Here is a 71,032-nt window from a genome sequence, read left to right as displayed (position 1 = left end):
GTGAGCCACAGGCCCACAGAGACTCTTCTACATCCAGGCTTCAACTAGAGAGAAACTGGGGTTTATGTCTAAAAGTTTTATGTTTCTTATGCCTTTAGAAATGTGTACTAAAGCTCTTAAGTGTCACATGCAGCCCCCCGCATGGCTGTGCAAGCCTTCTGGGATTTCACTGTGTAGATACTCCTGCCTTCAGATGGAAGGGGATGTTGAAACTAATGAAAAATAGGCTGACTTTATACTAGCCCTGTAACAAAATAAATGTAGGGGAATGTGTTAACTTTTGTTTTATTTAACTTTGCCAACTTTCAAGTCATCTCTCAAGCACCCAGAAGGTTTTAGAAAATGTTTAATCTAGCTCAGACAATTTCCTGAACTCCCTAACTGGACCACCCCATTTTCTGAAACACTGCCAAAAGGCCTGAGTTACTGGCGGGCTCCAGCGGGCTGCTCTTTCACAACTTCTTGCTGTCCTCTCACCCCCACCCTCAAGCCGTTGTGCGTGCCTTAATATAGTCCTGAAAGAGGAACCTCCTGGACCAGGCTGTCAGTGCCTGATGAAGCAAGCCCTGCCGGTAGCCACCGACGTGCCTGGCAGACAAGGCTGCTCACGGAGTGAGCATGAGCCTGCAGCCTGCCAGCGCCAGCCTGCCTGCTCCAGGTGAGCCTTGCCCACCTTCCCAGCTTCCCCTGTCTGTGGAGTCAGCCTCTGAGCTTGGCACCTGTCCCTAGAGAGCCTGGGGACACTCCCTGTCATGGTTTGCTGTCCTGATATCCCATCCAGCAGCTGCTGCCTTTGTTTGGCAAAAAGCAACAGGGGCTGTATCTCAGGGTCATGGGACAGATATGATGGTGAGCATCACCTCTGCCCTTGGCTATGCAGCTGTCCCAGATCAGGGAGCAAGGAGGGCCACACATGGCACAGAACGATACTATGCTGATACCAAACCCCTCAGAGATGCAGCTCTCAGACCTTAAATACTATTTCTTTTTCCAGCAGAGCTGGACCATACCACAGCTTTAACAGAGCTGCAGCTCACTGGGGTTTTAGTCACTCTTCCACTAGGTGATGCTTGCTGTTTAGGGGCTTATCACCATGTGATAAAAATTTCCTCCTGAAACTTAGTTTCCTGCTCTTCTCCTGTGCTTCCCTCTGTTGTCCACCCACACCAGTGGCTCCAAATAAGGCAGTAAGCTCCCTAGAGTTCTCCACCACCTACTCACCACTGTGCTGTCCTTCCTCTCCTGCCTGCTTGCCCTGTCCCCTCTCAGTCACAGAGGAGGCAGGGAAAGCTGGCTAGGCTTTCCCAAGGATTTCTGGATGGATATGTTCTCTTTCCCTCCTCAGACCTGACTGGACCATCTTTAGGATTTTTTACTGGAAGAGATGTCACTCGTCCGCAGTCACAAATTAAAAAAAAAAAAAAAAAAAAAAAAAAGGAGTCCAGGAGGAAAAGGATGAAGACAGCAATAAGAAAAGTGATTAAATAAACTGCCAGGATCACACGTCTGTCTGCAGCTTCTTGCTGGTGAAAACTGGCAGAGCCCACAGAGTTAGAGCTAGCCCTGCAGCACCACCCTGGCGTGGGATGCTCAGCCCCAACATGTGCAAGAAGGGGGTTGGCATTCCCAACTCCCCAGGCAGGGCTGAGGGCACCAATGAAACCTTTCCTCTCCTCAGCCTCAGGAAGCAGCTTTGCTGCAGGGGAGACACTGCCAGTAGGGAACAGCAGCATCATCAAGTTTCTAGAGGCAAACTTTTGCCAGTGGCAAGAGGATTCCTGGGGGCAGAACCCTCTGGGCCTGGCAGGGCTGGGTTTCACATACTTAAGATGGCTGAGTTTCCCTGGGTCTTGTAGATGTTGTGCAGCTCTTCAGAGGTTAAACCTTCTGTTTCCACTTGGAGAAAGTCCCTGCTCTCAGCATGATGGCACACAGGGTCTTCCACAGCTTCGAAGTCAAGGAGTTATTGCTCAGATATAATTTTCCCAGCCTTCACAGAATTCTTTGCAGGAGGGAGAGGATTAACAGGTATGCAAATCACAGTGGGTGGGAGAGTGAGAGCTCTGCTAAAAAATTAATAAATGCCACAGCACTATTGCTATTCAAGGTCTCTGGTGCCTTTTTAGGAAAACTAATGTGTTTGCAGGGTGCCTGCAGGCCTGATAGGAAGAGGGAGTCAGCCCTCCCCCTCATGGCCCCTGCTCTGGGCCAGGTACCCGGATCTCCTGCACAGCCTAGTCCCCTTGTCCCAGCCTCCTGCCCAGGTCTGAGGTAAACAGGAGGCAGCACGTCTCCACCCCCACATCACCAAACCCGAGGGAGTATGCACTGTCGAGGGGGTGGCTAATGGCAAGCTAGAGTGATGTGAATAAGCCCCTTAGTGCCCAATCTCAATTTCTGAGTAACTCTGCTTTAAATTACATTGATTTATGATTCACATACCTTCACTTAAGCAGTCAGAATCACAGAATCACAGAACCATCACAGTTGGAAAAGACCTCTAAAATGACCAACTCCAACCATTAACCCAGAAAAAACCGCCATACCCACAAGAGCATATCCCAAAGTGCCACATCTATATGTTTTTTGAATACCTCCAGGGATAGTGACTCAGATGCTTCCCTGGACACCTCGTTCCAGTGCCTGACCATTCTTTCAGTGAAGTAATTCTTCCTAATAGCTAGTCTAAACCTCTCCTGGTGCAACTTCAGGCCATTTTCTCTTCTCCTATCATTATTTACGTGGGAGAAGAGGCCAATGCTGGCCTCACTACATCCTCCTTTGAGGCAGTTGTAGAGAGCAATGAGGTTTTCCCTCAGACTCCTCTTGTCCAAACTAAACAATCCCAGTTCCCTCAGCCTCTCCTCACAGGACTTGTTCTCTAGACCTTTCACCAGTTTGGTTGCCCTTCTGTGGACACACTCCAGCACTTCAATATCCTTCTTGGAGTGCAGGGCCCTAAACTGAACACAGTACTTGAGATGCCACCTGACCAGTGCCAAGTAGAGGGGCATGATCACTTCCCTACTTCTGCTGGTCACACTACTCTTGATGCAGGCCAGGATGCTGTTGGCCTTCTTGGCCACCTGGGCACACTGCTGGTTCATATTTAGACCAGCACCCCCAGGTCCTTTTCCGCTGTGCAGCTTTCTAGCCACTCTTCCCCAAGCCTGTAGCTTTGCTTGGGGTTGTTGTGGCCCAAGTGCGGGACCTGGCACTTGGCCTTGTGAACCTTATACAATTGGCCTCGGCCCATCGATCCAGCCTTTCCAGGTCCCTCTGCAGAGCCTTCCTACCTGCAGGCAGATCAACACTCCCATCCAACTTGTCATCTGCGAATTTCCTGAGGAAGCACTCGATCCCCTCAGCTAGACCATTGATAAAGATCTTGAACAAGACTGGCCCCAACACTGAGCCCTAGGGGTGACCAGCCACAACTGGATTTAACGCTGTTCACTACAACGTTCACTCTGGGCTCAGCCATCCAGACTTTTTTTTTTTACCCAGCGAAGAGTGCTGCAAAACTTTCAGGCACCTAAGGTGTTTTTTGATCTCCCCATCCTGACTGATGGAGGCATCATTTCCAAAAGGCTTGGTTTTAATCACCGAATCCACTAGCCCCTCAGCCAGAAACAGCCAGAAGCCTGTCTCCTGTCCGCTTACTGGGGGCCACCTCTTTTCCTGGCTCTCGTACATCATGGTGGCCCAGTGTGATCACTGTGTAGATTGCCCAGCATCTCTGGGGTCCCCTGCCATCACTTCAGGACACTCAGGTGAAACGGAGGTGAGGACATTTTGGACATTGGCTGTGACAGTACACATCCCTGGGAGGTTACATTTTAACATTTGTACCAGGAAATCAGGTCTCTAGTCACAGGGTTAGACAAATACCTGATAAAGACAGAAACCTGTCAAATAAATTTACTTTACAAAAGACCAAGGCAGGCAGAAGTCTCTCTTGTGTATGCTAAAAAAATCCTGTACACCTTCACAAGCAGACTGCCTGGGATACCGCATTCCTCTGCACACAGCAGCCAGCAGCAGGAGGGGGATGCCTCTGCAGGAATGTCCTTGGGGCTGTTTTGCTGCCATTTGGCACCAGCTGCTGAGCAGACCCACTCTCCTCCTCCAGCACCAGCTGGGTGAAGGATGGAGCTAGCTCACCTTGCTCTGCCTCCACAGCAGCGCCGAGGGCCCTGCTGAGCAGCCGGAGTTACCACAGGTGAAGTTAAGCCAAACACCGAGCGGGAAAGGCTGTAACCTTGCTAGAAACTTAGCCGGATGTTTGAAGCTCTGGCAAGTCAAACATGGGCTGAGCACAAGGCTGTGTTTATGAGGTGTTATGTAGCTGTAGAAATGAGCATGGGAAGGGGCTTTCTGGATTTCTCCAGCCTGCTCTGCCCCTGCCACAGCTCCTGCTGTGCTCACAAAACAGCCCCAGCGCTTGGGCAGCAGTGGGTTGCTTTCCTCCTGACTGCACTTGTTTACTATTAAATAACCTTGAAGACAGAGATGCAGCTTTGTGCCCACAGAGCCCTGAGCTGGTCTGAGCCACTGGTTTCTCCAGAATAACACACCCTCCCTTCTCTTATGTTTCCCAACACTGAGAGCTGTTGCTTGCTGCTACCCAGGGCACTGACTCCCAAACTAACAAGGCACCTCTTTGCTGCAGTGTATTTGCATGTCTTTGTTGACTTTGCTAATCAAGCTCACTCCTGGGCCTTTGAGAGCAGTGGTATTCAAAGGTACTCTGGCTCTCAGGGCATGGCAGCCATTTCAGACAGGTAACCCCTTGGGGACCAGGCGCTTTTGGTCACTAGACTGTTAACAGCTGGCTGCATGGGGAGCTGGAGGATAGGCTGAGCATCCAGGCTCCAGAGGCACACAACCATCCCATCTTTCTGAGCCAAGGTAATGCCACACTGCCACCAAAAGGGCAACGCTTAGTTGCCCATCCCTGACCCCTTGCCCTGCTCCTACAGACAGGCAGAGCTCAGCCTTCAGCCTCCAAGGGGCTAGGGTGCTCTCCCACCCTGTGCCCCCCAACACCAAGGGTTTGCTGGGTCTGGCTTCTGCTGAGTTAGTGAGTGCAACCAGTTCGTGAGGGGCTCAGATGGGTGCACCCCATCTTGCAGCAGTGATCCCTGAGACAGGCCCACTCTGTCACCTACCTATCACAATTGCTGCACTGCTGAGCTTGCCCTGCAGCAAGGCACCCCACATCCATGGGTGCTTGCAGCAACCTGCTGGTATCATAGGTAGGGTCCCTGGACTGGGGAAGCAGAGGTGGAAAGAGCAGCCAGGCAGCTACAAGGCCACTCTTGTGACACATGCAGCTAAGGGGCAAAAGGATGAACTCCTCATTTGGCATCTGCTCCCATCCCATGCATTTCCCACCCACTGCAGAGCCCAGCTTAACTCTGCCCAAAGATTGGCCCAGTTCAGAAAGGGGATGATTTACTTTTTTTTTGTAGACTGATGTATCAGAAAGATACTCAAAACTGATATTTCCCCTAAGATATCACAGAGAGGGGAGATAAGATCTCCAGCTTCAAACTATTTGTTTCAGTTCCCTCGGTACTTTATGCCACTGTTTTCAGCATCTCAGCAAGGGAGCCCGAGCCTGGCTCCACCGAGTGGTCAGACACCAAACGCCCATTAGATTCCTGTGGTGGTGGTGGAGGAGCTTCTCCTAAGCAAGTACCCGCAGACCACTGCCCTAACACGTGGCAGTTGCAGCCCAGATCTCCCCGCTCGCATTGCTGGGCTCTGTGATTAACAGTGATGGTTTGAGAGCAACCAGGCAAGGCTGTCAGAGAAGGGTCCCTTCGGCACATCCTGGCTCCAGCGCTGAATCTGCATACTGTATTTGCCAAGGCTTATTAGTGTTGATCAGCTGTTAAATAATCTGCCCTTTTCATTTCAGGAGGCCTGTCTGAACTTGCCTTTGCATGGGCTTTGCTTAAACAGGAGTTTCATGGCATATTGGAAAAGGGGTTTCGTTAGGGAGCCTTTTCCTTGAAATTTTGACAGCTACAAATACTAAACAGTGTCTCTGACATCATGAGTATCTGCCACAGGTGTTGCCTAACCCTCTACATGCTCAGTGTGTGGAAATGGCTGCACCACAGAGCAGTGGAAATCAGGCTATGGGCCCACTGGCACCCCTCATTATGCCAGGGAAGGACCCAGGAGAGGAGATGAAGACAGATCCCACATCAGAAAGTTAAGTTACCTTCTGTTGGAGAAGGGCACTGGGAGGTTGCTGCATGTGAGTTTTAAAAACAGCCTCACACAGCTCTGTATCTACAAATACATGGTCTTTGGGGTGACTTAGAGCTGCATTTCACCATCCTTAGTTTTAGCTGTCTGTTCAGGGCCATGCGTCCTTTGCAACTGGCCAGCAACAGGAGCTCCTGAGCCTGGGGAGGCTGGGAGTGTGGCCCAGTGGCTTAAAAGAGGTGGCTTGTGACTCATAAGGAAACAGCAGGATGGGGTATGAGCTGCATTAGCCCTCATGGTTAGGCAGCTCTGTCAAAGGCCTCCGGAAAGTCAAGAAAAAAAACAACCTGAGGACTGAGGGGAACTTTGCAATAACCAGCTGGTTCCCACACATGTAATTATGCCCAGTACCCTACAGATTGTTAAAAGAGCCAGAAAGGAATTAAAAATATGGATGTAGCAGGGAACCGAGGAGCATTTTGGTATGCATACCAGCTAGTCTTGAATAGCCTGATAGAAAAAAAAAAAATAAAAAATTAAAAAAAATGCTACTTTGTGGGGAAAGGACCTTCACCATTATCAGCAAACAAAACAAAATACCTGCCTGCTGAATGGCCTCATGCCCTGCCCCCCCTGTTCCTCCTGCCTGCAGATTTTGAGTGGCTGCAGAACTCCAGCAGCCTTTCTCCACTGTTTCTTCCATACAGAGATGCACCTTCCCCACCATGCCCGAGGGAGTGTGCTGCCTACCCACCACCCTTCCCTGCACCAGTCCCAGCATCCTCCCCGGGGCTGAGCCATAGCTGGTGTCACAGTGGCACCCCCAGTGAGAGCCTGCCAGCAGAGGTCTAGGGGGGGAACTGCCAGCTGTCCCCCCAGCCATGCCACAGTGGTGTGCTTGAAAGAAGAGGGAAGCAGCAGACACAGTGCTGAGCAGTCTTCACTTTCTCTCCCACCACTCCTCTGGGGGGAAAGAAACGCAAGAACCTATGAAAACCAAATGATTTGACTGTAAAGAACTATAAATCACAGGCTCAGCTGTCTGCCCCTTGCTCACCTTGCCAGTACAGTGACTTAATTGTGCCTTACTGGTACTGCCTGCTTTATGGTCATCAGGTGACAAAGCCAGCAGTTAGAACTGATTAATTGATTTGTACATTAAATAGGTATTCCTGCTCAATTATTGACAGGTTTGTTAATGGATTACTATTTAAATGATTCCAATATTTAAAAGTACATATTGTAATACAGATGCACATTTACTTAAAAAAAGAGCACCCCTTGCATCTATTAACATATTAAAGAGAAAATAAAACATCCAGGCTGATATAATGCACAATGTGGGTGCTTCCTAAGCTAGGGGAATCTTATTTGTTTAATAATAAGTTGGTCATGAATATGCAAATCTGCATCAATGCAGTACCTCACTGCTGTCACTATTAATGAGTTGCAAATTAATGTGACAACAAAAGGAAAATCTATTTAGTGGCAGAATTGTGGTTCATACCTGGCTCAAGAGAGCAACTGTCAACAGTCACGTCTGTCTGCTGGAGCAAAATGTGCACATGGTGTCAACAAGGTTTTCTTTGGGGCTGGCAAACCAGGAATAAGCAGCACCGGGCCTTCACCCCCAAGGGCAGAAGGCAACATTGCTGCTAATGGTCCATCACACCTAACTTGCAGGAAAATGCTCTCTCTTCACCCTGCAATCGGGGTGAATCCAGGCAAAGCACCCTAATGGGTGATATGCAGAAATAGCAAGAATTATGTAGGTGGGAAGAGTGTGTGGCCATGAAGACACAGTTATTCTGGAGAACTTAACCTTCTTCAGATCTGTTTGGGGATTTTTTTTGGTGCTTTTTTTTTTTCTCTGACAGCACTACAAACTCACAAAGTGAAACTTGTTGGACTCCAATAACTTTCTTGTCCTGCCCCACCTCCTAGCAGAAAAGCAAAAGTGAAAAAGCTTATTGAGAAAAGACCTAATATATGTCTTTGTGACTGTGGCATTCAATTCTTCTGTCATGTATAGTGGCACCAAGCCCTCTCCTACCAACACTGGACACATACTGAAATGAAAACATGTTCTGCAGACAAATTTAAACAGATAAGATAGCATTTTTCTGGTCAGCTTGCATCTGTACAAGTTTAAAATAGCAATGTGTGCCTTTTTTCTGTATGAACTTAAGAAATTATGCTGAAAATTTACCAGCAGTCCCATGGAGCCTGGCAATTGCAGCTACCTGCATTTACCACTCCCTGACACCTTGTTCATACTAATGCACAAGCGATGGGTCTCATCTATATAGTTTTGTTTTTTAGCACAGAAATGAAGGGAGGGGTCAGTTTCAAACTCTTTGATTCATGAACTGAGCTTGGCCCATGGGAGCAGTTTTTAAAACCATTTCCACTCTGCTCCTGTGATCCTGCAAGCTAGAAGCTGGGTCAGTCTTCCAGCAGGCATTTGGGCTCTCCCTTTAGCAGCTTCCTCCCCAAAGAGCACGAACACCAAGTATAAACAAGGACCAAATGCCTCTGGCCCTTGCTTGCCACTCATTATATCAGTGTCTTTGGTGCGAGTCTCCAGCTAGGCCATCACAGCAAACAGGGGAGACACCAGCAAAGCGTAAGATCTGAGAAGTGTCCAGAAGGAGAAAATAACCCAAATGGGCAACTCCCAGGGCTGACCCCACTATGCAGAAACCAGTCCTCTTGGGTAAAGCAAGAAGACAAAGGAGTTGAATGGTTTGCGCTCCTCGGCAGCATTGCTTATCTCAGGGGAAACCTCCCAGCATTGCTCAGGCTGTGGCTCCCGCCTTGCACCAAGCAGCCAGCCTGGTGCTGGGGATTTCCTGGGATTTCCCAGCCAGCACCAAGTAAAAGTTAAGGGAAATTCCCTTCAGTGAGCCTCACCTGCCTGCTATAGCTGGAGATGGGTTTTTTCTCTGTTGCACGGGTTGTTCCCCAACACCTCCACACAGTAGTAGCACAACCTCTCAGCCAGACAAATGCAATTGATGAGCATGAAAAACTTAAGGAAACACCTTGGCTTGGGCCCAAACAGCATCAACACAGCACTTTCAGCTTGCAGAAGGCAGGACACAAGAGGAACAGGGTTTTACCATCCCCAAAGGCTGCATTTCTGTTTCCTTATTTTTTATTAACCTGGAGCAATGCCAGTGGTGTGAAGCGAGTCTCTTCAGCCCATGGAGGACGCACAAGAAAGTACTTTAAATGTTAGCGCAGCGAGTCCAGAAGCTGAAATGCTGGACATCAGCCCCCTCCCAGCCCTGCCCTGCCATGCTGGTTGGAGCTGGCTCAGTCCCCAGCTCTGCGCCGAGCAGGATTCAGCCAGTCCTGGTGCTGGCAAGGTGATCAGTGTTTCGACTCCCCTGCCCACACTTGAGTTTGCTCCCTGCCTGCATGTTGCCATCTCTCCTCTCCCCAGGGTAACTATCCCCTTGGCTTACCTACTGCAAAACTACTTGTGCAGGCAGCCTCTCACATGAGGCTCCCAAACTGTCCAGAATAAGGTCAGCTAAACCAGCCTTGCACACCTGGCAGCATGGGATGCTGCCCTGCTCCTTCACTGAACCCTCTGTGTTCTCTCAAGCATGCGCACACAGCAAAGTTTCTTTAAAAAAAGTACATCCTAGAAGTTAAAATGGTTGCATTATGTCAAGGGGCAGCACTGGGATCAGGTGTTCCCTGCCACAGCCCTAATTTTAGAGCACAGACGCGCCCCAGGGCAGGCACACGCTTGCATTACAACAGGATGAGGCTGTTACTGTATTTGAACATGGATGCAAGCGCCAGCATGGAGAAGGCCCAACTGTACTGGGTGGAGATACTGCAAAGCTGACTCAACAGAGACGTTTGGGTAGCACGTGCTCAAGATCATTTGAGGAGAAGCTGCCCAAAACAGGAAGCAGCGTCAATCTCCCGTTTGCCTGCGGGGCATGGCAAGAATCGAGGAATCTGCCACACACCCCTGAAGTGCTACCAAGCTGATTTATGCTCAGCTCAAACTATCCAAGCATTATGCAGCTGGACAGATAAAAGGTGTCTGTAACAACTGCTTTTAACATTTTTCCTTGCCTTAGTTTTTCTGGCCTACCTCTGCTTTCTGGGAAAATCAGGCAGTAAAAAAGCAGCGAGAGCTGGAGAGTAGGATGTCTGTGTTTCAGTTCCTCGCAAAGCTGGAAGCTGGCTTAAAATGAAACCCAGGGTGTGCATCTAAGTTGTACAGGAGAGAGCATCATTATCCTTATTCAGTCTGGAGAAAGATGTTGGTGGATCCATTAGGTCTAAAAATTCCCTGCCTTGTGGAGAGGTGGGACTTGAGCTTCCAGCAGCAGTAGTTGGACACCTCTCTCATCTCTTGGCTCAGCTACAAAACCACCTTAACCCCAGAAGCAGCCCCACTGTAAGCCACACAGTACAAATGTTTGGTGAAAGACTCAATGGTGACACACCCCAAGAGAGGCTCTGAATCTCTCCTCTGGAACGCTTTCAGGAATGAGGTGTCATTCTCCCTTACTTTCACACTGAGAGTAATTCACACCGTTTCTTAAGCTCCCCCAAGAGCAAAGACTTGAACTGCAATACGCTGTACATCAATCAAAACCTGAGCTTCACTGCTCCAGATGGAAAACTTTCACCCCAAGAGGTTTTTCTCAGATGGACCAGGTGCTCTGCTTGAGACCTTTTTGGTGGGTCCTCATCAGAAGAGCAGCACAATTTACACATCTCAGGTGAGGGGTTTCGCTATCACAAGACACACTACTGTTAAAAACAGTCCCAAAGCAAACTCACAGAATCAACAGCAGGAGCTTCTTTCCATGCGGGAAAGGCAGGCCCAGACCCCTAAAAGAGGGACTGCTCAAGTCCTGGGACTCCAGCCTCTTAAGATTTAAGTTCCCAATCTGTGTCAAAGTGACATTCTGTTCACTGTCCCTTCACATCCCCGCAAATGATGCTCACAGCCTTAATGCTCCACATTAAATCATTTGCCCTGGTACTATTTTACTCCCCTCTGCAGACACCACTGAAAGGAGAACTCAGTTGATTTCACTTACAACAGTGATGAAGGAGGAAAAAGGAATCGAACCTGTTCACAATTCTTTAACTAAAAGGCACTGCCGAAAGTCTGGTGAATACTGCTTTTACACCCCTGTCCCACAGAAGGTGCCCAACCTGATGTTTTCTTGTAACCTTGAATTTAGAAAGCCTAAGTGGATTCTACCTCAGATTCCATCAGCTGCTTGCCAGCACCTGTAGCCAGCTCTGCTTCGCTTCAGGAACCACACGCAGAGCCTCCTTTCATAAACATTAATGAGTCAGAGCTCATTTTGCAACCAGGCATGGAACTAATGGGAGTCACTTCAGCCTCTTCATTTCTCAACAGTTTTATTGCCTTTAAGAAAATTTTTGTAAAATATAAATACAAAGGCAGGAGATTTACTTACAAAGTTAAAACACAGATCTCAAACATAAACACACAATTCAGAAAATTTAGTTTATGTACAGTTTCAAGCAACTTCAACATATGTTAGTTTTTCAATATTTTACAAGGTACAGAAAAAATAGTTCAAAGTCTTCTTTAAATAAAGAGCATAAAATGTTTAAACATATATAAACAATCCGGTTTGATGTGTGAAAACTAAATTTCACAGCTTTTAAATTAGGATATAAAAGTTCTTACAATTAATTGATGCGTATGGATATGGTTTAATTTATATTACAAACTATTGAATTATATTCAATAGTGCTTACCTGGCCAAAGCAGGTAATTCTGTAAACAAAAAAACAAAAATAATATCACCAAGTGCCTTACCAAATTCTATCTCCCAAACAAGCCACATGACTTTGATCACATCACCTAGAAAAAGTATGTTCTGTGTAATCAGTGCTTTGTATGAAACAAAGTCAATGTGTGGGTGTGTTCTTTTAAAAAGAAAAAAAATACGTGTTCCGAGTAATAACAAACTTATCCCAAAGCCTGTGTGCAGTTAAAGAAACATTATATAACAATTTTGTAAAAACTGATTGAAGTTAAAAAAAAAATTCTTCCAAAATCCATCCAACTGGAATTCAGATCTCTTATATAAAGGAAAGATATTTTCATATTTAATAGTGTCCTTTCTTTACAGAAACAATTGCATTTGAACACATATACATAAAGAAGTAACTGTATAGAGCACTGTACATTAAACGGCCTGATGGTTCACCAGAGGATGTCGAAGGGGGGGTCCTCGTGCGGATGCAACCAGTGAAGCGAGGAGCCAAGCAAAGTCTTGAGTTCGCTTGTAAACTCTACCAAGTCCAACAGCTCTTTGCTCTCCGGGTTAAAAGCTTCCAGGTCTGTAGCACAACAGAACAACTGGCTGAGGGAAGTCTGTTTGTAAAACTCTGCCTCCGTGATGGTGACAACTTCCAGATTGGGGAAATTGCAGCGGAAGATGCGAGATGACATTTTTAGCCTCTTCACCACGTCTGAGAGCAAAAGCCAGTTTCGTGGTCTGTGGAAGCAAAGGAGAAACAGGCTCCAATAACTGACTTCACGTCACAGGCTTCTTGACCCTTCACCATATCGCTGTGTGACAAACCCTCCTGCACAAACAACCCCCATGAAATCAAGGCCGTTGCTCAGGGGGTCAAATAGAACAGATGTGCAGGCAAGTACGTATTTGCTCACAGTACTGCAGCTCTGGGGAAGGAGGGGGACAGGACATGCAGGGGCACTGGAGGCTGTATAAACCCAGGGCTTGAGAGCACAAGTGTGGTGGGCAGCCATCCCAACAGCTGCTCACACAGTTACAGGTTCGTCTGGCTGAGCCCCACTCACATTTACCTAGTTAGGAGATGGCCTAGAGTTATAATCAGAATTTTCAGCATCTCTGACTTCCAGAGATGCCCATATTAACTACAAGTCAACGGAGGGTTTTTTTCTCAGATGAAGAAAACAATTTTTTTATTTAAATCACTTTTGCTGCAGAGTCTAGAAAAGTAGTAACAGTGTGGTTTTGTCATACACAAAAGTGTGTCCGCTCAGCAAAACAGAAAAGCTGGTTAAATAAAACTAGTATCACCTTACAAATATGATATCCAAATTTAAGTGCTAGAAGCACTTGTATTTTGGGATGTTCTATCTAGGTGCCTGCCTGGTATGAAAGAAATCTTTTGTGTTCAAACATAATTCATTCAGCTCAAGAGTATGGCATTCAAATAAGCCAGCCTTTCCCCCCTCTCACCTCCTATTAGCTTATTTCTAAAAAGCCCAGCAGTTATGGTATTTCCCCACAGACACAAACTGCTGCTATCCCAAGCAGATCATCTGAGCTGTTTTTACCCCAAACCATGTATTTTTTCTTACCCCTGAGAGAGACACACTTGAATGTTGTAACACGGCAAGGGAGGCTCATCCGAAAATTCAAATTCAAACACATCACTAAAGCCATCTTCATCTTCATCACCCGGGCCAGGAGGATTTGCCAAGACGTCAAATCCAGATTCGTCTTTCGGATCTAAATAACATTGAATAAAAGGTGCCAAGTCAGCATTGAAGAGACTGCTGCAGGTCTTGTTTTTTCTTCAAATAACGTGATCTGTAAATAAAATCAGTTTGCTTCCTTCCTAGCTTCCTCTGCCATAAAAACAAAACAGCCCCCACCCCCACGTGCCCCATGTTTTGAAAGTCTCCACATACAAAGAAATAAAGGGTAACATTTGCTCACCGCACACAGAGCTGCCATAGAAATCCCAGTACAAACCAGGGTCATCAACACTTCGACCTTGCAGGTCAGTTAAATACTCTGGAGAGGAAAAAACAGCAACAAAAACATACTGATGAGAACAAAAAGCTGGCAAGTTTAGCAGAGCGGGTGTCGTACAGAGTCTGGCTATGCATGCTCCACGCCTTCCATCAAGTAAAACCCCACAGCATTCCTGATGCACATGCTACAAAGAACAGTATATACACACACCATTCTTGCATGTATTCCTGGAATTCTTTTTTCTCCTGCATCCCTTCTCCCATCACACCAAATAATGACCCACCACATCAAACGATCACCCACAGTCTAACAGGGACAGACCCAACCTAAAGCCTCAGTAACTGAGAGCAGCATTCTATTTTTGTGAAAGACAGGATGTACCAGATTTTTTAGCCTCCACAGTTATTCTGGACACCAACTTGGGGGTGAAACAGTGGCCCCAAAGAAACTGATGGAAAAGGTTTTTCCACACAGATATGTTCAGAAGACACAATTCTTTCCTGCAGATATAATTTGGGAGATTTTCTAGTTGAGTTAATGAGAAGATACTGGGATTCAAGATGCTAAGAAGTCCAAGAAACTGGACCTTAATGGAGTCCTGACACACCTATGCATTTTCTACACTGCACCATAAAACAGATTAGTGGATGTTCATTGACAATTAACGTTGCAAACATTTTCAGAGGTAAGTTATTAGGGAATGCAAGTGTCTTTATCCAAAAGTGCTGAAAACCTGTTAGAACACGGACACTTTTAAAGACAAGAGCATTTAATATAGGTTTATAGCATTTCAGATATAAAATGAGGCAGAACTTGCAAAAAGACAAGTACTAGAAGGATAAACAGCAAGACCGAGGGAAAATACAATTATGTTCAACAAACAGGTATTGGATTGGCAAGTTTCTTATTTTCATTCCAAGCAGAAAACTGAAGGCACACTGAAACAGCCGACTGGCCTCCTGCCTATCAAATCTGATAGTGGCATAACCCTTATGACTTATTAAGAGTTTCAATTAGAGCCCCCATGCATGTCCACGCATCCCACCTGCAGCCACTGGGGTTATGTAGGCAGAGAGGGAGCTACTGTAGCCTATTCTAATGCTCCTCAGCATGGAGCCATCTCAGCTGCGCGGCAGGGAATCTGGGGAGAAATGTCCCTGCAGCTGGCAGAGCCCTGAGCAACACAGCCATGCACCTGTGAGGAAGGTCTCCATAAGCTCACTGTGGGTCATTTTCACAATGGTCCTCCCAGAGTAGGTCGCAAGCGTTGGATCAGCACCATAAGACAGTAACAGGCGGACAATTTCCAAGTGATCATTTTCGACCGCATCATGGATTGGTCTAGGGAAATAAAAAAGAGCACAGTGTTACATTTTGATTTAATACTATTATGCAAATGTGTTTGACAAGAGACTTCTGACTTCACATCAAAGTTATTTTTAGAAAATAACACTATTAATACAGCTGCCAATCATCCCATTGTCGGTTTTACTTGCGCATCCTCCCCTCCCTTCTTGTCTTTTCACAGTTGGGCTGCTCAGGGCAGATGTTTCTGTTACATCTATTCACTGCTGTACATATTTTGAAGGCCAGTAAAATAATTACACCACTGTAAGAGAAAGCAGGAGTTTGCATGAAGCCTCAAAACATAATTTTGCTGCAAGTCACTCTACCGTTCCAAATCTCTGCCAATTTAACAGCATGCTGTGGAGTAAGGGCTCATTCAGCCTGCCTCTGGGCAAGCATGGAAATCAGTTACCCAAAGCTCCTAAATTATGTACACAGAAATAAGTTATGAAAATTTGCTAGGAACTAAACTTCCATGCTATATCCTCTTTAATAGTACTTGTGAATATATTTGCAGCATAATTCAACCCTTCTACTCAGAGAATAGAAAAACGTATTATTTTAAGTGTAGTCCACCCAGATGTTACAAGGATTTTATGCATCATGAGCACCTATACAAGCTCAGACAGAGATTTCGTGAGCCTACAGAAGGACTATTCATTAATACACATGCCTGTAATCCCAAGTTTAGAATTTCTTATCGCTAATTATAAATCACATTAACTTTTGCCTTTAAAATTGATTATACATAACTGGGAGTTGTCTGGAGGTAGAACATATTACCCTTCAAGCAAATGAAGATGTGTTAAAATCCCTTCTTTTCCTTAGAGCGTGATGAACAGGGAACTGAAAGGGGAGTCAGATGCAATGGCCAGTGATCACAGCAGTGCAACTCAACTGTATGCTCCTCCTCCTCTGGGCTGTCAACACCACTGCCCCCAACAAGACTTTCGAGCTCTCAAACAGATGTATTAAAAGGCAAAAGAAGTAAGGAAGGACTTCAACTAGGATCATGTACTGCCTTTCTGGAAAGGTTTCAGAATTACATTAGAAGGTGAAGTCACCTGGAAGCACAGGGAACAAACCCCTCCGCTTCATCTACCAGCCTGCCAAGGAACACTTGGCTAACAACCAGGTCTGAAACTCCCTCCTGCAAAGACCATATCCCACCACTCCTTCTGCCACATGCAGCAATGTCCCCACTGCTTTGGTACAGGCTGGCATCCATGTGAACTCAGGACAGAGGAGAGGCAGATCAAAACAGTCAGATGAGAAAGGCCATTTTCCCACCTATTATGTAGCACTGCTGGAGGGAGGGGAACTCTGATCCATCTCAAAAACAATTATATTCCAGGTGTGTTTACTCCAAGTACTTTCCAGTAGGCTGTGACTTAGGATGAACACCTGTCATATGTGATGCACTTGGACTTGCCCCTGTCTTGCTGGAAAGTTGCATGCAGTTTTGGTTTTGGTATATGCAAGCTATATTGACACAAGGAGCTGCACTTGGAAAGTCTGCAGCTTGTTCCCTGTGGAGAGAGGACTTATTCCATTCTGTCTGCCACCTGCACGTGCAAGGCCACCAATACAGCAAACAAGCAGGTGATCCTCAAGCTGCTGAGCACAGAACTCCATCTAGCTCAAGACACCCTTCGACCACTGGCACCAGACAACACAACACACTCACACCTTCAAAGCCCAACCTATTCTCTTCAGAAAGCCACTTTCACACTTAAAAGACCAGAGAGGTCCATGAGGATCACTTGCAAAAGGCCAGAATATCCCTTTTTCAGTTTCTCAGGGAAGTCTGTAACTTAACACTGAAACCATCTGACACCCTTGAGACAGATGGCACTGGAGCAGCCAGCATTTCCAGGGTCCCCTGCAAGCCTCACCCTCCCACCTCCACCTATTGACTCGGTGCTTCCACACAGGGACCATCACAGCATCATGTGCACCCAGAGCATCCACGACCCGACTGGTGCTAAGCACCCTAGGCAATACAAGAGGTAAAAAGTAACAGGGGTGCTGATATGGAGGTATAAGAAGTACTGGTGCTCCTGGCTGCCAGCAAGCATCTGAGGCCTGAGCTGTCAGGCCATGACACTCTGAGCATCGACAGCAGGAAAGGTCAGCCTTGCTGCAAACCCTCCCGTCCCCCACTGGGCTTGAAGCATCCCTGCCTCAAAGTCTGGCAACAGGCACCGGGAACAGATGAGCTATGTTTGCCACCAAATGCTGGGATGACTTTTCTCCCCCACTCCCTCACTTTACTGCAGTCTTTAACTTTAGACTATTTTCCATTGTATTTTACAATTAGGGTTTTCTGGTGTAGAGGAGGCGCGTGGAGAGTGTTGTGGGTTTATTGGTTTGTGGGTTTTCTTGTGTTTTTTTCCTTAAGCTGACTTACCTAAGTGGCTTTTGAAGCAGTAATGAATTCAAGATGATGCCTTAACTTATTAAAAACAGCATCTAAATCACTGCCCAGTGTTTCAATCGTAACAACACCCATATGAGTTTATTAAAGGGTGCCTGGGCATTCCTCAGGAAGGAAAAATAGCAGCGCAGGGGCTGTAACCCCGGGATGGGACCTCCTCTCCCTTTCTACAGGTCACCCAGCCCAGCACAGCAGGTCAGACAGAAGCAGGGGCAGCAGGGCAGGCAGCAGAGCAGGCAGACCCATCTTTGTTGCCTGCCAGAGCACAAGGAGGCCTCCCTGGGCAGTAGAGGTGACTGTATAGAGGCAATGGGAAGGAAAGGCGCAGTAAAGCCACGCGGAAGAAGGAAGAACAATAAATAGAAGGAAGTGAAGGGAGGAAAAAAAACACTGGCAGGAGGTGGGGGGGAAGGGGAAAGGAGATTCCCCATAGATAAGGCAGGGGGAAAAAGGCAATAACAGAGCGCTGACAGACTCTTTTACTGGCTCGCACAGCTTCTTGGCAAGCTCACAAGCAGGACCATGCAAACAGCTACTCATGTTTGCTTCTCCCACCAAAACCGACAGAGCAGGGAGTATTTTTCACTCTTGGCAGAGTTTAACCATCCTCTTTGCAGGATGCAAAAGTGACTACTGGAGTTGGCAACTTTTTCAGACATGAAAAAAAGATCCCTGGGAGTCCTCTCCTGGGCTGCTTTGCCCATATAATCTTTTCCGCCCTGAGCATCACGGAAATAAACACTCTTTATCCCTAATGGTACAGTTAACTGTAATACAGATCTTTTCTAAAACAAACCCTTCAAAAGGCCCCAGAAGGATCTGGGGACATTCGAGAGCTGCAATATCCTACAGGAGACACACATCTCAGCCCTCTCTTGTGTACTGCTGAATTCTTCCTACTATTTTTATCGCTACTAGAGTTAGGAAAACATTTCACTGGGGGTTTATCATTCCAGCACCAAAATTATAAACTATTTAGACCAGTCAGGGTTTGCTCTCAGCCTTTCAGGCACCACCAGAATTTTCCTCACTGCAGTAAGAGGTCTCATAACTCGCCAAGCAATACCATATCTTGGCATTTTATTTTTATTTCCATCTAGTCTGTTACGCAACGTTGCCCCACGGAAGAGGCAAGGCACAAGTTGCAGGAGGGCAGCTACGCCTGCTGCCTCTTCGTTAACGCAATTAGCTGCTGGAGGGCATCGCTCTGCCAAGACCAGCTGAAAGGACGCAGGAAGAGAGCCATCTTGGCATGGTCGTCCCAGGGAAAAAATAAAAAAGGCTGAGCTCATCAGCTGCCAGCTAGAAGGATAAAGCAAAACTGTCTGCAGAGAATGAATCTAGCAAGGGGACTCTGAAGCAATGGAGAGGCCTGTGTTTTTGGCATATGGCTTTGTTTTTAAAATGGTGCTGGTTCAGCCAGGGCATGCTGTGGTGGTAAGAGGAGAAGAACAAGGAGATAAGGCCAAATACACCAGCAGCCATCCTTGGCACTGGTCATCGTACACCCCTTATTGAGCTACTGCACTTATTGGGGTCCTGTAAGGGAAGGAAAGGCTCACCTCTTAAGCAGGGTCTTTTATTATTTATAGGTAAGACGATTAAGAGCCTTTAGTGACTGTGGCACCTCTGAGACAGGTCTTAAAAGATCTTGCCCTGTTCTACAGCAATCTTTGATTAGCTACTAATTCAGCAGCTGAGTCGTTGTGTATCCAGGGTCTGCAGTTACTGCATTTGGAAACCCTCGATCAGCAGAGTTTAAGGGAATACTGCTGCATGAGCCTGGCCAGACATGCTAAGAATAGGGCAGAGGGACACTGTGGGCTGCAGGCAGCAGTTGATGTGCAGGCAGAGCCCCAGCGCTGAGCTGAAGGGTGAAGGGAAGGACTGCACTGTACCTACATCCCCCAAAAGCCACCACCTCCTTGCCCTGCTGCTACAGCGGGGCACTTCATTCGGTTTTGGCTTCACCAAAATTTCTGATAGTATGAGAAACCAAAAGCTGAAAGCCCACCTTACTTACTGAACTAATGACTGACTGGCTGCATAAGTACATAAAAGACAACACCAAAGCAAGAAGCTCAGGTCTTTGCTTCACTTTCAGAACTTAAAACACATGCATGCAAAACCACCACACTGATAAGGGCACCTACAGGACTTCAGATAGGGCCAAAAGGAAAGATGAACAGACTTTGCAAAACTGTACATCCTTCACATTCATATGGATGTTTTGTTCCAACTGAAGCCATATCCTCACTTGCCACAGCTTTTCAGATTGTCCTCCAAAAAGTTGATCACAGCAGCAACAGGTACCAAATAACACAGAACAAAGCTTCAGGCAGCTAGTATGCAGTTACACCAGAGATCATGCAGTTACACCACAGCTCTTTGTGGATTTATGCTAAATGGGTGAACAAACCTAAACACATCTGCTGCTACTCTCTGGAGAATTGGAAGTCTCCAGCATGACCAAAAATATCTTTGGCTAGTGGGCTTGTGAGGTGGCAGAGGGGGTGATAAGGCATATTCAGTGTAATCATAAAAGCAGTGGAGGGGGTTGAGTCTCTGATGGCAGATTTGTCTGGGGTTTTTAGGTTTTAAGATTTTATTTCTTTCCAAGGGGTGAACATGTTCAGGAACATTATTTTAAAAAGCAATGCAATTGAGGAAGACTGACACTTCCTTCCTCCTAAAAGTTAGAAGAGAAAAAGTAACTGAGTCTTTAAAAGAGAAACTGAATCATGACAACTGTCATCATTTGCCCTACAGAGAAAGAAGTCTAGCCCTGCCAAAAGGCAGAGTACAACACTGATCTCAAGTTCCTTACAGTAGCTTGTACTCTCTGTCCTGCTCATTTCAGAGCAGCAAGTCCTTCTTTTATCTTTATATTAGATACGGTTTGGATTCACTGTGTCTGTTGGGCAACTTTTTAAATTTTAAAAAAACCAAAGTCTGCCATCAGAAAACAAGCTGACTTCTGACATTGCCATCTATGATAAAACCATTATTATGTTCATTTCTAAAATGCATTTTCCCCAAAACAACTTCTCAGGATACACAAGCCAATTTTTTTTTCTTGACAATCAGCTGCATCTGTGAACAGAAATCAAAGGTGGACTCTGAACTGGTGGGTGATTAAGAAAGGTCATAAACTTCCTGGGGTTAATTTTCTATATAGGTTATTCCAGTAAGTGAAACAAAAATAATTAAAGATTCTTTTTATGGCAACTCGCCGCTGTTGCATAGGCCACGTATTAAAGCTGGGAACAGCAGAAATGCGGGGCTGTTTGTCAGCCTAGAAAGCTGAGACTTCTTACAAAGAAGTGGGAGATGGAACCTGACAATCCAGCCACAGCTTCCACACTTCTCCAGAGAAGTCTCTTTTCGGCCGTGATGGGCCGATAACGACTGGCCATCATGAACTTCTAATGGACCATCCGAATGAGCCCTCTTGGGACTTTTGTTTTCCTCCCTTCCCAAGTTAATAAATAAAGAGCTTAAAAGCAAAAGAGGCAGACTCTTAGTTATGCTAATTTTATCTCCCTGGCTATTTGTATGGTGATAGTGAATGTGATAAAACCATTCAAGATAACAAGCTGCAGGAGCTTGGAAAAATACAAAAGCAAGTAACACCCAAAATGCATAGACTGGATAATGTTCTGCACATGCTGAGGAAAAGTTCAGCCCACAGAGGTGGTCGAAGAGGTACTTTAGGTGGTACACAAGAAGCTTTAAAAAGATTTGGAAAAACATTTCTATCTAAAATAAATAAATACATAAATACACGAATAAATAAATCTCTATTCTGCGAGCACAGGAACTAAGCACCCCTACTATTCTGTGAAGGACAGAAAAAAAGCCCAATACGGCTAAAAAAAAAAATTAAAAAATATCAAATGAGCAGATACAATTTAACAGTTCAGCAAAACAACATTTTTATATAGCATATATAGGGACTTGCACACCGAATCACCTCGAAAGCCTGAAGTGCTCTTAAAAGTAACCCTGCTAACAAGGCAAAGCCCACTCTCTTGGCACAATTCAAAGGACCTGGAGTGCATACGAGCAGGGCTGCAGCTCAAGTATCACTCCTTCCTGCCCTGCAGCTGGGAATTTCACAAACTCTTTAAAAACTAAACAAACGTATTAAAATTCCCAGAGGAAAAAAAAAATGACGCTGAACTCGAGTTCACACAAGCGTGCCCCTACCATTTTAGCAACCAGAGAGAACACTCCTACCAAAGGACCAGCAGTATGGACACTACCACGTAGCACCCGCGTTGGGAGTTTCATGCAGGACGGGAAGCGGGACAAAGAGAGGAAAAAGAAGTAGAGTGGGAAAGGGCGTTTTCTCCCACCACCGTGACCAAAGAAACGACTGCCTGGCATTGGTGACCACCCGATGCTAGGCCAGGGGTGCTGCTAACCTGGTTCCATCCTGAGCACTGCAGTTGACGTCAGCCCCGTACTCCAGGAGATGCCGCACGATGCTCAGCCAGCCTCTAGCACAGGCCTCATGCAGGGCGCAGTAACCCGCGTTGTCACGATGATTCACATCACATGCCTTGTTTTCCAAACAATACAGAACCACTTCCTGGAAATGGGAGGAAAAACAGGTATATCGAGTCATTTCTTGCTGCAGAGATACACGGATTTCTCACCTGGAAGAAAAAGGTTGGGGGCTTGGGGGAAGGGCAAAACACAAAACCTTTACGATATGCCTAAGTTACCCTCTTTGAGACAGGTCAATCGAAAGGAAAAGAAGGGGGGAAAGTCCTATTCCTTCAGGAGACACAGCCGAGACCATGACTTCCCATGAGCAGACTAGCTTGTGCAAAGCAGGACTGAGAGCTCTGCACTCCTGAGGGACCTTCCTGCAGCCCCAACGTCAGGAATTGATACAGAGGAGGAACATGAAAAAAAATCACAGATCAAACTCACAGCTTTCCATTTCTTAAAACTTCCACGCGTAAAGCTAGGTTTTTACTCTTGCAGCTGCATTTTTAGCAGAAAATTCTGCAAGCACAACAGCAGCACAGCTTACGTCAGTTTGATTTTAAAAAGAAAAAGCGCATGACCCGAAACAAAACACATTTAAGAGACACAAAGGACAGTTTGCTATCGGCAAACAACAACAAAAAAAACCCCATCTCTGTCAAGATAGGGGAAATCCCATTTTCACCCACCCTGGTTTTCTGCATGCAGAACTAAAGCCAGCCACCGGGTTCCAATAACGAGCCAGACACCGTGGGAAGCCATGTGAATTTAATACAATTCATCTTGCAGTCAAATATACCACGGTCGAGAGCCTAGGCCAGACTCAGCTCTACACTGTCATGCAGCCTTGAAACAATGACTGCTCCATCACTCAACCAAAAATTTAGGATGGTGCAAGTCTTCCCCCATTTGTCTCAGATGCAAAAGAAAAAGGGGAAAAAAAAACCAACAACAACCCACATTTCCAAGAGATGCTGCATGCATAAAATCGCCTCAGATTAGTGGCAAGCCATTAATTTTGCATTTGCTCCTCTCGAAGGCTGAGCCACATCCTCACAAAGCGGGATACGACATGGAGGTGGCGGGTGTTTGCTTTGCCAAAGTATGAGAATAAAACAACCACATGGTGCAATGCATTTATTCTTCCCGTTTCGAAATCTACCGGAAAGCCCGCAATAATCTGTGCTCTGGGTATACCTGACCCGAGAGCTGGTATCCAGGATACAGCATGAAGCTGCTCTTTTAGCAGGCCCTCACTAACCGCGCTAAAGCGGGGAACTAATGAGCTGCCCGTCCCAGGCAACAGAGCCTCTCCCCTCATCTGCCGCCGGGACGGAGCCATCCACCACCCACACCTGATGCACCCACCGGTTTAACCTGGGATCCCCACAGTCCCGCTGAACAGAAGCTCTTATTGTTCCTGCTAATCAGCCCAAAGGCCAAAAATTAGTCCAGAAAGGATGCTCTTTACCCATAAGAAAGGGCTGTGTGAAATTATACCCTGGAGGTATGACTCTTCATTCAAAACCAGACCACCCCGCCAGGCAAATTAGCAAATGGATACAGAGAGCAGAATATGCTGCCGTGTTCAGCTCCACTTTTAGCATGCAGTTACCATTTAAAATAGGTTCTGCAACTCAAAATAAAGGAACACCTTTCATCTATTTTTGTAAAAAGGAAAGGCTCATCCTAGGGTGGAATACCTACTACTGGACGAAAAGGCTAATTTTGTCAGGCAATTCTGTTAAAAGGCTATAAGAAGAATGTCATTAACCACAAAATGTAACCATAAAGACCATAAAACTCTACATTGTTAATTAATTAAATGCCTCATTAGCTTTTTTTAACATGATTTATTCAATTTACAAAAAAATTAGCCATCACTGCCGAATACAGGAACATGTGGTGCCACAAACACACTTTTGGTTGCAGAAGCATTCATTTCTCGCTAACGTTAGAGAAAAGCTATGAAAGTGCCACGGGGCAATTTAATGTCTGTTTGGGTTCTCCATTAAAACCAGCAATCTGAAAATCACTCGCAGTTAATCCAGAAAGTCAAGCTGGATGGTGTATGTGCCACCGCTGCTTCTGCTGCCTGCAGTTTGTTAGCCAAATTGCAACCAGCAACGTTAAAAGGTGCATGCAAATATGCATGCTCCATCCTTACCTACAAAAGAGGTGCCCCTTCGCTTTAGTCTCTCCCACCCATGCTCTGCAAGCCGCTCCTGCCCCTTTTCGAAGGGAAGGGGTCAGCATCCCCCTGTGCATCCTCCAAGCCCTGCACATCCCCCATGCCCTGGGCAAGTATGCTGCCACCAAGAAGCACTATTCTATTCCACCCAACGTCGAAACAGGCATGACACTTAGGCAAGGCATTACAACCCAAGCTGTAATAATGCCTCCCCTGCAGCACCTTACCAAACCCCTGAAGTGATGCTTGTCCCCTGGCAGGGTGTAGGAGCTCCAAGGGAGCTGTGCAAGGGCAGAATGATGCTCAAGAGCTCCTGCAGCAGTGTCACCAGGGGACCCAGGGCCAGACCCTCGTGTGAGACATCCCCAAGGCAAACCCTCCCCCTCTACCCACCTGGATAAGCCCCATCTTCTTTGTGAGTGCTGAAACCCCCTAGAAACAAATGCCATCTTTTCCCCACCTCTATCACACACCATACATTCCTCTAACTTCACTGCCTTCCCAGGCAGGATTTAATCCCAGATTCACTGGAGAACCTTCCAAGTCCAGACACACACCAAAAAGCAACAAGAGTCACAAAGGCAGCCAGTGTTTCCTCTCCCATCAAAGTCATTACACAAGCCTTTTGTAATTTTTCCCCCAAAAAGAACATTATGTTCCCTATAATTCCCCCTTCACAAAAAGTAAATTACAGTTTTAAGACTACTATTATCTCAAATAATTTTGCTTCAAATGGGGAAAAAGGAATGGATTCAAGAGTGCCCATACCCTGGGAGGGGCTGCTAACATCCTGATGAAGCAAGGCCTGGTGCAGAAGCCTGGCAAGGAAAAGGCAAAGCTTGTCACCACCTCCAGCAGGGTTTTGCTCAGACCGTTAGGATTTCCAGAGCCAAAGACCATTTCCCGCACTGTCTTTAAGTAGCCTTGTTGGCTGCAGCCCTGCAATTTATCTGACCAGACACAAGCTGCATTTGTCCTTCAACAATTCACTCACATCAGCTTACACACGCAAAATTGTAACCATTTCTGCCTTCCCACCACTATGTGGGTCACATCTGTACCATGCAATTCAGAGTGGGGCAGAGGCACCTGAGTTACCAGCATTTGGGCTCCCCATGGATCCAGGAGCAATATAAACAGCTTGCTAGCACTTTGCATGCCAAAGGTGCCAGCGCTGCCTCTGGTTTTGGGGTAGGATCTCCGCACAGCTGCCAAGAATCCCTGCTGCAAAGGCAGGTAGGCTGCCCAAGGAAGGCACAAGCTCACCCGGCCTCCAGGCTGCTCTGCCCCATACAACATCCCTGCCACCATCAGGGCCCCATGATGCCAGTCACTTCCAGCTCCGAGTTCTGCACCAGCACTTGGTGTCCTTTTGCAAGCCATGGCCGCAGTGGCACTGACTCATTCGTCTCCTCTGCCATCAGGCTGGCAAGGGGCCACAGGGCTGCCAGTGGCCACCACTGAAACCATGAGAAGCCCCCATGTGCCTGTGAGCTTCCAGCATTCCCGTTTCAGCATCGGTCCCCGCTGCCATCACGTGGTAGCCACCAAAGGTGGCTGCCCTGATAAGAGAATGACAGAAAACCTATGCGTGTAGCTGCCATAGGTCACAGACCAGCAAATTACCTTGACCCGTTGAGAGTTTTGGTGTTGGTTTTAAATAGAGGAATTTGTAACTTCTTTACCAATCTAATTGCTCTGGAGACAGAGGGAATTCAGCTTTCTACTAACTGTAGTCGTCTGGTTGCTACTAAGAAAAATACTACAGCTACAGAGCTTCCACAGCTGACCAAACTATCACAGCTCACGGCAGGTGAAATGAAGCCACAACAGGATGGGGCTGCCACTCACCTTTCCAAGCCCTGAAACACAGAAACAACAGCAGATTTTGGCAGCAGCAGCTTGAGCACAGGGACGAGGCTCTCCTCCTGCCCCGCTTGGCTTTCCTGCCCCGTGCTCCTCCAACAACAGGACTTACAGCTACACTGTCAAGGCCAGCTGAATGATCAAGGAGTCAGGCCCTGGGACCTTCACCTTACTGAGCCTTCACATCCCTGGCTGCCTGCAACCAGCCTGCTAACAGCCAATGCTGCAGGGAGCTCTCACAGTCAGCAAAGCAAAGAGAGAGTCTGCAGCCCCTGCTCAAGCAAGACCTCAGCTCATCAGTAAATTTTGGAGCTGCTCCCATTGAGCTGTGCTCAGTGGAGCACACTGGGTGCAGAAAGCAAAGTGCACCAGCAACCCACAGGACGTGGTACTCAGCCTAACAGACACTGGGCAGGAAGAAAACACACTCCGATAGCTGGGAGCACATGCTACAACACATTTTGATTTTGGATCCATATGGAAGTTTAGGCCCACAGGAAACAGAATCATTTAAATTATGGGGATTACCATAGCAACGTTGTAACAACCACTTCTCCTCCTCCGGGCTAGAGCTGAAGTGCCCTGGGTTAGAAGAAGCTTTTGTCTAGGGTAAACAAACCTTTCCAACAAGCCCTGCCTTCCAGAGCTGGAGAAGCCCTCTCTTCACACAAAGGTCTTCAGCTGAAAAAAGGGCATTTTAAGGTTTCAACAAACCCCTAAGGCTGGGCAGGCCCCTCCTGGTCCCAGTCTGATGCCTTGCAACAGGGGGCTCAAGGCCAGCTCCAAGGTCCAAGCAGTACTCTCACTGCCACAGCAAACGCCACAGCCAGGCCAAAGGCAACAACTGCTCTCTGCAATGGAACAGCTCTTTGCAAGATATGAAGTTGAACAGCAATGACACTCCTACCTATATGGCCATATTTGCCAAAAAAAGGCATGATTCAAAACAGCAGAGCTAGGGGATTCACTGGGAGGCTGTTTTGTTAGACAACACTGTTCCAGCTATGTCACCCAGCTCAAGACTCTGAGCATAAAGCATGTGGAGTGCTCCTACGATGCATCTGATCTTGCAAGAGGACACTCCAAGCGCTACATCCTATGTCACATACCGGATACTATTTGGAGAAAAGAACAATAAATAAAACCCTTCTCCTAAAAGTACACACTCTTCACAAATAAAAAAAGCAAAATTAATACAGCTCATAAAAGATCACCATAAAGACCACTTAAAAGAAGAAAAAAAGGGCACTCACTCTGTGTGCAGATGGCTTATATTTAAACGGAAGCAAGGGTTACCCGTAAAACTTTACCCTTTGCTCGTTCACACAGGATGCCGCGTGCCCTGTGTCCCTGCCAGCTGTGGGGACCCATTCCCACAGCGACCTGCCCTCAGACCCGGCATGCCAGAGAAGGGAATGCAGCAGGGAGGGGGGAGGGGATGAGGGGATGGGGGGGGTCTCTGCAAATTTAAACAACCAAACGCCAAGCTGCCGCTTCACAAAATTCCCGCCCGGGAAACCGCAAAGAAGGTTTTAACCTCGCGCAGGGCAGCGAGAGACCCTTACCTCGTAGCCCAGGCGTGCCGCCCGCTGCAGCAGCGTTTCCCCGGCGTTCTTATTGACAATCAGCCTCCGTGCTTCAGGCGGCATGGGCCGGCTCGGGGTGTTCTCCTGAGGGGGGCTGGCGACCGGCAGCTGTGAGGGCTGAGAAGCGGGGAGCACTGAGGGAGTCTGCTGCAGGCGGTCGAACGGCTTCTGTTCGTACGATTTGGCTGGTGAGGAATCACAGTCTGAAGTAGGTTCCGGTCGCTTCCTGACTTTCCTTGTTACTGTGACCTGTCAAAACCATTACAGTTGTGGGGTTTATCCTTGTTTTTACAATACAGCAATGGGATTATATTTTGTCAGCAAAGAATTACACTTTTCTATTAACACTGCATTTTTTAAGACCTGCTACAGTTTTTCATTTCAAGATTCCCCACCCCTTGCAACAGTGACTTTAACTCAGGTTAAGAAAAGCAAGTACAACATGTGCAAAGCATCCACAGACAAATTTGAATGCAATCCCCGCTACCCTGCATGCATGACAGCGCATTAGTTTTAAAGCAGGTTGGTTCTCCCTTCTGAGAGGCTGGTGGACAATTAAGTCTAAATAAAGATACCTTATCTTCAGCATTTTCGATATCTGTGGTGTCATCCCCTGTCAGAGATGACCTCCTTCTCCTCTCCTGCAGTGCCAAGTGTTTTGTTTTACACTGACGTTTCCCTGATGGCTTCTCACACTCGCTGTATTTCTGCAGCAGAGATGCATGTTGGAAATCCTCCTCTTCGTCTGTGTACAGCCCATCTGTCTTCCGGCTTTCTTTAATTTTCTGCTGTTTGGCAGCCAACCTCGAGGCTGGAGTACAGCTTGGCTGAGCCTGCCTTTTGCTGTTTGCATTGGTGGATGAAAGGCTCTTCATGTGCGGAGACACCGGGAATACAGGCAAGCCTAAATGGGGAGGAAAGGCATTACACATTGCATGGTGTGTTAGAAGGAAAACACATTGCTAGCACTTAACACAAGCTCCTCGACTGCTTAAAAGAGATCTACCAATTACATTTTCAAATCATTAATATTTTAAGCCTTCAACATCCAAACTGTACACAGCATCTTGCCAGTTAATGTTAAACTAACAGTCACAGCGCTCTGATAAAAATGGCTAAATGCAATACCCTGCACGGCTGCCGGGGCACCAGGGAGGCCGCACGGTGCTGGGCCGGGCCGGGCCAGCCACAGCCCAGCCACCACAGGCAGAGCAGAAAGCCACTGCCACACCGCCTGGGGGAAAAACTCGCCTCCTTACCTGGAACTGCTTTATCTGAAGGGGAACCAACTCCTCCAGCAGCCTGGGCCTGGCCGGGCTTCCCGCCTTTGGTGCGGTGTGGTGGAAGACACGGGGATCGGGGCGGGGGGGGGAAGAGGAGAAAGCAAGAGAGGCCGAAGCACAGACGAGGCCTAAGTGGGTCAGCGCAGGGGGAATTGTGAGCTTAGCCCTAAGACAGCAGTAAGACCAGAAACATCTCCTTGGCAGCATTTCTACTTGGAAAGCAAGCCAAGAATGGAAAGGCTACTCAAGGAGCTGTCCCTACAGAAGCCCTGTGCAAGCCCCCTATCAAAAAGCACAGGGATTTTGCAGGGAAAGCAGTTGGCTGTGTTTTCATGAGGGCTCCAACCAGAAGTAGATTTAGACTAGTCATTAGGAATAAATTCTTCACTGTGAGGGTGGTGAGACCCTGGCACAGTTTGCCCAGAGGAGCTGTGGCTGCCCCCTCCCTGGCAGTGTTCAACGCCAGGCTGGATGGGGCCCTGAGCAACCTGGTCTGGTGGGAGGTGTCCCTGCCCATGCAGGGGGGTTAGAATGAGATGATCTTTTAAGGTCCCTGCCAACCTAAACCATTATGTGATGCTATTATGCTATAAGTGCGTCTTTCTGTGAGACCAGAAAACCCCAGGACCTCAGAGATCTAAGGTCAGTGCTCTGCTGCTCATGGCAGGATGCTGGCAGGGCCGGGTTTTTATTGTGGGTTAGCTTTAACAAGCTGGATCCCACAATCTGGGCCACATGCAAAAAACATGGTTACTCTTTTTTTTTTTTTTTTTTTCCCGTGGTGCAAGCAGGTTTACAACAAAACAAGGACAGGGATGTTGAGTTTTTATAGTCTGAATTTCCCTTGGGGAGAGAATTGAGGTGACCTCAGAACCAACTCCTCTCTAGAAAAATGAATTGAAGAATTAAAGGTTGCTGGGAAGGAAGGGACACTTCAGCCAAACAATACCACACCACTGAGGGAAGGTGTGGAAAAAAATCCTGAGCACTTGAAAAGAGCCTCCTTTGCTCCAAGAAGTCTCTGAAGTGATGCTACTTTCAGAACAGAAGAGATGGCAGGGGAAATAAGGCAGCTGCTCAGAGAAGAGAGACCTTTATTTAAAGAAACTCAATCCAAGCCAGTCAGTAAAAAGAAAATAAAATCTAGAATCCTCTTGGTGGGCAGCTTCACACTTTTGTCTTCCTTTAAATAAATCTGTGAAAGCAACTTGAAGAAGGCTTTCTAGATTAAAGATGAAAACAGAAATCCCTCCGTTCCTTCAAGCCACTTTCTAGAAAAAGATGCATACTGCAGCTTGCCAAGCAGATGTCAGGGAATTTACAGGACACACCATGTGCAGATTGTTCAGCAAAAATCCCGTAAGTTTTTTAGGCTTTGCAATCCTGAAGGAAGCTGCCTAGTCGTAGGCTGGGCCTATGGATGCCAAGGCTGTCTTTCCAACTCTGCAGACAGCATGAAGTGAAGAGTGTTTAATTCTCCTGTTCCCAGCTAACCTAACTGAAGTAGCACGCGAGAAGCCCAATTCCAATACAGAAGCATAATCATTATATCCCCTTAATCACTTATGAAAAAACTGTGAAGATGGAAAGCAGCAGCACCAATGAGATCTGATGAATGCAAAGGGATGTAAGAAACTGCAGCATGTATAAAAACAAGAAAAGGAAGAAAAAACCCACAGGTCTGGAGAAGGAGAGAAATACCTAAAGGATGGAGGAAAAAAACACAGGAAGAGAAGCCTATCTCAAAGAACTGCAGGCTTTCCCACACAGGGATGTTGAGGCAATAAAAGCAGAAGTTTAATTACCACAAAAAATGTGTACTCCAGCCTGCAAAGCTCCATGTAAACTCTGCACTCCACTTTGACCCTCCACAGTGGTGACAGCAGGCACCAGGCCAAACATTCACTGCCACCAAGAATGAAGAGAGATGCCACCAAGATGGAGAGTAGCAACGCTATGCCCAGGAGGTTCAGGATCAGTGACACTGCAAGAAGCCAGTGCTATCCAGAAAAAGCCAAGCATCAGCCTAGGCAACATGGGCAGAAAAAAGGCAATTAATTCTGGAATCCCACCTCATCTTTCTGACCACTACATATGTAAAGGGAGAAGAAAAACAGGAGTGGGTTGGAATACCCCCAGATATCTGGGGAGGGGGGGGAAGGGAGGGAAACACACAAAAACCCAAATCAACAGCAACCAAAAACCCCAAAAAAACAGGCCTCCAACTGATGAGGGTTGTAGCAACTGACTCAGAGCAGGACCTGCCTCCCTTCCCCCAGGAGCAGGATGCAGAGAGGACCATGCAGGAAAGCAGCTGCTGCCGTGTCACCTGAATGCTGGCTTGTTCAGCTCCCACCACGGCAGCTGCCTGCTCCTGTCTGCCAAGCCAGCAGCCACCACGTTGCCGGCAACCCAAGGCAGCTCTTTCCCAGTGGGCGAGATCCTCCTGACTCCTCTCCAGGAGGCTTTTGTTTCTGTGCTGCCCAGGCAGCGTGGAGATTAAGAGGACCGCTGGGTTTTCTTCTCGCTCTGGGTGAGTGGCTGCAAGCTCCCCAGGGGACCACTGGAAGAGCGGCTACGGCACCACCAGCAGCACCAGGAGGTTACTGCTTAGCTGGCACTCCTGCCTCGGCCACAGGTCCGGGCAAGCAGCATGATGCCTTGAGGTTGCAGACATCCCTGCACGTATGGAGCTGCTGTGCTTCAGAGAGCCAGCACGAGCAATGTCACCTCGTCAGAAGAATGAGACAGAGATCGAAAACAATTCTGAGCAGGCCACATCCTGGCTCTTGTGGTTCTGACCCACAGGTACGAGGCTGTAAGGAAGCGACACCCGGAAGAGTCACCAGGGGAACATTTTCAGCAGCCACCGCTTGGTCACCCAGCCAGCAGGCACTGACCGGGGGACAGAGGGGTGACAGCCCACTAGCAGTTTGAAATGCATCACACGACTCCTGCTAGGCTAAAATTCCAGGTTGAACACAACTGGAGCAACCAGCCCAAGTCGGCACCCTCCATCTTCCAGATTTGCAGGCACCAGCAGCAAATCAACCTGCTGTTAAGAGTAAGGCTTCATGGGTGCAGGGGCAGACCTCAATGTCCTGTCTGTGCCCACATCGTGGGATATGACCAGCTTTCCTACAGTGGAGACCACAACATTCACGGGCAGTGTTTGGGCACCAGAACACCTGTTCCCAGACCCAGAGCAAAAAAAAAAGCTGCAAGTAACAGGGTATATTCTCTTATTCACAATAGCTGCTTGTTTAAGCAAAGTTTGAGGACTAGTCCCAGGCAAGAAAGATAAGCTGGAGGTCTCTGTCCCCATATGACTGTCACGCAGAGGGTGCTCTGACATACAATGGGGAAAAATGTCCTCATCACAGTGAACTTAGAAAAAGGATATTCAAAGATTCACACTTCAGCAGGGATGGAGGAGTGTCAGCCTCAGCATAATGAATGGTGAGGCATAATTAAGTCAGGTTTATGGTTTTATAGCAGCTTCAAAACCAAGAGGTTTTTCGTAGTCATGGGGCTACTAAATCTTAATGACTTTGGGAATAGGAGCCACCCTTTTTCTTTCCTGAGGTCATGCATTAGAGAAACCTGTCACTGCCAGAGGAGGCAGTGCAAGGGAAAACTAGAGCATCCTTACACAATGTGGCTTCTTGTTAGTGACCCTTGTTTAATCTCTACAAGGTTATCTCTTTCTGAGAGTACAAAGCAGAGCAGGTGATGGGCAGGGATGTTTGAGCTGATACCATGCTCGCCAAGGCAGCACATGAAGCAAGGGAGTCAAAGATCATTTTAAAACTACGTTTTGATCTCTGGACCCTCAAATTCTTTTGGAGAACCTTCTCCATCAATGAACATCAAAGTTTGGGGTTTTTTCCACTCAGATAACCCTACCAAGGCGAAAGATGGATGAGGAGCTTTAAGACAGAAGGAAAGCCTATACTCTTGCCAGTCGCCATTTTGGAGACGCTACCCAGGAATACTCTGACCAGTCTGGGCTGACCTGGACTCAGTCTTTTCTGTGGCATGGAACAAGAGGATCCACTCTCCTCATGCTTCTCTCTTTTGATGGGATCTCAGGTAAACTACAAGCTAGGCCAGCTGGAGGGTGAATGTCTATCAAATTGAAGAAGCAGGAAGGAGCAGAGGAGAAAAGGGCTCCCTGCTATGCCCAGGGGAGATGGAGATTCATTATGAGGTCAGGGGAAGCAGGAGCAGGAATTACCATGCCGGCTGCATGCTGCCGATGTCCACCATTCCTCCAGCCAAGCTACAGCAGCAAACATTGCAGGGAAGGGAAAAGCAGCAGAGCAGGTATCATGCTCAGGGGATGAGGACAGTGGGGATGTGTAAGCATCCTACCCATATGAAGACAAATTTGGCAGCTTGCCTCCCTGAGTTCTCCCCCAGGATAGAAACTGAGCAGAAAAGGGGGAGTGGCAGGGGGAAAGGAGGAAGGGTTGTGAGGGGAAAAACAGTCATGAAAAAGTTAAAGCAAGTTGATGTATTTTGAGAAAGCGACTGCTTAGGAGAGACACTGGGAAGGTGTCTGCCAAGGGGCCAGGGAGTGGGACCACATGGGTTTACAGGACATGCCCAGGACATTCCAGCAAGGCATCCTAATCAGGAGAAAGACAAGCGTTGCTCTTGAGCAAATGCCCTGGGAAAGGCAAGGTAACCCATCAGTGCCAAGGGTGCTGGAGGCGTTGAGTTCCCAAGATCAAGAGCTGCTAGCTGTACTGATGCTGTTTCAGAGGATCAGAGCCCTTCAAATCCTACACACTTACACCAACTAGCAGCCTGTTTGCTCCCTCCCTCACCCAGAAGCATGCCTGCGTTGTATGCCCCCCCCCCCCCAGCTCTCCTCTAGAGACATAAAACTTCATCTTCACATTATCTACAAAACAGTATTTAAAGCCAAAACACACACACACACAAACACATAGTTATACACACATACACAAACACATTTTCTTGTCTGCCAAATATCAGCTACAGTGCCGTTCTTAAAGAGGAAGTGTCAGTCCTTATACAAATGGACATCTACAGAAATTATATATAACTTTTTAAAATTAAAAAAAAAGCTCTCGACAATTCCTTAACATCGGTGGCAGCATGCGTCACTGTAAATGCTAAAGCCAGCTGGTTTCCCTAGTAGTCTCTGCATACCTTGTTCATTGTCACTTGTTTTGAGGGACTCTTCAGACCAACTTCTATTGCTTTTGGCCTCTGACCTTTTCTTGGTGTGCCTTTCTTCTGTGAAGTCTTTGACCTTTGCAGTGGCCTCTGGCTGAACAGACTCAGCTAAATCTTTCCTGCTTTGCCGGCCCAACTTGCCGGACGGGGATCTCTCTGGTGACACCTGCTGCTCCCATAGTTCCCTAAGATGCTGCAGGTGACGCTGCTTTTTGGGATGGAGCCCTGTTAATTCAATGCACACCTTCAGGTTGGTCACCTCATTACAATTGGGCTCTTCTAAGTGGTTAGAGGAATTGTTTGTCATTTCCCTCTCAGGCCAGTCATCTAATGGAAAAATAACTAAAAATTAATCAAAAAGCCCCCTCAACTTAAAACAAAAGCTACATTTCACTTTCGGGGCATATAGTCTCAGCTTTACCACCACACTATGCATTTTAAAGGTTTGCTCATTAAGGGTTACATGCACTACAGTAACTTGCACTGCTGTGGCTACAGTGTCCAACGACTAGTGCTTTACCCTTATATGCCAAGATTTTTATATATACACATATATATACATACATATATATACATATATATAATTTTAAGTGAAATGACAGTGCTCACATTAGTAACTATCAAGTTCAAAAATGGAAACACATTAAGCCAAAGGGACGTTCCTTTCACAAGACATTCCTTCAGAGAGACCAAAGCAAAATGCTGTCTTACCTTTGGAGTTCTTTTTCTTTTTTGCTTTTGATAAAAGTTCATCCTGCAGTTCATCCACAAAGTTTTCATTTTGGCTGCCATCATTTTGCAGTCTCTCACCAGAGTGTTTACGCTTCCTGTCCAGACGTGGACATGGATGTTGGCCAATACCTTCTGTTGGCTGGTCTTCCGCTTTTTCATATATAGAATGCCTCTCTAAATAACATTCCTCATTTGAGAGATCTTTTTCCTCTGGAGTTTCAAGAAAGCGACCTTGGTTGTTTTCTGTACTAGTAAAGTTACCTAAAAATAGAAAAAAGCCAACACCGCAAGACTTAATAAATACAAAACAATTAATTGTGAGAAAGCTATGCTCTTTGATCTCTTCAATGTTATCTCCATCATGACTTACAGCTCATGAGGCATGCAAATAAACACAAAATGGCATTTCAGAACAAGTCTCCTCTGGTCAGCCTGAAGCAGCAGTTTTCTCAACAGTTAAGCACAAAATCCCCAAAAGCACAATACTTTGTGTTAGTTTCACATCAATTTAAGAAGTACAATATTCGCAATACCCGGTATCCATAGAAACATCACAATATGCTTTTTAAAATAAAGAAACATATTTAGACAGCGAAAGCACAGACCCTTTTCGGAAAGCAACCTCGCCCCCCAAAACTGTGATAAGAAATAATCCAAGCTCCACTTTCCAATTACTTTCTTTTAAAAAATACTTTCTGATTATAATAAAGTATTGGTCTTTTGCTAATTCCTATTCTTCTCTAACTTCTCGGTTAGTCTTGACTTAAAAGCGTTAGTCCCTTCTTCTGGAGATATAAATGGGATACAGAGCACACAGACATGTACATGGGAATACCACTAAGAATAGCTGTGATATTTTGCAAAAAGCACTACTTGTATCCAAGGTTATAAAAAGGCTTCCTCACTTTGAGTAGCCAGCCAGTCACATGGTCTTTGTCCCCTCCTTTAAAAAAAAAAGACTTCAGTTTTTTCAGAGTGTATTTCCAGCAGCAGCAAGCAGGTGAGCTTTGAAAAGCTCCCTAGAAACCAGTCTGACAAATTAGCCACAAAAACACCCACGTTGCCATGCTTGCCCTAACTTCAGCTTCCCCTCTCCAACAGTGTTCCCCCAAATTTAGAGACAGCTTAAGCAATTTTCAAATTACTTTTTTTAAGTGACTTTAAATGACAATCATCATCTTGAATAGGTGTTTTTTCTTAGGTCTCACCAAACTAGACACAGCATGGTTAGGCAGACACGCAGTATAGACTGCAACACGGTTAATCAGCTTCCCATTTACAGTTCTCACAATTTGGTCTTCCTATGTTTTAGCCCTCCTAGCTGACCAATATACTCTTTCTGTTTGTCTGCCACTGTTCAACAAATTGCCTGCATGCTCTGTCCTACTTCCCCACAGCTCACTGTCCCTTTTCCTTGTCCGCCTGCATGCCCTCCCTCCTCCCTCCTCCCTCTTCCCTTGCTGCAAACACATCTGCTGGTTTCCTACCCAGACTCCTGACAGCTCTGTTTACCCTCCCTCCCCCTGATTCTCCCAATCCTTATTCAGCTTCCTCCCTCATACAGCTTGGCCTTCAACTTCTGGTCTTCCCCCTTTTCAGTGCAGGTGCTGTCCTCACAACTCCCCTCTTCTCTCCCATTGCCTCTGAGACCCATCACACCAGCAACACCCACCACGCCAGCATCCAGGCACTTGCAACCCCTAGATGCAGCCCATCCACATCCTGTCTTATCTTGGGAGCACCTCGCTACAGTTCTGCAGCTCTGGCTTCACAACCATCCTTGAAATCCCTGTTGTCAGCAGTGGAAGGATTGGGGGGTGGGGAGCAGGACAGGAAACCCCTCCGATGAGATTTTTCTTCACCACAACTTGGAAATGGCTACAGGTAGCACCTAGGGCTCTGGAGATGCTTGCAAGCACCAGAATACAACCCAGCATCATTTTTACGCTGCGTGGGAAGCTGCCTACTGGGCTGCTATATAAAACAGCAGAAGATATTTGGCCAAGAAATATCAAAACAAAAGTTGACTTTTTCCAGGCAAGCAGGATGCTTGGGCCATTCTGCTATTTGGCAATGCTCCTCTCCGCAAGGCCGTCTGGCCAACACCTGCTGCCTTCAAGACTTTAAAAAGCAGTTTGTCACACTTCTTTTGGCCAGCAATGCTCACATGTTCCAGAAAACAGGTACTCAGCTTACAACAACTGTGCCTCTAATCACCAGCACCCCCCCAAACCAGAATGAATCTGGCAACACCCTGCACTTGCACATCTGGCATGAAGATGCTGCCCAACAGCTGTACACTATAACCACACCAACAGCCCCAGCAGTCCTGTTTCACACAGTACAAAAGATGCTGGACCAGCCACATTTTAAGTATCACTTTAGAAATGCTTCTATCAGATTTCATTTTACATTTTTAATGCAATCTGCTATTTTTCCCCCTTACATAAGGAAACATTATACGTATACGCTCAGTTTCCCCAAACAGATCAGGTAAGGGCACACTCTGCCATGCTCCCACTGTTTATAGCCTTCATGTCTCCAGCCATCCTAGCAACTACACAACACAGCTCACACTGAGAGTTGCTAGATCAGGACAGCTTCCCTGCTCATTGCAGTGTCTGGCCTGAGAAAAGGCAGGCACATCCTGACCAATTCCCGGAGAAGCTTTCACAGGGTCAGAGGAAGTAGCAGGCTGCAGGGGGGGAGCCAGGGATGGGGGGGGGTTGATGGTCTTAATCTTTGGGGCTTGCAGGAAACAGCGAGCTAATTCCAGCCTGCCACCACTGAAAGCAACCCGCTGCAGATTAATTCCTTCTCTATCTGCAAGAGGACTAGGCACAGGGATGCCAACAATAAAAAGGAGGGGAGAAACATTTGCTGTAGCCTCGCTAACAACTTGTCACTGTCGGCGTTTCTTCGGGGCTCCATGTGCCGCAGAGAACAGCCAGCACACACCTACTGAAGTTCATGCAAAGAGACCTCACTGCCAGCGCCTCTGTGACACCTTTGCCTCCACTCTCTGGTCACATCCAAGGGGGAACCCTCAGGTGACTAGGGCTACCTCTACGTGGCCACCAAGCTAGAAATTCCTCTCAAGGACTGCCTGTCGTGCATGCGTCTGAAATCCGTCCCGCTAGTCGTGGTTAAGACCATTAGAGAAGCGCCATCCCCACACGTTAATCCGGGTTGCACAATCATCCTGCATCAACACGGGAGGACAGTGACAGTGAAGACAGGGAGCCATGTCCTTGCCGATCTGCTCCCCTGCTGACACTCCCCGCTTCTCCTACAGCCGGATTTTCACCGTGAAAGAACAAAGGTCAGCTGCTGTTCGGGACACGGCAAAACCCAAAGGCTGTCAGGCTCTCTACGCAGCTTGCAGAGACACATTGCATGCCCAGAGGTTTTTTCCCTCGGTGCAGCAGCAACCGCCTCAAGGAGCACAGGCTCTGTTAATATTTTACCACCAGATTCCACTCTGTCCTCAAACTGTTTTGCAAGCAACGCGGATCAGACGCGATGTCTCCCCAAATTAAGATATAAATGTCAACATGAGGCACAACAACATAAGCATATCTTGCATGTCCAACAAAGAAAAGGAGAATTTGTTTGCTTTTGTTCCCCCCTGCCATGTATCTACAACATCCTCTTCTATGCCTGAGGAAGAAAACAATAAAATACTTGGAGTTTTCATATCACCATTATTCAAACAGTGACGAGGTAACCAGAAACACAGGATAAATGCTGAGTTCTCATAGCAACACACCTCTATGAGTAAGATTAAACTCCTAAATATGTTCCTTCTTTGGGCCTCCAGCATTTGCCTGCCTCACACCAGCTGTGAGAACCAGCATCAACAACTCAAACCATTTCTCACTGTCCCGCCCAACTGGAAACAAGGAAGAATTAAGAAGATGCTTCTTCCCATATGGTTTCTGCCTGAAGCAGTATCTCCTCTTAGTGCAAAGGCTACAACCTCATGAGAAACAGTTGCACGCACACACAAACACACTGCTCAAAAAAACTTCCCTTCATTTTTCCATCTTCCTGTTGCTGTCAGCTGTTTGAGACCAGGCCCTCCCATACAATGCAAACAAGGAAACACATCTTGGTGTTTAAAGCTGCAATTCTTTTGTTCAAATAACATGGCAGCTAAAAACAGCCTAACAGCCTTTCCTCTTCCCTGAAGCAACCTCTAGTTGCGCTCACTTACGCAAGTCACCCTTTACTCATCTGAGGATGGTAATGACTATCCAAATGCTAAAACACAGTACTCAGCAAGGAGATCGCAACAGTAACAAATTCCGTAAGTCACCTGCAGCATCCAGTTGGGAATATCCCATAGGAGAGTGGGAACCCAGTTGATTTCTTTTTTCCCTCCCAGAACCTCTGCTTGGGAGCTTTTCATATTTGTTTTCTTCTGCCCAAGCCCACAACACTGCACAAACAAGCAACTGCCTTTTTTCTTTTTTTGTTTTGTTTTGTTTTGTTTGTACTATGTCCCATGGCAGGAAGGTAGTAACTGACCAGGGCAAAGGACATGTTTACTGTCTCCATCGTTCATTTGTTCAGGTACATACACAGCCCAGTGAGAAAAGAAAAGCAGGGGATTACCATGCAAAGGGACACCGGCACCCTGCTCCAACTCTAAAGATCAGCTCTAAGGGCTTTGGGACATTACACCACTTACTTGCACACACAGAAACTGCTTCAACTTAAGAAGAGCTTAATGCCTTAAGATTAGGCTTTTAACGTATCAGGTTTTATTTTTCCCAGCTAAGGCTGAAACAGGCAGTGTCTTCCTCCTTGAAAATTAGGTAAATGGGTAAAATTGCACTGCCTGATCAAGAAATTCAGAGTTTGTAGAATTTATTCAGTCTTTCACATTCGGATATGATTTCCAATACCATCAGAAGAGCTTTGTTATGAGCCAACATGCGATCATCACATGCCCATATTGATGTGCGTGTCCGTGCCAATAGCTTAAATCACTTGATCTCTGAACAATCCTATGACTCATGACATATGCATCCCATAATTTATCATGTTTGTGCTATGGAAGTGCACTGGAGCAGCATCGCCTCAGCAACATTTACAAGTCACCTTGGCAACAAAGCAGCTTCGTGGCTGCTCTCAGAATACCTGGCAAAACCTAAAGGAGATGAGAAACAACTAAAGCACTTCTACTTTACTCCTTGGGTTTAATAGCCCATTAATTAGCTAACACAGCTCCCTCCCTTTAAAAAAAAAAAAAAAAAAAGGCACAAAACAAAAAACCCGCCTTTTTTACCCTTCTCCAGAAGGCACAATGAAACTTAAGAAGGCTCTCGGTACTGCAAAGCCATGCATCACCAAGTCAGAGCTTAAGGAATCAAATATTGTGCCTTTGTTTGCTTCTGAAAAAGTCTGTACCCGTGCCATAAAGCTAGGAAAATTAGCAACTCCCAGGGCACTCTAAAAAAAAAAAGGAGTTTCCACCCCTTCAGATGCCCCTGTAAGCATAACCTGCCTGTGTTATTTAGCCTTTTGCTGTTGTTGCACCGTTAGAAGAGCTGAGAGGGTGCGCAGCTGCTGAGGCCCCCGTCAGCTCCCGCGCTGCACACCAGGCACGACTGCACAGGGCTGCATCGAGCCAGCAGCAGGGCAGCCCTGCCAGCCAGCTCTGTGCCAGCCACAGTTTTGGTTGTGGTTTTCCTCTTCCCTGCCAACACAAGGCAGGTGAAGTGCTCATGGTGGGGATCTCGCCTAACAGCTCCTAAACAGCCCGCTGCTCACACACGTGAAGGCGCCGCTTTGCTTTTAGCCAGCACTGGATGAACGCTACGTAAAACGAGGTGGAAACATCTTTTCAGCAGCAAGATTGCTTGCAGGAGGCAGAAAGGAAATCGGAAGAGGCTGCAAACCGTCAGCTAGTTCCCGTTTTGAGAGCTTTAAAGCCAAAGGCACCAACAGCATGGTTAGAAATTGGAGGGAAAGGGAAGGCAAGAGAGAAGTACCCTGGGGTGTCGCTGCTGACAACCGAAGGGAAAGAGCAGGCAGAGCACATAGCCCCTCTTGCCCGTCACTCAGAGACGCATCAAGACCGCTGGTGGCTCAAGCCCCACCGGAGCCCAAGCCACTGCACTCAAAAGCATTCAAGAAGTGTGAAACGCAGCTTCCTGATTTATCGGCTACTATCCTAAGGCACAGGAGGTGAACCACCACGATAAAACTACTGAGACCTGAACCTGTACCACTAAGTATTTGCTACTGTACAGGCAGGCATACAGAAGAGGAGCTCCCTCAGCAGAACAGATCTGCGCTTTTAGGAGCTCAGACATTCGGCCCAACTCTGAAATAGCCTGTTAAGTCAGAGCTAATTAGAAGATGAGAGGAACGAACTAACCTAAGACTTAACACACTTTCCCTGTTTCCAACAGTCATTTAATAGTCTCAAACACATTTCAGCCAGCAGATTCAAGTGCCAGAGAACTCACTAAACTAGTTATTTAAGGACACACTGTATCATCAGCCTTTTGCGGGCATGGGAGGGGTGGATGTTTCAGCAAACAACAATGCTCTGACACTCTTCCTCCCTGCAGACCCCCCAAACAGCATGCCCACGCCCTGAGCAGACTTTCCCTCCCATGCTCATCCCTGACCACACCGACCACTGTCTTCCGCTGCCCTTCTGAACCTATCTTGCCCTATAGCCAGAACAGAACAAGCTGGCAGGAGCCCGCTGCTTCTGCTTTTTATGCTTTCCAGCACACCCAGGGTAGGATTTAACAGAGGGTATCACCAGGGCACCCTGAGCCCTCTGAGGAAGCAAGGGGGGCTGCAGCCTGCCAAGCTCTCAGCTTTAGCATGGGGACTGCAAAGACAACAGTGCCTTTCTCCACAGCCACCTCTATGTAGCCTGGAAAAGGGAAAACCCACTCAGCTTCCAGGGGCTCAGCCTTCCTTTTCCCCACCCTGGTACCTACTCCCACAATTAAAACTTTCCCTTGCTATTTTGACAGGCCGCTTTTTGTTGAGGCTGTTATTTCAGTGACAGCAATACCACACTAACCTGATTTAGGTGAGTAACCGAGCAAGTACGATTGACCAGCATGCTCTCTGCCAAAAGCATTAACCAAAGACCAGAACAATAATTCAAAGTTATTAAATTGGCTGAATGAAATTTTCTGCTAGCCCTCCCCATGTATCTCCACCTACAGAAGAGCACACTTAACAACCAAGTTACACAGCACACACGCACGATGCAGTCTGCAGGATGTTTCCTCGTGTTTTGCAATACTTTCAGCATAGATTATTTTTTTTTTCAGAGTTGTTAAAAACAAAGTAGCAGCAGAGTAGCAGCAGAAGGAACTGATCCCTTCTGTAATTATATAGGTAAAAGAAAAAAATTTTAGAAACTGATAGAAGCCAGACACTTACCAAGAGTTTAAATTAAAAAAAAAAAAAAAGAAAAAGAAAATAAAAACCAAAATAACAACAACAACAAAATTTCTTGCATATAATTGGAAGAAATGAATTATTTATTTTTACGTTTATATTGCTTTTAGGGTAGGGTTGCTAACACACATTTTCCATAGTCCTCTGATATCTTGCCACAGCCTAGAAGGAGCAGCTAGCCCCATGGGGCATTTTGCAGCCCCCATGCCTGCCCTTGAGGACCTGCATCTGCCAGGCACATATACCTCCCTTTGGCCACTTTAGCAAGAAGTCACCTGGCAAAGAAGCAGACTCAGAGCTTGGAGTTCTACAACCAGCCTCTATGGATATGTCAGCCTGGCAGATCACATCCTTCCCCACTCTCCACCACCCTTCTGTCCTCCATTCTAGTGGCAATATTGGCATTTGCCAGTGCTACAGCACCTTCAGGAAGCTGAACTCCTTTTCGGCTCTCACTCTTACCCCCACCTCTTTTCTGCATTTAAAACATCACCTTAAGCCTTCGCTTTCAGTGGCTGATGTGATACCCCATCAATTAAACACACAGCCTCCTTAAGACAGGAACTCTGGTGACAGTTAACCATCTCCTGAAAAGCAGGTACCATTGTAACTTGCAGACCCCAAAACAACACCAGCTGTGGCAGCTCCGTAGCTGCAGAGGCTGAGGTCAGTGACTTTAACTAGCAACATCATGAGAACACAAAGATTGCACTACCCTCTCAGCTTTGCTGCAAACTGCCATAGCACAGAGACATGTACGCACTTCAGAAAGCCATCAAAATTCGCTTACATCTGTCATTGTCATTTTGGTCAGCAATGGCATCTTCCAGAGCGACAGACTTTGGCTTCTTTTCACTGTTTCCTTTCAAGTTTTCCCAGTCTGCCTGGCTGAATCTGCAGACCTCTGAGTCTTTGGTAGCTGTTTGGCCTTCTCTCTCTTTCATCTCCAACTCTGAGAAGCGCATCATTGCACGCTAGAAAGAGAATTGATATAAAAAAAAAAAAAGTCTTGCAATAAAAGCTACTTCATTTACCTTACCTTATATGAAAGCATTTCCAAAGTAAAATCAGTTCAAAACCAAGGTTTCAGATAGACAGCTAGAGTAGGAGTTTAACACACCTGACTTGTAAAACAGTGTTGTAGCATCTATATGCAAATAGCCACACAATTCTTTCATATATAAGTATATATATATATACACAAAGATATATATAAATGTATACTGTGTATAAAATAAAAACATTCCATTCTGGAGGTAAAAACATACAAAAACAAAAAGAAAACAAACAAACAACAACACAAAACTGTACAATGAATAAAGACGACTATGGCCCACAAACTTCCCTTTGTGTATTTGGAAATGAAATTTAACTCAAAGGTTTATGTAAGAGTCTAGTAATAAAAATTTGAAGAACTGACCTCACAGTAAGCAGCAGGTAGACATAAAATACTGTCCTCTTGTAATCCTTCCATCTATGTAATTAAAATGGGCACTCAATGGATCATTTAGATAATTTCATCCATTTTTATAAGCATAAACCAATTCTTTTCTTAACAATGCAAAAACAATTTGGCTTAACTCATCCCTTCATTAAAAGTAAAATACCTTAAGGATATTCCTATACAGTATCTGTCTGTCATCCCTCAGCAGCAACCTCCACACCGCTCCTACTCTTCCCCAGGCGTTCGCCTGGCGCAAAGGTTGCCTGAGACCCGCTAACACACGGCTGCGACTCCTCTCCATCAAACAGCACGCTTGGCATACTAATCACAACTTCTGGGTACGCTTTGCTAGCTGGCACTACAGGCCAGCTGAGAAATTACAGCCAGCACCAGCGCCAAGGTAACATGCATGCCTGTCCAACTCCCCTCCATAACTGCACAAACATTTCATACGTACATTAACATTTATATATCAGATCTTAGTCAAAGCCGTTTTAAGCTTACTAGTGAGTACACACATAAAATCTATACATACTATTCTTTACATTGCCTTGCTCTTATTAACAAACTTACTTTGCTATTCAAAACCGTTTGTGGCGAGCATGCCCTAACAAAAAATTTTCTGATTTCCCCACCTGCGTTGCTTCTCTCTCAACTTTTAATACTTGACTGTGACTTGCAACAGAGAAGTAACGACAAAAAAGCGCGGCGGTCGTTGGACCGCGCGGACTCACCTGCAACGCCCGCTGCTCCCGGCTGAGCTGGCTGGAGTCTGCGTACAGTTCGGTCGTCACACACTTGAATCGATCACCTACGTAACCAGCAGAGTTTGCAATCCTCTTGGCCAACTTAGAGGGCTTGGGTTTCAGTATTTTGCCATCGGCTGATTCTGCTTCCTCGGCTCCGTCTTTGGTATAGGTCTGGCCAGCATCGATGCTCGGCGGTGCGGTCCCCATGCAGAACGGCTTCGCGTCCTCCTGCACCTTGCCAAAAACCAGAGCCGGAGCATCACTCTCATGAGCACTTTCCAAGAAAGCAGGTGAAGGCTGGACTGTCACTCTCTCTTTAGGCTGGTTCACAGATAAATCTTCTTTCCTTAAGCCAAAAACTGATGAACTCTGGGCTTGCTTGAAATTATAGGTTTCATGAAGATCATTATTTCTTCCAAAATCCTCTCTCATTACAATAAAATCTCTGTGCTGCGACGCCTGCTCTGCCTTGTGCTTTGTGGGGTCATTAGCCTGATTACTGCTTTCTGCAGCAAAGCTGGATTTCGTTACATTTGCTTCACTTTTAGCCTCTTGTTCATCTCGCAAAAGATCTGGGAAGACGTGCTTGTCACTTTTGCCCGAGTTTTTACTGGGGCCAGAGTTCTGGTGCAATTTCACGCTCTTGTCGCCGGGTACTTCAAAATGCATCTTCCCACTGCTCTCCAGGAGCTCCGGCAACCGGCCCCGCAGAGCTGGATCCTCATAGCGGACCCTCTCATGAGACCGTGACCTCCTCTCAACTTTCTCTTCCTTACTGATCTCCAAAGCCGAATGCTGTAGCAGCATGGGGTGCATCATCCCCATCCCCAGCGTGTCCTGGTAGGCCATGAACTCCCCCCGCCCCGCTGGCAGGCTGTAGGGGAGGCCGGGTTTGGGAGCCAAGTGGCCAGGGTAGAGGCTGCCATTGGGCAGCAAGACAGGGTGTGGATACACGTGTCCTTTCCCGTGAAGGGAGAGAGGGCTGATGGCTATTCCCTCCGGCACTGGGTATGGGAGGTAACTCCTGGGGTAGGGCAGTGGTGGGGAGCGAAATGCCTCGTTGGGTGGCAGGAAGATGGGACTGGAGGCCAGGGCAGTCTCGCTCGCCTTGAAGTTAGCTTCCTGGCCACAGGATTTGGCCAGCTTATTGCTGTGTTTCACAGGGGTGGCGACGGGCTGCCCAACATGCTGTATGACTGAGGCAGTGCTCTCTGCAGAGCTCCTGGCTGTCTTGGTGCAATCCATGTTGGCGTTGGGTGCCGGCGACGCTGACGCTGGCCGCCCCCCTGCTGACACCGTCCCCGAAACGCTGCTGACAACAGCCTCTGTGCCACCCATCCTGGGGCAGGAGGAGCTCCGCTGCTGTGGGATCACCCAGTCCAGTGCTTTGTTTTTCAGCTGGACATTCTTCCCATTTTCCTCACCAGGGCTGGGACCGGGAACGATCCATGAGGAGGGTGCCGTGCTGATAATTTCAGGCCGGTAGATGGGGCAGCCATTCCCAGGAGAAATGGTTTCTTTCTGAATGATGTCACTGCTGGGCAAGTGCGTTCCCCCTCCTGCCCTGCCGTGCACCAGCACTGTCGGTGTAATTTTCTTACCATGGTCCGACTTGCCAGCAGTTTCCGCATCAACGACTTTTGCTGACAAGTCCAGTGGTTTGTCGGTGGCATCTTTGGTCGGGGTCTGCTTTTCCAGGAGCGGGGGGGACCTGCTGTCTTTCCGATCGTGACCAGCTTTCCGCGTGTGGGGGGCGGCCGGTGGGGGTGCCTCCCCAGCATCGCTGCCTTTGGGAAGCTTCCCATTGGAGAGGCGGGTGGGTGGAAATTCGCTACCGACGTTCATGTAGGGCTTTGGGAGGGTAACGGCAGAGGAGGGAGAGGTGGTGATCCTGGTGAAGTGTTTGTGGAAATCAGTGTAGGCATCCCCTACCTGGGCGGGGAGGGGGAGGCGGGGGGATGGCCGGGGCGAATGCTGCAGCAGAAGCGTGGGGTCAGCTGGCATGTTGGCAGGGGCTGGCTTGGCAGCAGGCACCCGGGGCTGCTTGCTGCTCTGGATGTGGGGGTAGGCGTGCGCATCGACGGGGTTGCCAGGGCTGACACCCATCTTCCATGACAAGCTCTTATCCGGACAGTGCACCAAAGGTGGGATCGCCGGTGAAGCTGAAGCAGTTGAGAGCCTCATGGGCGACGCCAGCGACGAAGGGATGTGGGGGGCAACATAGTGGGAGGGAGGCAGGTATAAAAAACGTTCACCGTTCGTACATACGGGTGAGTAAGCCAGGTGCTGCGGTAAGCTGTAGGTGGACTGCTGAGGTAGCAATGCCTTGTACATGTTCAAAGAATACTTATTTGGTGAGTCAAGGAAAGGGTATATGGTGGGAGTCGCACCCTCCATATAGGGGCTTACCCAGGGGAGCCTTAGGTAACTAGCACCATTGACACCGAGGGGACTCTGCTTGTCACCCGCAGCTCGGTCCAAACCCAGCGTCTCTCCCGTCGGGACAGAGTTTTTTTGTATTCCAGGTGGCGTCTTGTATATAGCACTGAAGCCATTCGGGGCTTTTCCAGCGACAGCTGCGTTTTCTACTGCTTCAGGGGGATTAGACTTAAACTGTATCTCTGGATTTCTTTCAGGAGTAAATCCGAGCCCAGCTATCGAACTCGTAGCATCCCGTGATTTTTCCGAGCCGAGTCCACACAAGCTGGAATAGACAATACTACTCGGGACTCTGAGTCCTTCTCGCATGAGTCCAGACCTGTCCATACTCAGAGCTGTGAGACTGTCAATGCGGTGTGCTGTAGTCGCATCCACCTTTACAGAACAAGAAGTACGTTACTTTCACATTCTGCTACAATAACCACCAATCAAGTTATAGGTATGTCAGCATTTGGAAGAGAAACAACATCGATGCAAACAACTCGTTTGTCATGAAAACGTACAGAGGCTGATCCCACTGGAGAACGGGAGAACAGGAACCTTATGGAGCAATACGTATCATCACAAACATCATACAAATCTCCCCATACCCAAAATCCATCGGCTAGCAACAAAGGTGTGAGGACACATAGCCCAAGCAGCCAGAAGTGGCCCAGAGATGATGCTCAGTGGCATCACTCCCTTGCGGCAACCAGCTCCTCAGCCCCAGCCCTGCCAGTGCGAGAGGATGTGGGCAGGTAGCGTGGAGAGCAGGAAGGGAAGGGAAGGGAAGGATGAGGAGGGTCTCCTTCTCCAGGACCTCTTCCTCTGCCACAGCTCTGCTCCGGAGTTCACCACTGCCACATGATTCATAGGGTGAGGTGTCTGAGGACGCAGCATAAAGACAAGTCCGCTGTCAAATTTCTTCCCGATTTGCTGCTCCCCATGTACACTCATAGAAGGAGAAACACCAGCAACTTTGCTGAAACGTTGATATACTCAACATTTACATGAACTATACTAGTTAAGACGTGCGAGTATGCTACATAACATTATTCACAACAGAGTGAAAGTAAAAATAGCATGTCATATGACAACACAACACCACAAAGTCAGCATCAAGAGAATAATGAGATAAATAAAGTCCCATCTCACTGTTTCACAGAAATACCTCAAATGTCCACAAGCCCAGCTAGAGGTGCAATAGAAATGGATCATGTAATAACACCTGGGAGTGGAAAACAGGGTGGGGAGGACAGGTACAGATTCAGCTGCAGCATAAAGATGTAAACTTCTTACCACACTGTGATTCAGGTGATTTTCTTCCCTCAACTCCAGTCTGCTTTTCGGGGCATCGCCATCATTAACGGGAATTTTCCTATTAAGAAACAGAAGCTTACTATTTGAAAAGATCCCGTGCATCTCAGATCAGTACAAGATTATATCACCTCCATATTCTGATTCCCTGGGAGAATTCCCCTGGAGAAGTTCCACATGATACCATATTTATCTTTCTGTGTACTGATGCACAGCAACTACTTTAGAAAGCAAGGACCATTTGAAAACCATATAAAGGGTTTTGACAGGAGGAACACACTCAGCACACCTCAGAGCAGCCTCTTCCAACGCAAGTGATTTTTGTCAAGGTCTTCTCTTCTGCCTTGCCCTTTACTTTTTTTGAAGGAGAGAATATCCCATTTTAAACATACCCTGTTCATGTACCCTCCATAAACGCTGTCAAGGAGAAAATTAAAACGCACACGCTAATATCATACGAATGTCAGCTGTTCCATGCTAAAGAGGGAGCTGCACATCTGTGCCATAGCAGTGTTACAGCGCTGGGACTTGTTATCACAGAAAGCACCGATAAAGAATATACCTTAGTGCCAAATTTCAAATCCCAGGGATAAAAATTGCTGACACGCAGCAGAAGGAAAGTTTCAGCATTACCCAGAAGAACTCCCTTCAATCAAAGTGCTTAAAGGCACATCATCACAGTAACAGCAGAAATGCTATCTTTATGCACTTGTTTGTTCATTTTTTAAAGATTCACCTTTTCTGCAAGTAGCATGTAAAAATATTACACCTAAATAACTGAGAGGAAAGCAGGGGGGGAGAGGGTGTGAAGGCAGAGCGAGACTTTTGGCTGTTTTCCTCCAGTTTTTGGTTGCAAACACTTTTTTTCATGCAAAGTCTAAAAACTTTGCCCAGCTCCCTGGAGGCTTTTCACACTACTGTGTGAACACAGGCTCAAAGCAAAGACAGAAGAACACTAAAACCACACAAAAAAATGGCACCGGGAACCTCAGGTGTACCTGCAGCTTCTGTTCAGTGTCAGTTCACTTTTTAAAAAGCTAGGGTGTAAGGGAAGAGGACACCGGCCAGTGTCCATGTTATCCCATTGAAAACTATCAATTTTAATTGTCAAACAAGTTACAGTCAGCAGGAAAAAAAGGTGGGGAAGAAGAGAAAATTACTTGTGGGAGCCAGAAAGGCCACTGTTCCTATTTCACAGGACAAGCTGTTGGTCCAAAGGCAGTGAATGCCAGGCAGGAGCCCCTCTGCCGTACAGAGTCACCACAAGAACACGTGCACTGCTTGGTCACAAATACAAAATTATAAATTAATTGTAAAAGTGCACTGAAAGGCTGATTTGGGGAGTAAGCTCTTTAAAGGGCGTCCCCGCTTCACTGACCCAGGTTGCCTGTTTAATAGTAAATCAACGGCTGCTCTACAGCTCTGAGGCACGTCTTGTTTCTCCCCCCTCAGCCCCTCTCCGAGCTGGGCTGATCTCCATGCAAGGCAGCAGCTATCTACTCCGGCATTAAGGAAGCGAGTGAACTCCAAGACCTCACACTGCAGAATTACAGTGTGGTTTAACTTGCCAGAAGCTTAAATATTTACCTGTCTTCATTAATTCCACACATGCGGACCCTTTCATTGCTCATCCAGCTATGCACGTTGCCATACAGGGGAGTTGCAGAAAGCATGACGTCTTCTTAAAAATCACCGCTTTTCTTCACGGTTTTATATTCTATTTAAAAAAAAAAAGAAAAAGAAAAAGAAAAATTAAAAGAAAGAAGAAAAAAAAAGTTGAGCAGATTTGTCTAGGAGGAAGTGCAAATAACACAGCGGAGCAGCCAGCCTCCCTCCGGGTAATTAATAATGAATGCAGGATTGGTGCAGGGAGTGAGCTGCCTACGTTAACCGCTCAGGGAGATACCCTGCAATAAAAGGAGCAAATTGAGGGCATTTATAGGTCAGAGGAGATGGATCTTTTCCCCAGCACACATCCAGAAAATTAAGAATCATTCCAGGCTATCGACAAATAAAAAGTTTCTCCACTGCATTTCATTTGAACAAGAAATGACTCAGCTGGCCAAGTAGACACCAGTACCCAAACCTTCTATCTCACACAGGCTGAACCAAGAAGGGAGACCCTGTGGACTGGGGGAACCTGCAGAAGTATGCACAGGCACTCACAAAAGCCCTGCATTAGGAAGGCACAGGAGCAAGAGAGCACTGCAAGACTACCCACACACTGTGTGTATTAGCTATGCTAATTGTTGATAAAGCTTTCACACAAGGACTTAAAACTGAAGCAACACTGCTACAGAAGGAATCTAAATAAAAACCTCCCCTTTAGAGCCTGCACATGACTAACTTGGAGAAAGGGGTTAAAAATAGTAAGTGGGTTGGCGAGCTCCCCACCCCTTGATTTGATTAAGCACCGAGCCCTGGTGGTGGCTTCTGCATCGGAGCTGCTGCTGCTGCTGCTGCGAGCGCTTTCAGTAATTCAATGATGCCTGCTCACTCCAGGGAAAGAAATCATTAGCAGGCTCACTGGAGAAGTATTAGCAGTCCAAGAGGACCAGCACTGTGTGCAGTTGGAGAGGCAGGTGAAAGGTAACCACATTTTCACGTCCAGTGGCGGAGAGGGAAAGGCTTTTCCCCCCCTCTACCTTGCCCAACGCCACCTCTGCTCGCATTAAATTCTAGTTTGATGCATGAGCGAAGTGTCAGGACAAGCTGCGTTTTATTAACAGGATTATCACGGCGCATGATTTATTCCAGTGCAAGATTTTAATTGCTCTTCGGAGGTTGAGTCGTTTCTTTTGACTGAGCTTCAGCCTGCATCCTGCTGCTAAATGCTGGGTTAATAAGCAGGGGGAGCCTTTAATGCACAGGATATCCCTCAGCTCTTCCTCTCTCACAAAAATAGAAGCCTTTAAGCGGGAGGCATGATAGTCCTTTTTACACGCACACACAAGCCAGTAACGGGCGATTGACCACTGGGAGTTTAATGCCTAACGTCTCCCAAAGCATCCATGCTTCCCCAGCAAACTCATTTCCTTTGTCAGGCTACAAAATATGCAAATTATCACTTTGGCATTTAATGGGGAAGAAGCCCAGATTGGCCTTTAACACAATACTTCACACAGGTTCAGAGAGGTTTAAGAACTGAAACGGCAGGAAAGCCTTGTTCCCCAACACTTTTTCTCCCCTCAGAGAGGCCTTTTGTGAAAAACTCCACGGCTGGAACAAATGTATATTAATGAAACGGCACGTTGACCCTCCTCTTTCCAGAACAGTTAGCTCCCCCTAATGAAGTCCGAAAAAAAAAAAAAAAAAAAAAAAAAAAGCTGCGAGGAAACAAAAATCGGCAGAGATGAGATACCACGCTATCATTCAAAAGGAGTTATTTCACTGGAAAGACGGTTTCTGGACAGATTTACAGCTTTCCAGATGCGCCGCTCGTAATGTTTTCAATAGAGGCAGCAGCAGCACGGAGCGGATGATTTAGGGTTTTACGTAAGGTTAGCAGCCACCCCGTGTGCTGCCTCCTCTGCCAGGGGTGGACACCAGCTCCGAGATGACAGCAGGACAGGACCTCACCCCCCGCACCCCACTTTCCTTCAGGGGCATGTGAGGCCAATCGACACCACACCACTCCTCCAAGGGGCCGCCTGTGCCCGCCTGGTTTCCTCGGTGGAAGTGTATCATTAAGATAAGGCCCAGCGCCTGAATTAGAGCCCATCAACCCCCTGACATGTGCCGATAGCAAAACGCTGAAGCTGCACCAAGGGCCCAGAGCTTCCCCAGATGCGGCGGGTAATCTGGAGGCCCCACGTCCCGCTGCCGCTAGAGCAGGGCAAAGCCCATCCCACCCAAAGGTGGTGAGATGTCTTAGGGCCGACCCTGGCGGGCCAGAGCCCGCACCCGGACAGCTGCCAGCCCCTTCCCCAAAAGCTGCCCCTTGGCCCTCGCCTGTCTGGGCGTGTGTGTGTGCGCAGTTATAATCACCGCCCTGATGAACTTCTTATGAACTGTTTAAAAGTGGAGGTCTGCTCAACGAGCAGCGGCGCCACTGCCAGCCGTAATTTCATTGCAACAAGCAGCAGACTTTTAACTCTTCGCACGCCCCTTCCCTCCCTCCTCCTCCTCCTCCTCCTCTCTCTCCCCGCAAGCCGCAGGCCTTAGGGGCCGCCTGCTCCGCAGGGGACTCCAGCGGCTCGGCCAAACGGCAGCTCCGCAAGCCCTGCGCGCTGCGGGGACGGGGCGGGGGGGAGGGGAAGCCGGGGGTGTGAGGGACACCGCTCCTATTTATACCCAGCTTCCGCGGGGGCGGGCGCAGCCGGTCCCGGCCCCGTTATGCAACCCCGACGACGGGCTGATCGCCCCAGCGCACGGAGGAAACCGAGGACACGTCTTTCCCTCCCTCCTCTTCCTCCTCCACCTCCCCGTTACCCACTGGGCCACCGCGCCCCCCTCCAACAACTCCCCCCCCGCAGTAAGCGGGCCCCAGGGCACCGCAGCCCTCCCCCCACCCCCCCCCCTCCCCGGTCGCCCCCGCTGCGCGGAGGGGAGCGGTGCTCGGCCGCCGGAGAGCGCACGGCATTTCCTCCGGGAGGTGTCTGCCCGATAAAGCCATTTGCGGCTAAATATAGCCGGTGATGCACGGAGGAGGGATGGAGGCGGGGGTGGGGGGGGGAAGAGAGAGACGCGCACCGCACACGCGGTTCCGCAGCGATGCCGCTGTGTGAAACCAGTTGTAAAAAGCGCCTGTGAGCCGCACCAACCTGCCTCCCGGCGTGCCGCGCCGCGCCGTGCCAGGAACACCCACCGCCCCGCGCTGCCCGCGCCCCCCGGCCCCGCGCCGCGGGGGCAGCGCCGCACACACCGGGCTCCTTGGGCAGCGGAGTAAAAAGGGAAACGTTTGGGTCTCCCTCGCAACGTCAACAGACTTTTGGCAGCCATTGACGCCAGCAGCAGCAAAGTTTTGTTAACACGCTCCTGGCGTAGAAACGAGAAAAACCCGATGCCCGCGGGGGCTGGCGGGGAGGGGGGGGGGGGTGGAAGGAGGAGAAGGAAGACACCGCTTCTCGGTACCTCAGGGGGTAAGAGGAGGGAAGGGCAGAGCCGCCCGGGTCGGGGCAGCCTCCTCTACATCCCCCTCCCGGCCCCGGGGTACCCGCTGGCGAATGTGCGAGGTGAAAGTCGAGGGGGGGTGGGGGGAGGATGGAGGAAGCCCGGCGGGGACGGCGGCTGCAGCGAGCCAGGAAGCGGGGCGGGAGAATTGCAGCGGCGCACGAGTTCCCTTTTGGCGCCTTTACTCTTTTCCACCTCCGAGCTCCGCCTGGCAGCCCGCCAGTTTCCACTGCACAAGCCACAGAGCCAGCAGTAGCGGCAGGCAGTGGGGTGGGCTGCGCGGGGTAAGAAGAAGAAGAAGAAAAAAAAAACAAACCTGCGAGCGCTGGTGGCACCGACGGAGTGGCAGGCACACTTGGGCAAACAACCCGGCCTTTCAGAAATTACGATGCAATAAATTGCCCGGCTCTGACACCCCCCACGCAAGATCCATCTAGTCCCCCCAGCGCCGTTGGTTCCAGGCCACTGAAAGGATCATTTCTAGATTTGTGAAAATCCCTGTGAGAGGAGTGAAAAGCAATCAGGGACTCATAGTGATCTACTTCGATTAGCCCTCAACCTGTTCATCTAGAGTTTGATTTAAAGGGGCAGCCCTCATACGGTATTTATAAGCTTAAATACGGGCAGCTGCTTAAGCATGCGTCTAGGTACCTTGTTTATCTTGTAGCTCCAACTCACATATTTACCAGTTACAGAAAACTACCTATGCCACCGCTAGAAAGGAGACTTTAAAGACATTATTGCTGCAACGTCTAATATACGCCATATAAAGCTGGCAGCAGCCAGCTATCTAATATTAGATTAGTGTTTAAAGAACTGGGGTGGTTGCGCTTTTTGGAAAATAATAATACCGTGGGTTGTTTTTTACACACTCCACACGGCATCACTGCTAGTGACACGTTTTGTAAACCAGAGGGGGAAGCTGCAGACTAAGTAGCCGCCGCACGGATCCGCGGATTAGAGAAGAAGTTTGACCTTTACCCGGGACGTGTGGCATTTCATTTAACCATAAAGCTAAGCACAATGCGCCAGCGAGATCGCTAAACCGATTTAAAATACATATTGAGTCATGCACGACAGTAGTGTATCTCGGGTTAGGCAGCGTGCAGGCAGGGCAAAGGGGGTCGGCGTCTATTTTAAGGCTCCTGCCGCAGCCACCCCTGTCGTCCCCCGGTGTGTCTCTTCCTCCCCACCAGCGGCTCCCACACCGTCATGGGTCGCACGGCGACCGGGACTTTCTGCCGTGTAAACACGGCGCGGTGGAGCCGTCCGAGGGCAGCCGGGGCCGCCGAGCCAGCATCAGCGCCGGGGGGGCGGGCATCTGCATCGCCGCCGGGCACCGCCGTCCCGGGCTGGCAGCCGCGCTGCGCCTGGCTCCGGCCCGGCGGAGAACCCCCCCTCGCCCGACCCGCACTCTTCCACCTCCCGCGGCGGGGCTGCGGCGGGGGCGGTCCCCCCGGCACAGGCGGCCCGAGGGAAAGGCGGCCCCGGCCCCCGCGTCCCCCCCGCGCCGTCTGTCACGCCTTGGACCCTGCACAGACACACTCGCTGCGCCGCAGCGGCAGCGGCGCTTTCCCCCTCTCCCATATGCTGCGAGGCGAATCATTGCATCGCTCTCAGCGCCGGCGGCAGCCAAAAAGGGGGGGGGGGAAAGTTTTCAATTAATGATAAGCCTTGGAACTGGGGAAGGGGGCGGGGGAGGAGGCCAATAAGGGAAAGTTAAAATGGCTGGCGATCCTTCAAATAACCCTGGCCTCCTTCCCGCAGAGCCCACACGGCACTGACTGCCACGGAGCCTCGGGAGAAGTCCCAGACCCCCCTAGGAACACCCCTCCACGGGTCGGGAAAGGCAGCCCAGCAGACGGCGATGCCCACACCTGAAGGTTACGGGGGATATCTGCAGGGCGGGGGCCCTCGCTCCTGTTCCCTTCTTGTCCCGCGATTAAAATGGGTGCGAGAGAGGGGCTGCAAAGGTTCACACATACACACGGGGCAAGGGGAGGCGAGGCGGCTGGTACCCAACTTTGAGGCATCGCTGCATGAAGGACTTCCCGGAGATTCGCGGGAAACACCGACCCCATCCGCCGCACCGGCAGCCCCGCATAGCAGCTACGGCGCCCCCCCGCCACGACGCGGGCGATGCCTGCGTTCCCCAGCGCACGCCTCGGCGGCGGGCGGGCAGACTGCTCTCTCCGTGGCGGGGGGGCGGGGGTTTTCCTTATCTGAACGCCACGCCGGGCAACCCGGTAGTTCAGCCGCTCGCCGCTCCGGCCGTATCGCCAACGAGGCTCCGGAGGAAGCGGTGAAGGAGGGAGTCGCAAACCGGCTACGCCGCAGAAACCCCCGGGGCCCCGCGAAGACGGGAGCCCCCCGGCGAGAGCTCGGCCTCTCGCCCACCCGCCGCCGCATCTCCCTATCCAGGCCGTCCGCGCCATTTTAGAGGCAAACACACACACACTCACCCACACACAGACACTCGCGCACACACACACGCGCGGGAGTGAGGTTTCCGCTGCTGCTGCCAGAGACAACAGGCAGCAGCCGAACCCGGGCTGCGAAGGAGGAGCAGCGGCAGCAGCGGGAGAGGGACACACGTACACCCGCACGCAAACCCACGCACCGCGGCCCGGGCAGAAATGTGCGTTTCAGGTAATTTAAGGCCGCAATTCTCAGCGCGGAGAAGGGAGAGCGCAGGCCTGCGCTCCCCCACCCCATTAACCCGCCGCGCACTCGGCAGCCCAGGAGTCCGTCATTGTTGCCCTTATTCCGTACAGCTTTTGCTTTTCAGGAGAGAGATAGAAAGAAAAGAGAGGGGAGGCTAAGAAGGGGGGGGGAGTAGAAAAATACCACCAAGGCAACCCCTTCCCCCCCGCCCGTCCCCCATTGTTCGGCCGCGGGAGGCTGGGCGAGCGCAGCGCCACGGGCTCGCCATTCACCGGGCTCCACCGAGCCCCACCGTGTCCCCCTCCCCCTCTAATAGCTCAGGAAACTTGTGGGGCGGGAGGGAGAGACCCCACCACATCGAATACAGAAGTCCCAGGAATCCTGCGAGAGCGAGCTGGGCGAAAGGCTCCGCTCACTTCCGCAACGTTATCCTTGCAGAAATACCGGAGCACGGCCCCCGTTTCCTTCCCCCAGCACCCGGCGCACCCCCCGGGGGGTGGAGTGATTAATGGGACGTACGCCCTTGGTTTCCCTCCGGCCACCCCGGTGCACCGCTCCCCAGCGCGAAGCCGCCGCGGCACGCCGGGCGGGGGCGGCCCCCCCCACGCATCCGTCGGGGACGTTGGGTGATATTGATCACGGACGACTTCATTTTGCATAATTGCGGCTGACAGGGCCTGTGGTTCCCTCATTTACGGAGCAACAGCTTCGAAGGGCTGATGGATGGGGAGCGGCTCCCTCCGCTCCCCCCCCCCAGCCCCCTCCTTCCCGCCCCCCCGCGGCAGCCCCGCTGGAGGACGGCAGCTCCATGCCTCATGCAGCAAATGGCCGGCTTACAACAGCGAAATATTAAACTTGGGTGCCTCCGTCTCTCGTTTTACCTAGCGCAGCCGGCCTGCAAGCCTCTCCTCTCGCTCCTTGCAGGGCTTTGTCTGCACAGACGCGGCGGGGCCGGCCCGGTGCACTGGGACCTTCGGGGGCCGCATAGAAGAAAAAGTGCTTGGGAAGTTGAGGCTTTTTCCTCCTTTCTCTCTCCCCCCCCCTTCCTCCTCCCCGCTTCCTCCTCCCAACAACAATCAAACAGCTCGGTTTCTGCTAAACAATGCATAAAAATTAGCCTCGCCCCGAAGTTTATGTCGGGTTTACGGCGCTAACGTTTCTCTTTGATGGGAAACGCTTTCCCGAGCGCTTCTGGAAAGCGCTGGCTAGACCACGGCAAACGAAAACAGAATTACAAGCACCTCGTCAAACGTCTCAGCAACTCCGTATCCCAGCCTCATATCACCTTCTCCAGACCTTTAGAAGAAAAAACGCACGTCCAAGGCGGCCACAGCCAACGCGGCGCACCGCCCGTCTCGGCGTGCGGAAAACACCAGCGGAAAAAGGAAACACAACCAGAACGCTCGGGTTTTTCCGTGAAAAATAAATAAAATAAGTAAAATTTTAAAAAAGAGGGGAAGAAAAAGGAAATAAAGTTGCTGGTAGCGGCGATGCCCCGCCGGAGCGGAGGGCAGCGCGGAGGCCGCTGCCGGCCCTGCCTTCTCATCCTAGCGCTCCGCACCGAAACAAAGCAGCGAATCAACTGCGATGCAGATGGGCGGCTATGAATTTTTTGCTGCTGCTTAGAGCTTTAATTACTCGTTCTTGATCCGTGGGACTACGACACGACACCGCCAAGGTTAAAATGCCCTGAACAGCTCTGAGCAGATGTGAACGAGTTGGCAGACGCGCAAATGAGGTCTGCCTCTAAGCATGATAACAAGTGACTAATACATTGCATATCCCTGAAAGAAAATTATTTTTCTCTAATTTGCATTAGCTTTTTTCTTTTCTTTTTTTTTTTTAATGCCAGCGACATTCCCTCCTCAGAGGCAGCAGCATAATCCAGAAAATATTACTTTGTGACTTTAAAATATTTGGAAGGAGGCAGAGATTGCCAGTGTTTTGGCTATGCAGGCTTGTTTATCTTTCCGCCTTTGCTCCAAGGCGTTTCGCAAGCAGTATTCTTGCAGAAAAATGGCATGTCATATAAAACACCAGTTTATAGGAATTGATGCTAAAATTGTTGAATGACTACTGGCTCACTTTTGCCACTAATAGCACAGTGTAATCCATAGAGGACCAAGGGGACAGTCAAGGCCAAGAGAGGAAAAAAAGAAATTGACTGGAGAGAAATAGACAAAGGCAACCCATCGACCAAAATTACAAAAAGGTGGGTGGGGGAGGAAGTAAGCCTCTCCCTTTCCTACCTGCTTTCCACCCCAGAGCCCTCTCATCAAAAAGTCAATAGTATGTGGAGGTCACTTACTATATAAAACACAGATGCTCGTAGGTAGCTAAACTATGTCAGCTACAAATATAGGCCAGAACCCAGTTCTCCAAGTTCCCTCGACTTTCCAGAAGCTCATCTGAAAGGGCCAGGAGATCACTTTGGGTACCAGAGTGAACTTCAAGAACAGGCAGAGTTTTATATTCCACGCTCAAAAGGTGAACCAAGGGCCTTAGATGCAGAGGCTCTGACGAGCAGATTTAGCTGTTTGGGCTATTTACACAAGAGGAACTTTTCACCGAGGACCTACTCCAGGGGTCCCTGGCTCGTCCAGGTTATCAGGGATTGCAGCGCACGGCCACCTCGAGACAGAGACACTTCTCCACGGCCAACACGTGCTCGGGAGGCAAACACGCACAGCCAGCCACCGCACCGTGCCCTGCCGAGGCCAGCAGCAGCGGGGAGTCGGGCTGCTCCTTCCTCCCGGGGGGCTGTCGGGACGCCTCACCCGCCGCTCCCGCAAACCTCCCGCCAAGAGGAATATCCCAGCGGCGAAGCCGGGCGGGGGTCGGGAGCAGAGCCGGCCGCTCCTTCCGCAGCCTCCCTGCGCTTGTAAATCAAGCGAAGGAGGAAGGAAGCGGGGAGGGGGGGGCCGCTTCTCCCCGCCTCAGGGCGTTTGCTTAAGCGACGCCGCCAGGGAGGGGAGCAAGGCCGGCAGCCCCGCCGCCGCCCGGGATGCTCGCCCAGCCCCTGGCCGCCCCGCCAGGCACCGCAGCATCGGTGCTGCTCCTGCCGCAACCAGAGCTTTTGTGTGCGAGTGCCGGCGAGGCGCGGGCTCTTCGCGCTCCAACAGCTGTCACATTATTTGCACTGGCTGTAAACAGCCTTCGCCTTCCCCCGCCTCGCCACAGAGTTAAATCCAGACTAACAATCCCCAGTTAGAGATCAAACCAACAACAGCAGCATTGTGTCTGCCTTCATTGCTTTACCATCAACTACTGCAGCTGGTTTACTCGAAACAAGGAACACCCTCTACCCACCTCCCCCGCCCCGGGGCCAGAAACGTGCTTGTTCCCGGCGGTTGCTCAGGCAGAGCCCCACTGCTCCGGGGGGCTTCTGCGGGGTCGGGGTCCAGCCCAATGTCGGTGAGGTCCCAAGCCCTGCGGGGCTCTCCCCCGCAGCGAGGAGGGATTTCCAGCCCGCACTCCCACCCGACAAAAAGCCTCATCAAAAGTTGAGCTCCGCTTTCAGTTTGGGTTTTGAGAACGGCGAGGGGGGGAAGCCAGCAGCAGCAGCAGCAGCAGGGAAAACCGCCCGGCAGCTCCGCCGCACACGGCGGGCTCGCCCCCGCGGCATGGCGCGCCGCTGAGCAGACCTTCCCAGGGAAGGCTGGGCTCCCGCCCCCTTACGTTCTGCCCTGCCGCCCCGCATCGCACCGGGCCTCCGGCAGTAGCGCCCGACCCGTTACCGCGACAAACCTCCCACCCCGGGCCCCTCTGCCGCGCCGGTCGCCCCCGCCATCCTTGCCCCGGGCGATGACCCCGCCGCGGCCCCGTCCCCGCTGCTCAGCCAGCCTGCAGCGTCTCTGCCTTCAGCCCCTTCCCTCCTAAGGAAAAAAAAAAAAAAAGAAAGAAAAAGCCCGATAACCTAAAACACGACTCCAACTTCACTCGCGATTCAACCACCTGGCAGCAAAGAAGTGTGCCACACACTCTCAGCAGGCCTTTTGTTGGACACAGCTGGAATTCGAGTGTCAATTCCCTCGTACCTCCTTCCGTGCCCTTACTTATTTTTGTATCAGCTAGAGGAGAGATGGAATTTACTGAACAGAAGCAAGAGAAAAACAAATCGACTCGAGGAAACCTTTCTTTGTCTAGTTCGACTCCCAGCATTACCTAAATTGTACAACTCGGCAACTTTCTCTGAAACTGTGTAACACGTGAACTCTTGGAAGAGGCCACAGGAGCTGCAAGCACACTTTCTAGGTGCTTATATGGAGTTCGGAAGCCAGCACGAGCAAGGAACAATAGCTGATTTTATTGGAAGTACCTCTCTATCTTGGCCTGACTTCTGCCAAAAGGCAGTGCTCGCCAGGCAGGTAAAGGTGCTTCACACCAACATGATACATCTCCAATCGACTTCTGAATCAGATTCACCGACAAATGATGCCAGCAGGTACTTGCAGGGCAGTATTATCGACTATTCATTGCCTATACGTAGCTGGAAATCTGCTGGCCTGGTAAAAACCACTGCTAACAAAACAACGTCAGCAAGGCTGCAACACACTCTTGTGAGAGACCAGCAATTCATGCCTACTGAGGCTCTTTCAGCACAAAGGCTTTTAGAGGAAGAAGAGAGAGAAGGGAGGAAAAAAAGGAGGGAGGGCTCTCGTGTTTCAGGGCTGCTGTCCCCTGGGAACCAAGAACCAAGTGTAGCTTCAATCAAATGCTGACTTCTCCTCCGGGAGCTCTGTAGGAAACCTGATCTCACTAGCTCATGCCTGCCTCCATGCATATAGGCTGGGTTTTCTTTCATACCAGCAATTTGTATAAAGAGGAGAGCCAATACAGTTTATTGCAAACGAGATCTCGCAGTAACGGATCTAGAAAGATATTTCTGCAGCTAAAATAAGACAACCTTCAGCTGCCTGCTCAGGGCAGCCACGCCACCGCCGCCCCTGGGTGGGCGCCCCTGGCACAGCACAGCATGGCCTCCCATGCATCTCCCAGAGGCCTGCATCCTCCCAGCTGGCAGCAGCCACCCTGGGTTGGATTTTTGTGTAATGCCAGGTTACACTTCCATTAAAACGTTTACCGAAGGAGATCACTTCCTGCTTGCAAATACTGTTCCAACTTCCCCTGCTGCTCTCAACTTTAGCAGGAGCTATTTCTCTCCTCACCCACCACTGCATGGAAACCCCAGGAAGCATCTACCCCTGCCTGCTGGCCTCAGGCTGAACTGGCATGGCAAAGCATGGGCCAGCATGTGAGTTCTGAAGGAAGAAGGCAGGCCAGTCCTCCTGGTGGAGCTCGGCATAACTTTGCACAAGGCTGCTTAATTCTGCACGGGGCTTTGCTAATCCACTTTGTGCTTGACTACTGAAATGGGGGGGAAAGGAAAACACTGAGCAGGGAGCACGACCAGTCCAGAGCAAAGTGAGCCAGGGGGACCGCAGTCTGTGGGAAGGGCTTCCCCCAACACGCAGCTCAGCCTCCTACTGCTGTGGGCAAGCCAATGAGGCTTAGAGCAAAACACAGCATGCCAGGGCGTGGGAGCAAAGGGGATTGCCTGGGGATCAGGGATCCCTGTAGGATCTCTCCATAGCCAGGAGCTTTCACATGGAGAAAGTTTGGCTCAGGGAAGGAATTTACACTTAGAAGAGGAGCTCAGCCCACCTCTTCTCATGCCATTAGCGAGTCCTGTGTGACTTTCAAGGAGAGCTGAGAATACAACCCTCCAGCTTTGATTTCACTTCTCTGTCTGTACCTGCTGCCATGCTCAAATGCCATACTCAAGCTGTGGCTAAATGAGCCCTGCAATGTTCTCCTCCAGGAGACCCCAAGCTGCAATGCCACCCCACTCCTCAGGAGTGTGGAGGAAACACAGCAGGGGCTGAGGGACAGGCAGCCACACAGTACCCTGTCCACGCAAGTACAGGGACAGCCATTGGACTGCCCTAGGCGTGGGTCCTGCTGCCTATGCAAGTACAGGCATACTTCTCTCTGCCAGCAGCCGTGCCAGGCACCCAGCTACTCCGATACTCCCATGGAGGAGGAGATCTGACTTCTTTAACTGAAGGTACAGCCTCAAATGTTTTGTAATAGGCAAATACTGAAAGACGTAGAAGGTCCTTAGGTCACGTATTGCTGAGCGTTACATGAACACCTGGGGTAAGAACTAGAGCTTACTGCAGCTGAGAGAGAAAAGTGAAACACGCTCTCAGAAAGAACAGGCTGGCTGGCAGCGCTGGGATACTGCCACCCCCCACGGGCAGTCTGGAGGTGCATGGGAACGACCCCGGCACAGAGCTGTGCTGGTGCAGCTCCCGGCTGTGGGAGATGTGCTCCGAGAGCAGTGGGAGCTGAGGAAAGGAGAGCACGTTTGTCTGGGAGTGATCTCGCCCCTCCTGGCTGTGGAGCTGGCAGAGGAAGCACAATACCAGGCTTTCCCGGTGCAAGCTTGGCCACGGAGTGCAGCCCTGAGCCTCCCCCTTTCCCCAGCGCCCTATTGAACACACTCAGCTCTTTATACGAGCCATTCCCAGTGTGGCTGGTGGATTCTGCGCTTTCCACTTTAATTGTCTTATCCAAATAAAGCTTTGTTTTCCTTAGCACGACAATCCCAACATTCAGGCCGAGATTTTCATTGGACAGAGGAGATATTTTATTCTCCGATTGTTTAGAGAGTCAGGGCTTACACGGAACAGCCCCGGCTTGTGTGCTTCTGCTCACAATGGGGTCTTTGCAGCCCTGGTCTCCATCATGTAGATTCATTTTCCGGAGCAATCAGGATGAGAATAATTTTTCTCTGAATTTCATAGCTTTCCAAGTCTAGCCTAGACTTTAACAAGTCTTTTAGTTTGCACCTAGACAATAAATTTAGTTTAATTTAGCTTCCGGTCTTTAATTTTAGCAGGTCTTCTTTTTGCATGCAAATCAATATGGCAATTACCATCTAAAAGCTCGCCCAGCCCCAGGTCAATGTAAATTGATCATTGTCCGCCTTCTACAAAATAACACCGGGAGTCTGTGGTGCATAATGAGATTATACTGGAAACTGTCTTTCAGATCACAAATTATATTTCATGCTGTCAGGATCTTCTCCAAGCGGACTTCCTTGCATGTCTAATCGCACGGCACTGAATCTATTAGCTCACGAGGTAGGTTTGGGGTGTAAGGAGCACTTGTGTGCAAAGTCCGAAATAATTCAAACAGTTTAGGAAATAGGCAGGTACTGAAGCATGCTCTCACTTGCTAACTCTTCCAGCAGTGGAAGAGAGGCGGGGAAAAAAATTCTCTGCTGGGCCAAGAACTGCTGTCCAGCAAACAAGGAAAAATTAATTCCCTGCTGGAAAGCTGCAGAACTTTCCTAAATCCACATTTGCAACGAATTCTTGGCCTCCTCCTTTCAGTCCCCACCTCGTCTGCTCAGCCATTCAAAGGAGCGCCGGCAGCCTGCTCGGAAGAAAACCCAGGAAAGACGCATTCCCCTGGAATAGACACCCCTGCCTGCTGCAGCCAGGGGACCCGAGCCGGTCGGAGGGAAAGGTCGCTCGGGAGCAGTGACTGCCATAAACCCGTTCACTGAAAGGACAGGATTACCCGGAGCTGCTCAGGGCCACGGGAACTCCCCCTGCCTGCAGCCCAGGCCTCCGCGCTGCTCCCGCACACGCACACCCAGCCAGCGAGAGCTGCTCATCGCAGTTAAATGGGGCTTGCCCGGCTCTCCCAGCCAGGAGGCTCAACTCCGCCGCCCAGGTTATTGCAAAACCAAGGAAGAGGGGAGCAGGCCTGCTCTGGCCATCAATTATTTCTAAAGCGACACCAGCCTAAGGAGGAAGTATTAAACTCAGCTTCATGCTGCTCTTTCTAAGCCCACACTAAATCATGATCTATCGTGGTGTTCAGGGGAAAGCCAGCATACCCCCTGTCACCTGTGCAACCCAACTATACTGCAGAGCCCCAGCAAGAATCTGCACCTTCATCAAGACAGGCAGAAATCAGACCCTGCTTCTCCTCCATGCCAAGCACGAATCTACTCCAATCTACATTTTCTCCCAGAACAATGTGTATGCTGAAGCGATGACCTGAGCTGGAGCAGGCCCCATCTTTGAGGGGCCACTCCACAGGTCAAGGTTGAGAGATCTTTTAAACGATAACCACAGTTTGCTAAGACTACTTTGGGCTGTGGTGGCCTGGGTCCATTTTCTCCACAAATGGAGACCCAAAAGCATGTCAACAACTTTGTGTGGTCTTGCAGCTGCACAGATCCACCAAGTTTGCTTGCACAGACTGTACAAGAGCCCCTGGAGCTCAGTCACCTTGCCTCTGGCATTCCTGTCAGGGGACTTTGGCTTTTTTATCAACCTTCTAAAAAGTGAATTCTCTTGGGGTGTGGGGGAAGAGGAGGGGAAAGGGATGACAATTTGGAACTGCCTGAGAAGCTGCAGCTCTCAGCACATCCTGGTAAAGGCAGATACACTGCGTGACACAGAGCCTGGATTGTCCACCAGTGCAGGAATAAAGCCAAGGCATCAGTATTGTTTCAAGACCCAGTCCATATTTGGGCATTCAGTTCACACATCCTAAGTATTGCTTTAAATATTAGAATAGAGACATTGGACAATGTGGTTCATAATGCACTCAAATGGGAGAAGTAATTTCTGTTCGGTCTCAGATTACTATAGCTTGGTCTTGCTGGTCTTTTTTTTTTTTGTCTTTTTTTTTTTTTTTTTTTTTAGGGGGGGAGGAGAAGAGAGGGAAACCCCGCTGAGTCTGTTTGCACTGGTCTCTATTAGATATGCAACAAATCTGCCATTTCCGGCATTGCTTCTATCTAATTAGAGATGTATTTAGATGTGACGTGTAAATAAGCGCTGAGCTGCCTGCTGCCCTGGCTGCGGACTGCTCGGGAGCATTTCCAATAGGGCTGTAGCGCCCGGAACCAGGGCTCAGACAAAGAGGAATGGGAATGGTCTGCGCTGCAGGCGAATCCAACAAAACCAGCTTTTATCTATCGCTCTAAAGCCTTAACTGCTTTTAATCTGTACCGCCCAGGCTTGCACGCCAGGATCCCATCTCATCCACCGAGGACGTCTCAGCACAGAAGGAAGCACACAGGCAGGCAAGAGCTGCAAATAACCCCAGACCCACCCCAGCCCTGACGTAGACCACACTCTCCACCTCCCCTTGCTCTCCACGAGGTGTGCGTGCCCCCCCATGGGCTTCCAAACACCCCCACGCATCTACACCCGGTTTCTTGATGCACGGAGACGAGACAAGGGCTGACCACGCCGCCAAAAAATATGCGGCGCCGTGGGGCAAAGGGTGACGAGCTGCGGGGGGAGAAGTCCACAGGACCTGAAGGTGGCCGTGGAAACCCGCTCCCCCCGCGGGTCGGGAACCTCCGCCGCAGGGCTTCCACTGCAACCCGCGGTGGGGGGGTTGCGGGGGACGGCGGGGCCGGGAAGCCGCCGGGAATGCCCTACCGCCGGGGCTCGCCAGCCCGGCCGCCCCCGGGGCCCCACCGCCCCTGAGCCCCAGGAGCTGCGACAGTTCCCCAGCCTCGCGGCCGCCAGACCCTGGCTCCAAAAGGTCCTCGGAGTTTCCAGAGAGAGGAAACTCCTGGGAATGAAATGATCTGGCGCTCGCCTCGTGAACTCTTTTCCTGTTGTGGGAAACAGCTCTTATAAAAACCATGAGATGGACGGGGCAGCGCTGGGGCCCGAAGCACGCCGCCCTGTCCCACTCGTTCCAGCAGTGTCCCTGCCACCGCTGCTGCTCTCGCATCCTCCCAGGCCGGAGCACCCGGCCGCGATCTCCTCTCGGCTTTAAGGGTTAACAACCATCGCCACCAAAAAAAAAAAAAAAATATCACGGTGACCTTTTCCTCTCCTACTCCCCCACTCTCCCTTTCAGGCTCCGGTTCCTGAGCTCGCAGGGAGCCTGAGCGGCTGTCTAGACCGATCTATCACAGACGGACAAACAATACCAGGAGAAGCCCCTGCTCGGTCGCTCAGCCTCCGCCACTCACCTTAGAAATGGCGAAGAACAGAAAAGTGACCGCGATACAATCCTCCTCGGTGTATTTATAGCCTTCCACACAGCCCACCTTCATGCCTGACAAATGAGATTTTGTCTGCTCTCTCAGCGTACGCTCCAATAAACACACACACTTTTTTCTCTTTTTTTTCTCTTTTTTTTTTTTTTTTTTTTTGGTGCCTGTTTGTTTTTTGTAACATTCCGGGCTCGTCCCTCAGACCTCAGGGCGGGCGAGGGCCCTCCACTCCTCCCGTGTAGGGAAGCAGGTTTGATAGCCGGGACAGGATGGGCTGGGGGGATGGGGAGAGGAGCAAGAGGGGGACCCGGCCGCTCGTCCACACGCAACGTCTCAACATGGAAACTTCAATGTCCGTATTCATCACGCCCCTCCGCACCAAGCCCCCCTCACTCCAAGTGCTCCTGGTTCCTGCCGGCCCTCCGGGTTGCGTATTAAAAGAGGCATACGGGGCGAGGAGCCGGAGGTCCAACGCTGCAAAAGGCTGGGGAATAACTAATGAGCTGTGCAGCCCATTGATCCGGTGCATACTTCCTAATTAACTCTGAGTCACCTATTTGTGACAGCAATTCAAAGAGCTGCACCAGGGATAAACTGCAACCCCGGCGCGCGAAGGCAACCGCGGGGGGGAGGCGAAGGAGGAGGGGGGAGAGGAATTTGCTCCTAATCCTCCTAAAAGCAATTAGGGTGAGCGCTGCGCTGGCTACCTCTGGGGAACGGGGTCGGGAAGGGGGGGGAGAAGGGCAAAAACCACCCAGCGGCTCCGACAGCAGAACCAAAAGGAAATGAATCGGTGTGTCGCAAGCGCGACGACACCGGGCTCCAGACAGGCAGGCAAGCACGGGCGTCTGGGGGACGAAAGTAGGAGAGAGCGGCGGCAGGAGGAAGCGCTACGGCCGGGCTCGGCGTGCAGCGGTGCGCACAAAGCTGTGGAGAAGAGCGGGCAGGGAGGGAACAGCGTGGGCAGCGGCGACCCGGGTGAAGCGGAGACACCGGCGGGGGGTGCGGGTGCAGCCCCGGGGCCGAGACCCCCGCACCGCCCGCTCGCTCTCGCCCCCAGCTTTGTTCCCAACCGGCCCTGGCGGGGCACGGCCCTCCCCGGCCACCCCCCGCGGTAAGACCACGGGGAGGGGGCGGGGGGAGGGAAAAAAAAAGTTGATAGAAACCTTTAGAGAATCCGGGTTTTGCTACGGGGCTACGCGGTGCGGACTGGGTTCCCCCCACTTCCCCCACCCCCCTTTTAATACAAGAATACAAAAGCGGCAGGCTCCAAAGAGCAAATTAAAGCAATGAACAGAGTTTCTGGAAAAGATTCATTAGTGGGAATTAATGCAGCGAGGAGCTCCGAGGCGATACCATTAAAGCCAGTCCTCACATTCGGTCAGTTTTACACCGCTCACTACGACCGCGGCGCGCTTTTTTTCATGCCTTTTTTTTCTCATTTTTCCTGTCGGGAAAGAGGGGGAGGTGCTCTTCGCCTCCCCCTCGCCCTGTCCGCGATCACCAAACCCAGGACCCGACAGACATCGCGGAAACGAAAGGAAAAAAAAAAACAACAAACCACCACACACACACAGAGAAACAGGAACGTGAACGCTCCGCAGCCCTCGCCCCCGGACTCGCTCCGCGAACATCAAATGCATGCCTCATATGCTGCGCAGAGCCGCCCCACTTGGCCCCGGCTTCACAAAGCAGCCTCCGCTGCCTCCCCGCCTGGTCGTCCCCCTCCGGCCGACTCTTTGATGGCAAGCCTCGAGCTTCCCTCCGGCTCGCTCTCCCAACTCCAAACTACATTTTAGGGCTGACTAAACTTCCGTGTCATGCCGGACCCCACGCCAGCCCAGCTCCGCGCACGGGAAAGCCCCGGGCCGCCCTGCCCCACGTGCGCGGTGGCGCCCGCCCCGCCGGGGCGGAGGGAAGGGGGGGACCGGCGCCCCGGGCTCTCCCGGCGAGGGGCAGGCAGCCCGCAGCGGGCTCTCCCCGCCACTCACCTGCCCGCCGCCCCCGGACCGCCCGCCGGTCTCAACGGGGAGCGCGGAGCCCGGCCCGCCCTGTGCGGCAGCCGTCCCCTGCTCCGCGGGTCGGCAGCGCCGCTCCTCGCTCGCCCGCTCCCCCGGGAGCTCCGAACCCCCGCTGCCCCGGCGCCTTCCCGATCGCAAAGTGCGAGACGACGGGAGCACCACCACACGAACAGGCGCACCGGAGCCGACAGCGTGACCGGCAGCTTTTCCCCCTCCTCCGCCGCCCCAAACAGGCATCTTTATAAGCAACTGCCTACAAACTTCCCTCCGCCACCGCAGCCCCGGAGGGGCACCGGGACACCACTCTCCCACCCCGCCGCCGCCTGCCCGCCACCGCCGCCCCGTAACTTTCGGCCTCACGGCTGTCCCCGCGGCGGGGCGAGGGGAGCCCCGCGGCCGCCCCGTCACCGCGGGACCCAGCGGCGGCGGAGCTTCCGCACGGGAGCTGTTCGCGGAGCGGAGCACTGACCTTCCTGCCGCGCCGCGGAGCTGCGAAGTGCGCGGTCCCCGCCGCAGGTCCCCACACTGTCGACTCGCCCCGCTGCTCTCCCGAGAAGGACAGCCCCGTCGAATGGGGAAGAGGGGCGGGGGGGGGAGGTGAGAAAAGTTTCCCGATCCTCCTCCCCCTCTCCGTGGGTGCGTGTGCCGCGGCTTGCCCCGGCGCGGGCGGGTCGGGAAAGGGGTGCGGGAAGGCAGGGAGCTGCAGGGCGCGTAGAGCAGGAGCGCAGCCACCGCCTGCGCCGACGGGGCAGGTGCCCTCGGGAAGAGCTTTGCTCCTCGGCTCGGCTGGGCTCAGGAGCGGCAGCGGCAGGCCGCGATGCTCATTCCGGCTGCCGGCTCTGGTTTGGCAGCGCCATGTTGCTGGCTTGCTCCGGGCGAAGTTCCTGCGCTGGCGAGCGCGGCGCTCCCCACATCTCGCCCGCGCCGCCGTCTCCCGTGCCCTGGCCGCCGCGGCTTTGTGTGTGTGTGGCTTGGGATTTAATTCTCCTCCTCCTCTTCTCCTCCTCTCTCTCTTTTTCTTCCTCTTCCCCCCCCCCCCTCCCCTCTTTAGTCCGCCGGGAAAGCCGCTCTTCCTCACCTTGCCGCTGGGAGACCGGGCTCCGTCTGCTGCACGCTGCGCTCCCCTCGCATCCCCCCTCCCTCTTTCCCTCCTCCTCCTCCTCCAGCCGCCGCCTCCCCTCCCTTCCCCTCCCCCCGGGCAGGCGCTGCACCGAGGGAGCCGCCGCCAGCAGCAGCGGCAGCAGCAGCAGCAGCGCCGCCACCGCTTTTTCCCTCTGCAAGTTTCCCCCCCTCCCCTGGCTGCGTTTCCCTGCCCAAGCGGGGCTCGCCCGGCCGGTCGCCCGCTCTCCCCCTGCTTTGCCCTAACTAATTGATTTGCCCCCCCTCGTCGCGCCTCCAGTCCCTCGCCTCGCCCGCTCCCCTCGGCTGGCACAGGTCGCTGCCAAGCTGCGGCGCCGCGGGGGGGACTCCGCGCTCCCCGGCCAGCAGGGAGAGGGAAGCCGCCCCCCTCCCCGTCGATACTCCCCTCGCTCGCTACCCAGAAGGCCAGTGGAGAGCCGCAATTACCATAAAGCTCCGCTCACTCCGCTCCGCCAAGCTGTCAAAACCCCGGCGGCGGCGGCGGCGCTGGCAGACATCGCTGCGAGGCTCCGCGGCGGGTCGCGCCGCGCTGCCGCCCCCGGTTGCCCCGCTCGCCCTCGGCCCCTCCGCCGGACGGCCCCGGCCCTTCCGCCCCGCTTCCCCCAGCGCGCCCCGTCGCACCACAGCTCCCGGGATGCCCCCCTCCGGCGGTGCATCCCGCGGCCCCAGCCAGACTCGTCGGCTCCGGGTTCCCCCTGTCGAGCAAGGGCATCCCCGCCGCCCCAGGACCTGTCAAGGGCTCACAACTGTCCTGACCCCCCGCACGGGTCACAGCGCGCGTGGACCCTCTCGCTCGCAGGCTCCCACCCACGGAGGGGGCTCCCTCCCACTCCCGACGCAGGGCCCCCTCTCTGGTCCCACCCTCCACCCCCCACTTCGCGTGTTCAGTGGCTCGCCCGCGCTGATATCCGCGCTTCTCCCCGATCTCCTTCTCCGAGCTCCGAATCGGGATGGAAAAAAAGCCACTCGTTTGTCAATGTCTGCATTGCGCGGGGCTGCGGGGGGGGGAGCGGGAAGGGGGGACGAGTGGAGGGAGACCTGATTAAAGCGCTTTTTCTCCTCATCCGGATTTGGCAGCCTTTAACGCAGTTTTTACCGCGTGTGAGCGGTGTGGCAACCGGAGGTGGGATGGCCACTGAAGCGCCATATCCCTCGCTGGCATTTCTACGGCTGCTTTAAGATTTCTGCCCGGGTTGAGGAGCCCTTTAATCTCTGCGTTGGTAGTTATCGGCTGCATCTATTTACTTTGGCAAGGCAACTTTTGGCTCGGCGAGCTCTACTTGTAAATTTCACGTTCATAAAGCCCATCCCCGCCGATACTCTCAGGTTTGGTCCCACGGAGCCCACGGCGTGGAGACTCTCGGGGCGGCCCCGGGTGGCCCCTGGGCCTCAGGGCCAGGCAGGCCCGGGGCCCCACAGCTCACCCGCACCGCCTGGCTCCTTCCCGGGCAAACGGGAGTTTTGCCACCTCAGCGCTGCCGGCGCCGCATCAAGCCCTCCTCCGCCGCCGCTCCATGTGGGAGCTACTGCCAGCCAAA

At 50.2% G+C, this 71,032-nt stretch overlaps 1 protein-coding gene across 8 annotated transcripts; it reads right to left on the bottom strand.

The window, feature by feature from the left end:
- Window positions 1-11,614: 11,614 nt before the first annotated feature.
- On the bottom strand, window positions 11,615-69,473 carry BCOR (BCL6 corepressor). 8 transcript variants are annotated; one of them, XM_051643790.1, is made up of 15 exons: window positions 69,433-69,473; window positions 50,100-50,229; window positions 48,495-48,573; window positions 44,763-47,591; window positions 44,005-44,058; window positions 43,375-43,558; window positions 35,124-35,405; window positions 34,386-34,739; window positions 28,497-28,825; window positions 27,901-28,170; window positions 22,209-22,375; window positions 15,193-15,338; window positions 13,959-14,036; window positions 13,598-13,748; window positions 11,615-12,743 (listed from the first exon to the last, which is right to left on the bottom strand). In XM_051643790.1, exons 2-15 carry the CDS (start codon window positions 50,183-50,185, stop codon window positions 12,449-12,451), a joined length of 5,304 nt encoding a protein of 1,767 aa, XP_051499750.1. In that variant the 5' UTR covers window positions 50,186-50,229; window positions 69,433-69,473; the 3' UTR covers window positions 11,615-12,448. The 8 variants fall into 8 exon arrangements, with proteins under 8 accessions (XP_051499750.1, XP_051499744.1, XP_051499777.1 ...); XM_051643784.1 differs by lacking the exon at window positions 69,433-69,473 and adding an exon at window positions 68,824-69,374; XM_051643817.1 differs by lacking the exon at window positions 69,433-69,473 and adding an exon at window positions 68,824-69,374 and having other exon boundaries at window positions 34,386-34,637.
- Window positions 69,474-71,032: the final 1,559 nt, after the last annotated feature.

The sequence above is a fragment of the Apus apus genome, chromosome 1 (genome assembly GCF_020740795.1).
Source record: "Apus apus isolate bApuApu2 chromosome 1, bApuApu2.pri.cur, whole genome shotgun sequence".
NCBI classification, from domain to species: Eukaryota; Metazoa; Chordata; class Aves; order Apodiformes; family Apodidae; genus Apus; species Apus apus.
Note: the sequence above shows the minus strand (reverse complement) of the source record. Positions and strands in the feature narration are given on the sequence as shown.

Coding starts and splice junctions, on each gene's coding strand:
- BCOR (XM_051643790.1), bottom strand. CDS start 50,185: ATGCTTTCTGCAACTCCCCTGTATGGCAACGTGCATAGCTGGATGAGC. Junction 43,559..44,004: donor TACCTGCTGCTTACTGTGAG/GTCAGTTCTTCA, acceptor TTCTCTTTCTAG/CGTGCAATGATGCGCTTCTC. Junction 34,740..35,123: donor AAAGAAAAAGAACTCCAAAG/GTAAGACAGCAT, acceptor TTTTTCCATTAG/ATGACTGGCCTGAGAGGGAA.